The sequence below is a fragment of the Suncus etruscus genome, chromosome 12, assembly GCF_024139225.1.
Source record: "Suncus etruscus isolate mSunEtr1 chromosome 12, mSunEtr1.pri.cur, whole genome shotgun sequence".
NCBI classification, from domain to species: domain Eukaryota; kingdom Metazoa; phylum Chordata; class Mammalia; order Eulipotyphla; family Soricidae; genus Suncus; species Suncus etruscus.
In genome coordinates this window covers 68,711,780-68,782,933 of record NC_064859.1, presented here as the reverse complement: position 1 = coordinate 68,782,933, position 71,154 = coordinate 68,711,780, and the positions used below count along the sequence as shown (strand labels likewise).

Here is a 71,154-nt window from a genome sequence, read left to right as displayed (position 1 = left end):
AAGGTGTCTGCCTTGCAAGCGCTAGTCAAGGAAACAATCACGGTTCGATCCCCCGGCGTCCCATATGGTCCCCCAAGCCAGGGGCAATTTCTGAGTGCGTAGCCAGGAGTAACCCCTGAGCATCAAACGGATGTGGCCCAAAAAACCAAAGATATATATATATATATATATATATATATATATATATATATATATATATATATATATCTTTGGTTTTATATATATGGTTGACCGAGGATCAATCTCCAGCACCCATTATTGTTCCCAATGTATTGCCAAGAGACATTCCAGAGCACAGAGCCAGGAATAATCCCTGAACATCACTGGTTATAACCCAAAAACTAAAACTAAAAATTGCCAATCTGGACCTTTGAAAGGGAAAGGAAAAGGGAAAGAAAAGTAAGCTTTCCAAACCAATTGCTATAAAGTGAATGGTATTTCCAATCCAGATGTGATAAAAATGATTAATATCTCAAAAGCTGTTAGCATTGTGCTGACAGGTATGTCACAGTTCGTTAGGTAGAAAAACATCATTTGAGGCCAGAAAGATTGCATAAATGTTAAGGCACTTGCCTTGAATGTGGTGGAAACCACCATAATGTTTCATGCTGACACTGCATATGGTCCTACAAGCACCACCAGGTGTTATTCTTGAGCACAGAGCCAGGTATGGTCCTTGAGCATATAATCAGGTATGGCCTTTGACCATAAAACCAGATGTGGCCTGACCATTAAGTCAGGAGTGGTCTCGAGCACAAAGTAAGGTGTGGTCCCTGATCACCAACAAGCGTGGTCCCTAAAAAAGGAAAGAAATATAACATTTGGTATATTATTATTCATTCAACAACCATATGCAAGCTCCTATGATGATGATTAGGCACTGAGTGAGCCAAGCTCTGTAGTCACCCCATTCTTAACAGTTAACAGACATAGTCATAAAACAGGTGATACTAGTAATGGAGATGTTTTTATGGGGACTGAGGAAATCTATGTACAGTGAGCTCAAGGCTTTAGGAACTCTCTCTGGAGTAGACACAAAGCTGGTAAGCAATTGGAGGAATGAGTCCCTGAGGCAGTATGTACTTCTATAGTCCAGCCTAAAATCCACTAGCTGTATGTTACTATTTAATAAACTTAATACTAAAATGAAATAAATTTAAGAAACTAAGACGTAATATAAAAGGCATGGCTGAACAAGGAGCAGCATGTATTTCTCTTTCTAAAGCACAATCAGAAATTATCCACACTCAGGCTTTGCAGCCAAAATCATGCCACATGACTATAGTTTTCATGTCTACATTCAGCCAGCTCCATAGATTCAATCTATTTACAAAAGATATGTAAACCAATCCATGAAAAATTATGCCTGCTGAAAGCAGGCAATCTAGGGGGAAGAGACAGGTCAAGTCCCATCCTGCTGAGGCCAACCCAGCTGCAACCATTACCCACAATTGCCACTTTGCCAATGGCCCAGATTCACCACTCCTCTAAGTTTCACTGTAGAGAGACATCAATCTGACCAAAACTTCAGATATACCAGTATTTGAACTGATATCACCAGGACTTTTTCAGTATGAATGCAGGCACCCTCCCTTCACCTTCTCATACTTCCAGAAGGCATGGCAGTCAAAAACTTGCCCCACAGGGCTGGAGACATAACCTAGAGGTAGGGCATTTGCCTTACATCCAGAAGGATGGTGTTTGGAATCCCGGCATCCCATATGGTCCCCTGTGCCTGCCAGGGGTGATTTCTGAGCACAGAGCCAGGAGTAACCCTGAGCACTGCCAGGTGTGACCCAAAAAAAAAAAAAAAAAACTTGCCCCACAAAAACTGCAGTATCATCAATAGTGCTTGAAATTCCTAGACCTCTTGACCACATTTACAGTTGCATGACAGCCCCAATGTTTTAATAGTCACTCCAGTAGGAACACACCAATTTACACACAAATGTGTATTTGAATCTGCCTAATGTCCAGAAACAAAAAAAATAAAAGAATGATTAGCCAGCATCAAGAGCATAATAAACTATCTGAAAATGATGTAATGATCTCATTGTGAAATATAATAGCTTTCACAATTTTTCTTGTTGCTTTGTTTTCTTTTTTTTCTTTCTCTTTTTCTTTTTTTCTTTTTTAATAATTTCACTCCCACAAATGTATTACAGCCAACTATGTCAAGTATGTGATTCATAGTCTTTAAAGTAATTTATATAAAAACATATTAAATAAAAATGTCCAGTATAGTGAACCTTTTATAATAAGAGAAGATTGGATCTCACCCAAAAGTGCTCAGGCTTACTCCTCCTGACTTTGTGTTCAGGAATACTCCTGATTGAGTTTCAGTAGTCAGGATCACTCTTGAGGGTACTAAGGGGACCATATGCCATGCCAGGGAATGTACCAGGTTCAGCTTCATGCAAGGTGAGTGCCCTATGTTCTATACCTGCGATGGCAAACCTATGGCATGCGTGCCAGCAATGGCATGCAAAGGCCTTGCAGCTGGCACGTGGGAAAGCCTGTAATTAAGATATGCAGCATGTGCCGCATAGCTTTTAGATATTAAAATCTTTTATTAAGGTTGAATTGACGTGCTGGCAGTTTTAAGGAAATTATTTGGTTTTGTGTGGCAGTTTGGGCACTCAGGCTTAAAAAAGATTAGCCATCACTGTACTGTCTCTCAAGTCCCAGTAGTGATTCTTAAATAATGACTATTTCTATTGCCTATTCTATTATAATATTATATATATATATTTGTATTTCTGTGACACTTTTAATGTCACCATAATGATAGTGCTTACTGAAAAATTGAATAACGGTAACAAGAGCATTGTTTCAGACAGAACTGGTCAGCATATGCAGCAATAACAAATAACTCTTCAAACTAAAAATCACTTTTTTCTTACACTTTCTATGCGTTCATAAAAGGCCAGCAAGGAGACTGGTCAAATCATTCAGGCTAACAAGCTACTTGCACATTCATATAATTTTGCCATTTATAGTGCAAGATGGAAATTTTCTTGTACAAGTAATTAAATGTACAACCATAAAGTAGTCTATGGCTTTCACTTGAAATTCATTGGTCAGAACTATCACTAGTCATGGAAATACTATTAGAGCTTAGAAACTGAGAGTTAGTGCTATTCTCAAGCAACATCATTTTCTCTCCACCCTGAAAGCTGAAATGACAGATGAAGAATAGTGGTTACGGGGGGCCGGGCGGTGGCACTAAAGGTAAGGTGCCTGCCTTGCCTGCGCTAGCCTTGGACGGACCGCGGTTCGATCCCCCGGTGTCCCATATGGTCCCCCAAGCCAGGAGCAACTTCTGAGCACATAGCCAGGAGTAACCCCTGAGCGTTACCGGGTGTGGCCCAAAAACCAAAAAAAAAAAAAAAAATTAGTGGTTACATATGGAAGTCCTTCAACTAGAATTCTGGGATCCTGACTTTACCCCTTAGCAGTTGCACCTCTCAGAGCAAATTACTCATTTGTCCCTTTTCTCTCATCTGTAAAATGTAGATGATTAAAGTGGCTATCATCATAGTGGCTATTATAGATGATAGTTTTATTGTGGGGGGTCAATGAAACCATTTCATGAAAAGCTTAAGTTTGGGATTTTGCAGATACCTAAATAATTAGGTATTATTAGGAATATTACCTATTCTTATTGGACAATCTATAATTATACCATTGCTTTAACCTTTCAGTCTTATTCTCCAAGTATCTGTCTGAATTCCTCTCAATTCCCATATTTTTCTGATCTGAGGTATTTATGGGGTAGAGACAGAGACCCAGCACTTATTTGGGCCCACTAAGAAATCTCAGAGGAACATGACTTTAGCTGAGAAGATTTTTGATGACTGCTGTTTTCTAGTTATATATTCCCACCAGGCTTCCCCAGAGGATCAAGAATTGCCTATTCACAATTTCATCAGCTTGTAAGTCACAAGGAATCTGAAATCATTCTCTTCTGTAACCACAAAGCATCCCAGAATTTAGAAGTCTGAAGATGATGTCAGAATCACAAATGCTTATTACATATATGGAGAGAAATAGTTGTGACCATGTCTAATGTACAAGTTCCTAAAAGAAAAGTTCAATATTTTTATGCTATTTCTAGTTACCAAAACATTTCTTTACCATCTGTTTCCCAAAGTTCTCCTCCTTTTATAGAATATATGAGCCTAATAAAAGTCTTTCTCCAGTGAACTTCTATAATCTTTTCTAGAGCAGTGATTAGTAGAATTTTCCTATAAACTATCAGATGGCAAATATATCAGTTAAGATCTTGTGTCTCAACTCCAACTACTGAATTACACTGTTGTAGTATACACATATATATGTACCCCTGACAATAGAAAATTCATAAATGATAATAGATCTGTCTCAATAAAATTTTATGAATGAGTTTAAATTTAAATGCAATTTAAATATTTAAATTTTATTTTAAAATCATTTATAAATCACAGGAAACACAATTTCTAGTTTGGTTTACCAAAGAGACTTACATACATCTTTGAATATAAATTTTATGGCTGTGATAGAGTAAAGGTAATAGGGACTGGGGGGACGGAGGCCAACAGCTGTCATAGCCAAACAACTTGGAAGAAAGCAAACACTATTGATGCACATTCCCTAATATCAGTAAGCTCTTTAATAAGGTAAAATGCTGCCCTGCTGGTGATGCTTCCAAACACATTTTACAAAGGCAATATTATCAGGCAAGGGACATACATACATACACACAATTATAAGCATATATTTCTGATAAATAGATACAAAAATTGCATCAAAATCCAGACAAAGAACCAAAAGGTAGTACAGAGGGTAAGGAGCTTGTCTTAGACACACCCAACCTGGATTTGGTTTCTGGAATCCCATATAATCAGGACCAAGTAACTCCTGAGTGCAGAACAGAAGTGACTCCTCAGCATCGATTGGCATGACTAAAAAACTTAAAAAAAATAATTCTAACAAATCAAATCCAGCAATGCAGTAAAAGAATCATACCTTATGACTATTGGAATTTATTTTCTAGGTGCAAGGATAATTTGACATAATGCAAGTCAACTAAATTAATACACCACATCAACAAAAGGAGGTAAAGATCACACAATCATAACAATATATTCAGAAAAGGCATTTTACAAAATCCAAAACCATTTATCATAAAAATTAAATCAATAGTAATAGAATGAATATGCCTTAATAAAATAAAGTTCATATTGACAAACCCAAAGCTAACATCACACTGTTAAGAGCTAAAGATATCCCTATAAGACTGGAATGAAAACATGGATACACACTTTCATCATTACAACTCTACAGCATTTTGGAAATCCTGATGAGTGCAGTTAGTCATGAAAGCAATATGAAAGGAAATTTTTAATATATACTACCAAATCTTCACCCAAAACTACTAGAAATATAAAATACAGAACACAAATAGTATGCAAAACCTACTGCATTTCTTTTTTTTCTTACATAATTTTTCTTTATTTGTAGTGATGATGATAAAATATTTATGTAGTACAAACTGATAATATATATTAGCCCAATTATATTCATTCATTCTGCTTCTATCAACAAAATGATATTGATTCACATACTTTTCTCCTGATTTTTTAATATATTAAAGGAATAAAAATTAAATATTGTTTGCTCACTCGCACTATATTTTTATAAATTACATGGCATTTCTTTTTTTTCTTTTTTTTTTTCTTTTTTGGACCACACCCGGCATTGCTCAGGGGTTACTCCTGGCTGTCTTGCTCAGAAATAGCTCCTGGCAGGCACGGGGGACCATATGGGACACCGGGATTCGAACTAACCACCTTTGGTCCTGGATTGGCTGCTTGCAAGGCAAACACCACTGTGCTATCTCTCCGGGCCCACATGGCATTTCTTAAACAATAAATTGGGAGGAAAGTAAATGAAGAAAACAATCACATGTATGTTTTCATCACAAATGTATCTGAAAAAAAAAAAGTACCATTCTTAATATACTCTTAATGTACACTTAACAATATGCACAGGGCATAGCACAAGCATTTTGCCTAAATCAATAATTTAGAGTCCTTTTCTCAGCTGCTATTATAATACGGGCCTATGAATGAGAAGAATGGGGGGGGGGGAGGGTTTGCAGTGCTGGGGATAAAATCCAGGGCTTCACACATGCAAATGCTCATACAGAGCTGCATGCACAGTACCCATCAACTTCTATTTAACCAGGGGAAAGAAACAGGTAACACAATGTGGAGTGACTCTCCTAAGGTCTTACCAAATCCCTGATAGGCAGAACTTAAACAGAGAGGGTCCTTTTAAACTCTGCTATATTTTATATCTATAATATATTTCAGATGATCTACACTAATCAGTGCATGTCACAAAGACAGCAAATTCAGTGGAGAAAGAGAAGAAACATAAAATGTCCTCCTATTTTGCTTTTTTATTCTAAATAAAATAAAAGGTATTTTATGCTTCTTTCTAAGAGAATTTTTAACCTTTTAAAATTTTATATGTTCAACTTCACACACACACTAAAAAATGACACTCAATTTAGACAATAAAAAAAATGTAATTGTATTCTGAAAAGGAATATTTCCATTTGGAAAATAAACAAGTTACAAGCACTTCTTTAAACACATTAGTCAGTGTAGCAGTGCCCTCTATAGCTAATGCTGGAAGCAAGCAGACATTTGAGTTTCGAACAGCATCAAGCATCAATGCACAAGAGGAGTTCAGATATTATGTTAAATAAATTCAGAACTAGGCATTCCTTTATTGAATAGCATTCCTCAAAGACAGACAAAGCTTTTCTGGGCTACTGTTAACTTTTTCCACTGAATTCTGTCTTTTGAAAAAAAAATATTAATTGGCAAAAGTTTAGTTTGAGTCAGGAAATTCTGTTTCTTCCCTAACCTTCCAGAAGGAGTAGATGTTACTGGTCTTTCCCTGCACATCCCTGTACAGGAGTTACAAAAGAACCTGTACAGATCCAAGAAATAGTAATTTCATGCTTAATATGCTCTTTGCAAAGTCTTTTTTTTATTTATATATTTTTGTATTTTATTTTTTTCTTTATTTAAGTAGTTGGGTTGCAGTCATACCCCCCTTCACTAGTGCAGCCTTTCCATGACCAATGCCCCCCATCTTTCTCCTTCCCCATCCCCTACCTGTATTGAAGACAGGCGGTCTAGTTCTCTCACTCATTAACATTGTCATGATAGTGTAGTCATCTCTCTAACTAAACTAACCACTCTATGTGGTGAGCTTCACATCGAGAGCCAGTCCTTCTAGCCCTCATCTCTGTTGTCTCTGGGAATTATTATAATAATAACTTTTGTTTTTCTAAAAACCCATAGATGAGTGAGATAATCTATGTCTTTCTCCCTCTAACTTATTTCACTAGGCATAATAAATTCCATGTACATTCACATATAGGAAAATGTTATGACTTCATCTCTCCTAATGGCTGCATAATATTCCATTGTTTATAGGTACCACAATTTCTTTAGCCATTCATCTGTTGAAGGGCATCTTGGTTGTTTCCAGAGTGGCTATTGTAAATAGTGCTACAATGAACACAGATGTGAGGCAGGCATTTTTGTGTTGTGTTTTTGTGTTTCTATGCTATATCCCTAGGAGTGGTATAGCTGGATCATATGGGAGCTCAATGTCCAGTGTTTCAAGGAATTGCCATATTGTTTTTCATAAAGATGGATGAGATGGCATTTCACCAGCAGTGAATGAGAGTTCCTTTCTCTCCACATCCCCACCAGCACTTATTGTTCTTGTTCTTTGTGATGCGTTCTTGGCAAAGTATTAACTCCATTTGCAGTCTTAAAGAGTCTTAAGCAGAAATGGAAAAAAATCCTCAAATCAAGCAAACAGAGGACAATAGAACTCTGTGATAAATTCAAATAAAACAACTAGAGATTCCTTGGAATCCCAAAGACCCAGGAAAAAAACACCCATGAATAATCAATAGTCAAGGACATTGTTGATAAGAAGTTCCCAGAGCTAAAGAATGCATGCAACCAGATCCTAGATGCCTGAAGAGTACCAGCTAAAAAAGTCCCAAAGAAACACATCCCCAAGGTACATCCTTGTCACAATGATGAAAATTCAGAGAGATAGAATATTGAAAGCAGCAAGATCAAAACGGGAACTTACATAAAAGAAGCATCCTTAGGATTTATAGCAGATTTATCACAAGCAACCAATCTGATCTGAAGGTGGGATATAGTGACAAAACTCAATGAAATGAGTACTTTCCAAGAATATTTCACCCAGCCAGACTCACTCAGTTTTGAAGGAAGGATACACAGCTTCACAGATAAACACCAGCTCAAAAACTCAAAACCAACCTTAAATGAACTGAAGGATCTGCTTAAAGCAAGGCAGAACCAAGAAATACACCAAAATCCTACAAAAAGATGAAACAAAAAGATGACAATCATCTCTCTTACTATCCATAGACTAAACACACCAGTTAAGAGACACAAAGTTACAAAATGGATCAGAAAGTTGAACCCAACATTTTGCTACCTTCAAGAAACACATCTCAAAAATTAGAGCAAACACAGAAAGTGCAAGTTTGGAAGACATTGTTTCAGGCAAATGACTCCATTACATAGGCTAGGGTGGCCATACTAAGATTAGAGGACACAGAAGACTTTTGACTTAAAAATTATGACAAAAATAGTCATTTCTTAGTGATCAAGGGATACGTACACAAGGAAGAAATCACACTCCTAACCATACATGCATTCAGTGAGGTTCCAGCAAAATACTTAAAACAATTGCTGATATATTTGAAGAAAGGCATCAATAACAACGTAATAATAGTGAGATATTTCAACAGCACACTGTCACCCTTTGATAGGTCAGCCATGCTAAGACTTAACAAGGATATATTGACTCTGAAGGGAGAAACAGAAGAGAGTGACTTAGTATATGGCTCTTCATCTCCTGAAAACTGAATACACATTTTTCTCCAATGCTTATGGGATATTCTCAAAGAGACCACGTGCTAGACCATAATACATACCTCCATAAAATGAAAAGGACAGAAAATTGTATCAACTATCTTCTCAAACCACGATGGACTGAAAATAAAAGTGAATTACAAAAAGACACAAAGAAATAACTTTAACACCTGAAAATTAAACAGCTCACTACTGAATAAACAGTGGGTCATAAAGGATATCAGAGAGGAAATATAAAGATTCCTGGAAACAAATGAGAACGTAGACACAAATTATCAAAATTTGTGGAACACATTGGGGGCTGGAGAGCTAGAACAGTGGCAGGACATTTACCTTGCATGCAGCTGTTCCAGGACGGACCATGGTTCGAAACCCAGCATTCCCATAAGGTCCCCCATGCCTGCCAAGATTGATTTCTAAGCACAGAGCTAGGAGTAACTCCTGAGTACTGCCAGGTGTGACCCAAAACACAACAACAAAAACAACAACAAAACACAAAACACTGCTTCAAACAAAGAAAAAAGTTAAAGGGGCTGGAGTGGTAGGGTTTTTGCCTTGCATACAGACCCAGATTCTATTCCCAGCATCTTATATTTTGCCCTGAGCCTACCAGGAGCGATTTCTGAGTGAAGAATCGGAATAACCCCTGAACTCCACCGGCTGTGGCCCAAAAACAAAACAAAACAAAACAAAAATAAAAATAAGAAAACACTGCTTCAAGGAATAAAGGAGGACACAGGGAAATGAAGACATATACTCTGCTCATGGATTGGGAGAATTAACATAATTTAAAATGGAAATACTCCTCAAAGCATTGTACAGATTTAATGTAATCCCTCTAAGAATACCCAGGACATTTATAAAAGTAGTAGATCAAACACTACTGAAATACATTTGGAACAATAAACATCCATAAAAAGCTAAAGCAACCTTTAGGAAAAAAGAAAATGGGAGGCATCACTTTCTCTAACCTTAAATTGTACTTTATAAAGCAGTAGTCATTAAAACAGCATGGTATTGAATAAAGGCAGACCATCAGATCAATAGAATAGACGTGAATACTCTGATACTGACTCCCAGTATACAATCAATTAAACTTTGATATAGGGACAAAAAATACAAAAAGGAGCAGAAATCAATACCCATCCAATAAGAAATTAATGTCTAAGATATATAAGGTATTGATAAAACTAAGCAAAAATAAAACATCAGGGGCCGGAGAGATAGCATGGAGGTAAGGCGTTTGCCTTTCATGCAGGAGGTCATCGGTTCGAATCCCGGCGCCCCATATGGTCCCCTGTGCCTGCCAGGAGCAATTTCTGAGCCTGGAGCCAGGAATAACCCCTGAGCACTGCCAGGTGTGACCCAAAAACCAAAAAAAAAATAAAATAAAAAAAAATAAAACATCAAATCCTATCTAAATATTGGAAAAAGAAAAGATATTACCTCTAATAAGTAATATGGATGACACATGAAAAATGCACCACATCACTAATCATCAGGGAAATAAAAATCAAAACAAGAACGAGGTATCATCTCACACCACAGATAATGGCACACATCATAAAGAAAAAGAACAACTAGTGCTGGTACGGATGTGGGGAGTAAGGGGAGACTCTTATTTACAGTTGGTGAGAATGTAGACTGGTGCAACAATATGAATACTCCTCAAAAAAAAAAACACTAAAAATTAAGCTCCCATGTGATCCAGCAATACCACTTTTAGGGATATACACTAAGAACACAAAACACCATACAGATAAAGTCCTATGCATTCCAGAGCAGTTTACAATAGCCAGAATATGGAGATAACACAAATGCACAAGAACAGATAAGATGTCTACACAATGGAATAATGTGCAGATGTTGGGAAAAAAAAGATATAAAATTTTCTTATACATTGATGGATCTGAAGATTATGCTGAGTATAATGAGTCAGATGGAGAGACAGAATAATCTCATTCATTTGTGAGATACAAGAAAAATAAAAACAGTATGGTAATAATACCCAGAGACAATAGAGATGAGAGCCAGGAGGATCAGTCTATGATAGGAAACTTGTCATAATGAGCAGTGAGTGCAGTCAGAGTAGAGAAGGATCCACCATGACAATGATAGTTGGAACTGATCACTCTGGACAAAAACCGGGTGCTGAAAGGGGAGAGTGACATGCATGATACTTCCTCATTAACAAATAGTGCAAACCACAGTGTTAAAAAGGAAAAAAATAGAGAGGAAGAGGAAGAAATAAAGAAAGAGAGAGAGAAGAAAAATGCCTGACCAGAGACAAGCAAGGTTGAATGGGTGAGAGGAACTGGTGGAAGGAAAAGTACAGTAATGAATGGTGGTGTACATTCTATGACTGTAATTCAATTATGAACAATTTTGTAACCACAGTACTTAAATAAATAAATCATTAATAAAAATGCCTTACAGGGAAGGTGGGGGGAAGGCAAGAAGGAAACTGGGGACATTGATGGGGGAAATGTGTACTAATAAAAAGATAAGTTTTGGACATTTTGACTGAATCTCAATCATGAACAACTTTTTATCTCACAGTGATTTGATTTTTTTTAATGTATTTAAAGTAAGAAAAGGGAAATGCAATCACCATCTTTATACCTGGCCAACTCCACAGACTTACTTTGTTCTTTTTAGCTGCAGGCGTCTTGTGTCTCAGCAATTCTAGTGGGACGGAGTCCTTCACGAAGGAAAATGTGTACATGAACGGACAAATATGAAATATGAAATAATTGAGACCACACAAAATGCATTGTATGGGAACTCGCATCTGCATCATATGTGATACAGGCGATAGACAAACTTTAGTTTTTCAGCTGATTTTTTTAAGCATAACTCTGGTATGCAAGGTATTTCCGCAGAAACAAAGGGCAGAGAATCTTAGAAGGAAGACAATGATACCAAGCCCTAGAATATACATATCAAAAGAACTAGCCGATACAGGTGAAAAGAAATCCTTAGCTGAAAGGGAGGAAGTTCTAGTTTAGAAAGGAGGTGTTCTGGTTTTGCAAGAAACTTCTTATAACAAAGAGAAAACTGGTTTTGCTACAAATATGCAGCCTGCTGGACTTAGTGAAATGCAAGAAAGATAGGAACTATTGTTTGCCACCAAGAAGCTGAGACCAGAAAAACAGGTAGCTGGCAACTGTCTGGACTCAATCTTTGAGTTGCAAATATACTTAGCCAGCAGGGAACTTTGGCAGTCTTTGGTACTGAAATTTCTTTTGACTGCACAATGACTGAGGCCGAATTTCTGTAGTTCTGCAAAGCCAAATAAAAGAGATATATAATGTTGCATGCAGTGATACTTTTTTTTTTTTTTTTTGCTTTTTGGGCCACTGACATTCAGGGGTTACTCCTGGCTATGTACTCAGAAATCACTCCTGACTTGGGGGACCAGATGGGACACCAGGGGATGGAACCACAGTTCATCCTAGGTCAGACACATGCAAGGCAAATGCCTTACCTCTGCACCACAGCTCTGGCTTTGTCACTGTACTTCTGTTGTTTTCTCTTTTCTTTCTTTGTTTTTTCCTTTTTATTCTTTCTCATAATTTGTTCTCACTTATCTGGAAATGTATTACAACTATGTCAACTGTGTGATACATCTCTTTAAATATTTTTTTTAAAAAACTAATAAATTATAATTCAATTAAAAAAGAAGAAAAGGGGAGGGACAAAAAGAAAGAAGGTAGGAACTCGGCAGGAAGTAACAGAAGTGAAGAGTCAGATAAATAGAGTTGACAATAGAAGCAGCAGATAAAGCTAAGACAGCCCAGATATCTCTCCCCCACCGACCATTAAGGATGATGGCAGATTCCTGTCAGTGATAACTATTCATTTTCACAGAATATGTTCCAGAAGGTTGTGTTCTCTCAAAGTGTAATAGGTATTACAGTGACTTGCCAAAAGGTCATCAGCATAGGGCCCAGACCACCACAGGGAATAGTAAGGCCTAGTGACAGAACAAATGAAATTATTCCTGTGCCTTCTATGATTCAACAACTTAGTGGCCGCAGAAAGGAAGGAGCCTGGAAAACAACCAAGTTATTATCTCCCAAGACAGAAGTCAACTGAACACACAACCCACCCACTGCTCAGCACAAACCACAGCAACTTCATTCTTCACATGCAGAGATGCCATCCACTCTAAGCCTAATCTTGTTTGCCTCCTCTTCTCTGACACATCTGCCTCAGTGTCATTGGGGATTATTGGAAGATGACAACAAGTCTTCCCCTTTCATTAAAGGTGCCACAGATTAGTACCTTTCTTTTGAACTTACACATTGACTCCTTCCAAGTTCTGGAAGGCCAGTCCCTTGAAACTGATACATGGATTGGCCTTCTCCAGATAACCACATTCCTTGGAAGACACAACAAAAAGGCCCCTCTTTGTCCTGATTCCATATTGGCAGTCAGCATCCAGATCTGTCATGCACCTGGTAGGTCCTCTATGACAGGTGACCCCCAGTCCTCTCATCTTTTTCATATGGGAAATCAGCACAAGAGGAAGACAGTATGAGAGGACACAGCCAATGTTTGTTAATGCTTCCAATCATGGGAGTTACAACAATAATATTGACCTACTGACAGTTGCCATGTTCCGAACCAATTATCTGACTTTGGTACATTCCAAACATCCATTCCATGGCCCGTGATAGCTTTCTGCTTAGAAAAGAGGATGGGGAAGGTAAGGGTGTAAGTTCAGGTAAGAGGGCTACACTAGTGTACAGAGAACCCAAAAGATGCTCTACATTCCTGGAGGTGCTATTGGGGAATGAAGATTATTTTAGGAAAGAGACTAATTATACCAAATACCTAAACCAACATGTTCTGAAAGGCAAGAGAAGGGCATTGGATAGTACTTGCTTCTCAAACATGTCAAACACCCCATATACCATGATGGCATGAACCTGTCCTATGAAATAAAACTAGCCACGAGTATGAGATCGCTCCAAACCCTATGTTTCTAACCCCTTAGGCGACAAGTCTAAGGAAGCAGGGTAGTGACAGAGAAATAACACCAAGCCAGTGAGCTAAGTAAGCCTGCTTTTTCTCATGGCCTCTCTCTGCCAGGTGCTCTCTCTCCAATGCTGCCTATGCACCCCCTCCAAGCCAGGACTGCTCTCTCTTTATTCTCCAAATCCATCCATCCAGATGGGCTTTTACATACCAAAAAGAAGAGATTTAGGAAAAAAGAAAGTTGAGGGAAAATCTTTATTTAGAGCTGTTAGTAAGTTTAACCTTACACTGACCAACTAGACTACTGAGACCTTTCTGAATATGTGGTTGACAAAGCAACTGTATAGCAAGGCTCCAAGACTGATTACTCATCCACTACATTCTACTACCTATACCCTTGTTGTATATACAGATATCCAGGAAATAGATATGCTTAATTAGAAAGATAATAGTCTGAAGAGAGGGGCTTATAAAGTGATTTAGAGACTCTTAATGTCTAATTACTGGATTGCTGGCACCTTTATGAAATGCCCTCTTGGTAGGGATCCTGTATTCACTCTCTTATCTGCCCTCTCTTGGGGAAAACAATCCAATGACTTGCATTAGCTATTCAAAGCCCCTTTGATCTGTATAGTCCTAAGCAACTGTCTGTTAATGTTTTCCCTTCTTCCTATATTTACTGATTCTAAACAATAAATACTATATGGGAAGGATAGTCAGAGCTCTCAGTCCATGAGTCTGAGATCCCTAACCTCATGTTTTCTTTTTTATGTCTGTCTTGTTTTCTTAATCCTTGCTGCAATCCTGCATCTGGCCCATTTACCTGGGGCTTGTTCTCAGCACATCCCCACATCCAATAATGTATTAATTATGCAAATAACTTCTTCTTTCTCATATTAGGCAAAATTTAAATAAATCTTGTGTGGGTATAATTCAAATTTGGGGTGAGCTACATTAGCTCCTCCAGGGGAGGAGGCTGAGGTGCAGGCATTAATGGTGCAAAAAATTAGCCTGAATTGACATAGGACTGAGGACAGACCTTACTCCATATATATCTTCCCTGTCCAGTGGTTCTGAGCCCAAAGAACAGGAAACACACTGAATTTAATAAACTTACTGGAAGAAAAGAAAAATAGGTATGTGCTTATAATTCTAAAAGCAATTGATGTGAATGTAAGCCCTTGGTGCTGACAGAAATCCTTTCCAAAAATAAAACAAATACAAGGTTCAGTAGCAATATTTAAGTACCCAGAGGTATACCTGGGATGGTTGGCCTGAACCCAGGAAAACCACAGGACTAACCTTAGCAATAACCAGTTCTTTTCTTAGCAGAGGGGACTTTTCCCACAGAAGCTCAGGCTGTCCACAGTTCACAGCAGTCAAGTCCAGGCAATAAAAATCAATATTTTTCTTTTTTGGTTCCTGAGTCACACCCAGCAGCGCTCAGGGGTTACTCCTGGCTCTACACTCAGAAATTGCTCCTGGCAGGCTCGGGGGACCATATGGGATGCCGGATTCAAACCACCAACCTTCTGCATGCAAGGCAAATGCCTTATCTCCATGCTTATCTCTGGCCCCCAAAAATCAATATATTTTTGATTACTTTATTTTAACCCACCACCCTCTCCTACTCCAACTTAGCAACCACACTGATGTGACAACTAGACTTATGTCCAGGGATCCTGCCTGATTTCTCATGAGTGATGGGATGAGTGAGGAGATGGGAAACTTCAGAAGAAATAGACAGCCTCCTCCCCAACTTTTAACATCTGTTCTCAGGCCTTACTTACCCGAGTCTGTACATGTCATCACATCATTTACACATATGGCCAAAGAGATTGTTCAGTTACCCATAAACACACAGGAATAAAATTGGGTGAACATTACAAACGTTACTCAGGATGGAAAAGTCAACAAAGACTTCACTATCCTGAGGAGTTGCAGAATTTGGCATGCGTGAGGCTTTGAGGGAAACAGTCCTGTGCCCTGAAGCTGCTAATAAAAGTTCACTTGGGCCTGACCACATGTCTGCTCACATTTATAATGAAAAGATCTTGGAGTTTGTGTCTATGACATTTCTTTGTTCAGCCACAAACCTCCAGTGAATCGGATTGAGCTTTGCAAGACCTGGAGAAGTCTTCAGGAGCCTATTCTAGAGATAGTAGGATTTTGTTTTCCAAATAATTTAATTCTCAAGGCCAGAACAATAATACAACAGGTAGAGTTTGCCTTGCATGCAAATGACCTGGGTCTAAGCCCCAGTATCCCATATAGTCCCTCAAGGACTACCAGAGGTAAAATTACTAAGTGCAGTTATACCTGGGATAGTTGGCTTGAGCCCATGAAAAACCACAGGCTGGCTAGCAACAGCCAGCCCTTTTTCTCAGCAGAGGGAACTTTGCCCACAGCAGCTCAGCTCAGGCTGTCCAGGTTTAACAGCCTCTGAATATGGTCTCCCAAAAAATATCTAGTTTCTCTTCCTAGTGGGAAGTTCTCAGCTCTGTAACTCCAGTAATTGAAATTTTACCAACCCTCTACTGGGACTGCCCAAACTTGATTCCTTCCTGATTCCATTGATGGACTAGAACCATGAGGGGGGAAAAAGATGCCTCCCATAATTCCCCCCTCCCCTAACTGGAAGCTGCCTACAGCGTTCTTGTCATAAACCCTTACCACTGCATTTTTGTCCAGGAGGGTTTCTTTCTGATTAAGGGATCAAAAAAAGTGCTCACAAACCTAAAGGCCATTCCCAGTGATATTTGGCTAACCAGATTGAGCAGTTTGATTCTAGACAAAAGATTCAGAGCCTCTCAAGCCCTGTGATTCATTTAGACTTGGGGTGGAATGTGGCATCAATCACATCTGGTGGTGCTGCAGGATATTCCATACTCAGTGCTCAGGGGTTGATCCCAGCAGTGCTTGGGGAAATCAACAGTGTAGAGGATGGAATCCAGGCCTCCTACATACAAAGCTGCATACAAAACTACTCTCCTTCCAATTCAATTGTATTTTAAATATAATCTATGCAAGGGAATAAGTTTTCCTTAAAAGCACATGTTGTGACTGAGGCCAAGGATTGATGGCTAATAAATATACTTAAAGCTTTTAATTATTCATTTTAAATAAATATCAAGAAAATATACAATAAAGAAAAGTCTGGAGGGTGGAAGACAGAGATTTTCTCTTGACAGGAAGCAAGCCTCTGATGGAATTTATTTACTGTTAAAGATCTCTGGGCATCCCATGTGGTCACCTGAATAGTGCCAGGAGTAACCCCTGAGCATTTCCATGTGTGGCCCAAACCAAAAATAAAGGAGGAGGAGGAGGAGAAAGAGGAGAAGGAGGAAGAGAACAAGGAAGAGGAGGAGGAGAAGGAAGAAGAAGAAGAGGAGGAGGAGGAAGTGAAAGAGAAGGAGAAGGAGAAAGAAGAAGGAAGAAGAAAGAGGATTCAGAGCGATAGCACAGTGGTAGGGCATTTGCCTTGCATGTAGTTGACTGGAAAGGCCCAGGTTCGATCGCAGCATCCCAAATGAGAATTCTACCAACACTACAAAGCACTGAACTATATTCAAGTTTTATTTGAATTTATGGTTCTTATTTTAAATGTCGATTTTTTTTTCACCTGTGGACATAGCACTCTCAATGTTTTTTTGTAATTTCAAAGTCAAGACACCCATAAATGCAGTCACCATGTCCACATCAGGCCAGATCCATAGGCTCATACTTTTCTCAAGAGAGATATAAACCACACCATAAAAAAATCATGTATAGGGGCCGAAGAGATGGCATGAAAGTAAGGTGTTTGCCTTGCATGGAGAAGGTCAGTAGTTTGAATCCCGGCATCCCATATGGTCCCCCAAGCCTGCCAGGAGCTATTTCTGAGCATAGAGCCAGGAGTAACCCCTGAGCACTGCCAGGTGTGACGCAAAAACCAAAAACAAACAAAAAAAAATCATGTATACACCAACCACAGAGTTGAAAGCTGGCAATTGAGAGAGAGAGAGAGAGAGAGAGAGAGAGAGAGAGAGAGAGAGAGAGAGAGAGAGAACACCAAGCCTTCTCCTTGCTAAAGTCACACCTGTTTCATCACTTGTAATAACCACTTTGCCTATGGCCCTGCTTCACCACTCTTCTACAATTCTCTACAGACATCAATCTGACCAAATTTCAGGGATGCTGGTATTTGGAGCTACACCACCAGAGTTTATTTAGAGCAAGTGTGGGCACCCTTTTCCTGAATACTCCTTCTTTCTTGAGACCTGACAGCTGAGAACTTGCTGCAGTATCAGGAATAGTATTTTGAATTCCTGGATAACTTCATTTGTTTGATGCGGTCATCCCTATAGGAACACACCAATTTAGATGACAATGTGTAGCTGAGGTCACTTAATGTTCAGAAACAAATAACAGAATTGACAGCTAACAAGAGCTTACTAAACTTTCTGCCATTGTCTTAATGGCATCATTGGAGATAAAATTTCACAAATTTGCTTGCCACTGTACTTTTTTATTTTCTTTCTTCTCTTCCTTTTTCTTTTTTATTTTTTATATTCTTTTTTAAATAATGTTGCTCTCATTTATCTAAAAATAAATATATTATAGTCAACTATGTCAACTATGTGGTGCATTTTCTTTAAATAAAGTGAAAAAATTCACAACAAAACCAAGAAAAGCCCAGAGATTCTGAGTTCACCCTAGGGTTTTTTGTAGTAGAAATCCTGTCTATGTGACTCAGGTTACAGTTATCTCCAATACCATACTTCTCAATAGTTCACTGACTTCACCTCTCCAATAACAAACACCTATACCACCTACCGTCTGTTTCTCCCTTCCAAGGTTAACATTATTTTCCCATTTAAAAAAAAAAACTGCATGTTGTTTATAAAGAACTTTTAAACCTCACTCAGTAATTTGATGCTCAGTGAATTTCTTGTTTCCCATGTGCCAGTCAAGGTCCCATGGTGCTCAGGAACAAGCTAGAAAAGAATTTAGAGGGACTCTTGGTTGTTGATTTAGAGCTTCCCAAGGACAGGCCATTCCTGTGTGATGTCACAAAAGCAGTAGGAGTGGACTCCAGTAGGAATTCTGGCACTGGTTTCCTGTCTTCAAGAATAGGCAGACTTTAGGGGACTCAAAGGAGCCCCTGCTCCAGAAACATGCAGGCACATGTCACTTAGCCATGTGCTCATAGGTGTCTGTGACTTTTAGCAAGAACTCAAGAGGATTCAAAGAGATACTATGGATAGGGCTCTTCAGAATATGCTAGAGAACCCTAAGGTGAACCTGAGCACAGGGCCAGAAGTAAACCCTGAGCAACAACAGGAGTCCCCCACCAAAAAAAAAATTACTTTCTTATAGTTTAAAATATATATTGAATAAAAATAACTAAAATGGAGCTGCTCATAGCAGCTGGCAAGGGAAACTGAGGCTTCCTCTTTCACTGTGACTTGCAAGGAAGTCTAGTGCCCCTGCCATCTGTGCCCCTATTCTGGGGAAAGCTACTGACACAGGAGTTCAAAGACACAGCACAGAGGTAATTTCAGCTACCACCATACGGGCACTCGGGTTTGTGGCTACACAGTGGAGAAAACTGTTACTTCAATGGTAAGCAAGAACAGCTTCAAATTAATGTTCTTGTGGCTCTGTGTGTGCCAGAAACCTAGAAGGAGGAGCAGGTAGGGAAGAGGTCCAACATGGATCCTTCTTCATTTCCTTCCTCGGTCCTGACATGTACTTTGCCTTGTTCACTGCCATTCAGAAGGCCTGACTCCCTGCCACTTTCAGGAGCAGCAAGCTTTATCTGTGGATGGGATAGGAAGTTTCTCGGGGTCCCCAGGTCCACATGAGCACAGTTGTGCCCCTTTCCGAAGGAAACATCTCAATACAAATCAGCCCTTATTATTGTTTCAACGGAGAATAGATGGCACTTCCGTAGATTGCACCCTGTCCTCATTGTCCCAAGTAGGCTGCTGCTCCAGTGAATCTCTGCAGGCAATTCAAAGAGAGCAAAAGGGATGTTTTTATCCTTTAGTGTACTGTAGATGAATTGAGATCCTACTGAGAATATTCAAAGACGCCCTGTGAGAATATAAGGCCACCTTGGCCCTCCTACCCATTCCCAGAGCCCTAATCTAGCAGATGCTTGCTGGCTAACGACTGAGTCTGTGTGGATCTAGGAGAGAGCTTTTTGGATTTTTGGACCACACCCGGTGACGCTCAGGGTTACTCCTGGCTCTGAGCTCAGAAATCGCTCCTAGCTTGGGGAACCAAATGGGACTCTGGGGGATCAAACCTGGTCCATCCTGGGTCAGCCCCGTGCAAGGCAAATGCCTTACTGCTGCGCCACCACTCCTGCCTCAAGGCAATTCCTTTCTTCTTTTAGTTTAGGTTTTTTTTGGGGGTGGGGAGGGTGGCAGATTAGGCTGGGCTCAGAGCCTTCTTCTGAATCTACCTTTGGAAATCAGTCTTGGTGAGCCCAGAAACCATATGGGAGATATTGGAACCAAAACAAGGTTATATGCATGCAATCGCCCTGGCCTCAAGAAAGGAAAATCATTACCTATTCTCAGATTGACTTAACCAAGAGTAAGGGAAGTTGAACTTTTCAATCCCATCTCACTAGGTAAATCACAGGTGTTCCAAACCCAACCTTTCAGCCCCACCAAAGGTCCTACTACCATCTCCATAGTCAGAGATTTCTGGGGAAATTTCTGTGAAAGAGGATGATCAAGGTAATACACTGAAGAGGTTTGAAATGGCCAGTGTGTGATGTGTGTGTGATGGAACAAAGAACAGGAGTGTGTGGTTTGCCAGGGGGAGATGGGTAGGTTTGAACCCCAGAGCATCACATAGTTCCCCTGAGCACTACCAGGTGTGGTCAAAAATTAAAACTCAGAATAATAACCTGTATGTCCAGGTTTCCTGGGAAGGAATCTGCATTATGGGACTTAACTGCACTGGGCCATGCTACCATCACATGTGTGGACAGCTACCATCTCAGGCTGAAAAGGAAGTTGAGAGTCCTTGCTAGATAGGGACTTGGCATTGGGGAAAGGCTGATTTTCAGAAAAACTGCCTCTCAACCTGTTCTTCCACCAGTAGACCTTACTGACCCCCACAATGAGCAGCAAGAAGCAAACAAAGGCTCCATGCATGGGGAGGTGAGTGCCAGGAGGAAGAGACCACTGCTGCTTTTCTGGGTTCAGCTGTGAGAGGTTTCCAGAGTCCTGTGCCTTTGATTAGGTCCATACTGGGTTCCATTTCAATGGCCTTAGACGTTTCTACATTCATCATGTTACCCAATTCACATAGTGTTCCTTTGGGGTACACATGCCAAGTGTGAGGTCAGCATACCATCAATCGGGGGTTCTGTTCCATTCTGCTGGGTGTGAACCAAAGTCTCCCTCCAAATGATGTGGTCAGAGGTCACTTTGCAGATTAGTCAACAAAGTCTGAACCTTCCTGTTTACAACTCTCTTTATATATTTTTTCATTTATTTTTTTATTTTTATTTTGATCATAATGGCTTACATATCTTTCACAGTAGTATTTTAGGTACATATTAACACTGAATCAGGGGACTATCCATCACCAAATTTGTCCTCCCCCCATCCCAGTTCCCTTTCTGCAACCCATATACCCCACCATCACCCCCCAGGCTGCTAGAGTAGGTGGTCCCCTCTTTGTCTAGCTTACTATTAGTGATCACATATCTGTTCGGTCCTGGTGGAGCTAGATAAATAGGACAACTATATATATATATATATATATCTTCCTCTTCCCACCACTCTCTCTTTTTATCCCCGCTTTCTCCCCTACTGTATCCCTGCTTGCTGCCCACCCTCACATACCCTTCTCTTTTCACTTGTTGACCCAGACAAACTGCCCCAAGCTGTGAGCCATAGTTACTACCAAGCCAACCCAACACCTGGGTTGTTTGGAGGCTGGATGGTAATCCACTACATAGACACAGAAAGCTGACCCAGATCAGTGAGAACTGGCAAAAATCAGATGTACAGTTGTGCCCAGAGCAGCCAGAGTGAGAAGGGTGGGGCCTCACCTGACTGCTTCTTATGTGTCATCATCACCAGTGGGGTGTCCCTCAGGTCATGAATGTTGACCAGCTCCAAAAGCAGAGCCTGAGGGCAGTGTTAAGCATGCACCAGAAGCTGCTGATACTATTGGAGCCCAGAAACAAAGTCAAAACAGTCATCAGCACCAATCTCATGCCTGCCTCCTCCCAGATTCTGAGCAGCAGCCTTCAGCTCTGCAGGTCACTATCTGAGTGGAATACGCCTCAGAGGAGCCAAGTACTACATCTCCCTAGTCTCCCTAGAGCCATCCCACTTGGACTCTCTCCTTTCAGAAGGACACAAGTCAAATCACAACCTGACCTCCTGGAAAAAAATCCTTTCCCTTCTCAGAGTCTTGCCTTGGTGGGGCATCCATGTTGGAGACTAGATAAAGGAGGAGGACAGAGTGGGTAGTTCGTGACCTTTACACCCAATTGTCACGATGACAAACTCATTCCCATTGCCACCTTGGAGACACTCACACAGGCCATGGTTCATCCCCAGACTGCCCTTTGTTCTCCCTGAGTCTCTTTTTGTCTCTCTCTCTCTCTCTTCTGTCTCTCCTCTGTCTCTGTCGCCTGTCTCTCTCTCACCTCTCTCTCTCTCTCTCTCTCTCTCTCTCTCTCTCTCTCTCTCTCTCTCTCTCTCTCTCTCTCTCTCTCTCTCTCTCTCTCTCTCTCTCTCTCTCTCTCTCTCACACACACACACACACACACACACACACACACACACACACACACACACACGGTGCTGCTGCTGCAACCGCCTTGTGTGCGGTGCGGTTGTGCTGTCCCTGTGCGGCCGCTAGATGGCACTGTGTACACACAGTTCATAGGCACCAGCCGGCAGCCCCAGGCTGTCTCCGGGCTCATCCATCTCAGCCCACGCTGCATGAAGGGCTGAGAGAGAGGGGAAAAAAACATGTACACCAGGTTTTTGGTCATGCCTCAGTGCAGCACCTAATAAATCCAGCTCTCTCCTCCATCCAACCGTCTCCCTCCTACTTTGCAAACCAAATTCTGCAGTCAACGCAACGTTGCTTTCCTGCAGTTGTGGAAATGACAGCAGGGCCAATGGCTCTGACCTCAAGGCCAGGGCTGATCTCTTATCCCATATGCTTTAAGACAAACAGCGTTCTATTGAGGTTTGTAGCCAGATAGAAGCCAAGGAGACGCTACCTTTGCTATATTACAGCTAATACAGATTCCTCAGAAATTGCCAGGCAAAATGTGAGTGCATTGATCCATCCGCACAGGATGACTCCTCCATCCTCATCAGTCACAAATAATCAGGACCAGAAAAAAACCATTCACCCAGAGGAGCCAGAGAAGAAGCCATGAGCTCCAGCATTTCTGACCCAAGAACAAAGAGCAGGGTTCCATTCACTGCAAGAAGGTAGTGCATGGCCTTGCTGCTTGGGCTTCTTTAATCCCCTCCTCAAGCTCCCACACAATCTGGAAGAAACCAAGCTTCCATTTTCTTTCCCATTACAGACTCTCTCCAAGCATGAATTCTTTTTAACTCCTATTAGGAGGATTAGAAGAATTGAGAGTGAGAGTGCAAGAGGGTCCAAAAGCCTATTTAAATAAACTGCAGTGATAATTCTAGATGTAGAAAATGTCCCCGGATGTCAACAACTGTACATGCTTGAGATCAGAATGCTGTGTCTCCCTAGGCCCTAGGGGCATCCCAAGTGCTAAGTGTTCAGTGCTAGATACTCAGCTATGCAAGTGCTCTACCCACACTGTCTCATCTAATCCTCTGAGATGGGGACTGGTCATTCAGCTCACAGATAAGCTCATCATGGTGATTTGGCTGGGCAGGTGGTAGCTGCTAAAGCTGATTTGTAAGAAATCTAGGTGCTGATGTAAAAGCAGAATGAGTCATGCAGAATGGGGGCTCCCCAAGCCAACCCAGTTGCCATAGTCCTTGACAGAAGACACTACAGCTACCTCAACAAAGAGCTCTGCGGGCTAGAGGGTTTCCCAGGAACAGGTATGAAGATCCTCAGCCTCCACCTTGGAAGCCATCCTCAGTCCTTCCAGGATCCCCCAGCTTACTGCCCCTCCAGGACTGTTTTCATGGGGGTGAAATAGAGTGGCAGTGGAATCATCCACAAAATAGCAAGAACCTAGAGAGCTCCTGTGGGCAGAGGATACACAGGAGACAGATGATGGGTAGGCTCCATACCAGGGGTAACTACTTCGCTCCTCATAGAATGGCCAGCCACTAGCTAAGTGCTTTCCAAGAGGGCCAATCTCTGGAGTGGGGTGGGGGACAAACATTGGAACCATCCAAAAGGTGGGCAATAGTAGACTTGGGTAAAATAGAAGGGCAGCTTTCTGTTTATTTACTTATAGAAAATATATTTTCAAGAGAATGGAGAGAGAGTACAATCAGTAGGGTAATTGCCTTGTATGCAACTGACCAGGGTTCCATCCCCAACATCTCCTGGGTACTCCCAGAAGTAATTCCTAAGTGCAGAACCAGGAGTAACCCTTGAGTATTGCTTGGGAATGGCCTAAAAAAATTTTAATTCCAAAATGGTACTGAGTTTTTTCTGGAAAGGATAAGTTTGGGACCAAAGACCCTTCTCCTCTTATAAACATAGTAAGGGAACGACAAAGGAGCAAAATTACCAGAACTGGAGATTTTGATTTTAGATTTTGGTTCAGGGGTTGGGGGAGTAGAAGGGAAGTGGACTCTCTGGAGATGATTGATATTGAAATAAATCCAGGGATGAGAGAGAGACAGAGAGAGAGACAGAGAGAGAGAGAGACAGAGAGAGAGACAGAGGCAGAGAGAGACAGAGAGACAGAGAGAGATAGAGAGAGACAGAGACAGAGAGACAGAAAGAGAGAGACAGGGACAGAGACAGACAGAGAGAGAGAAAGAAGAAAGAAAGAAAGAAAGAAAGAAAGAAAGAAAGAAAGAAAGAAAGAAAGAAAGAAAGAAAGAAAGAAAGAAAGAAAGAAAGAAAGAAAGAAAGAAAGAAAGAAAGAAAGAAAGAAAGAAAGAAAGAAAGAAAGAAAGAAAGAAAGAAAGAAAGAAAGAAAGAAAGAAAGAAAGAAAGAAAGAAAGAAAGAAAGAAAGAAAGAGAGAGAAATCCTTCTGAATTCTTTCTTCTTTTCTGAAATCTGTGTTTGGAAGCGAAGCAAAAAACAAACAAAAACCACTTCTGTTTAGATAACAATAAAAATATGTTTTAATACAATTTACAGAGGTTACAGTAAGGTGGGGCTTGTTCATTTAAAATTTTCAAAGCGACTAGTCAGTTAAGATCTCACTACCATTTTTTTTTCTCATTAACTATAGAATATCTAAAGCACTTATTTTATACTTTGGACAAAGGCAAGAGCAATTCCATGTGATGCTTACATAATGCACATTTTTGGTTACAAGTCATAAAACAATTTCTCCCAAAACGACACCCCACCAAACATTTGCCTTGCTCCAGAGGTTCGGAGTGGGGGAAATGACTTTGAATGAAGAAACCTGTGTTCTCAGGTCAACACACTGGAACAAAGTCTCAAGTCCATGGAGGTCTCGATGGACGGTCACGACTGCAGGGATGGCAAAGACCAGGCCCGGCAGGCTCAACTCACTCACACATGCTCTTTGTCAAACTCACACATGAAGTGCATAGTGATGTGGCAGGCAACGTCGTTCCAGCCCCCCGAGGCCACCATCTCCACGCAGTCCTCCTCGTCATAGGCATTGTTGGGCTCCCCGGTACGCCACTTGTTGAAGGTCTGCATGGGGGAGCGGTCTGCGTAGACGAAGGTGCCCTCTCTCTCCAGGTCATTGATGCCAATGAAGACGCGTGCCAGGCCGGCCTGTGTGATGTAGGAGGCCATGAGGCCATTGGCAGCCTCATCCTTGGGCATGGCCAGGGTGCCCCCACGGCCCTGGCATGCTAGCTGTGCGTCCAGGTACCTCTTCTCCTCCTTCACCAGCAGGTAGATCTTAGTTTCCGTCTCTTGCACGCCGGCTACAGCTGCGGGGGAGGGCAGTGCTGAAAAGTGAGCACTCACGTTTCTGTAATCAAACTCGGGGCATCTGCACGCATGAAAAGAACGCACAGACGCGCGGAGGGTGAGCGGAGGGGATGGGGTGACACAGGGGATAGATAAGGGAAAGCATCGAAGACATACCATTTTTTATGAATTTTAATTCGGTGGTCAGTTGGGTGACCTGGTTGTCCATCTCCCCGATGGCCTTCCTGAGTTGGCTGCATTCGCACGGGATGCCTGCAGAAACAGAGTGGATTGCTTTGGGAAGCTCAGAAGAGTTCAGGTCCATCTCGCTGGTCATCCTAAACTAATTTATGATTCCCTCTTCTCTCACCCACTCTACGGTATTAATAACAAAATGCATTTATTATTAGTCTAAATAACCATTCTGAGGCAGACAGAAGTCATTGGCACCTTCCCTTCTACTCTAAAAATTAAATCTAAAAGTTAAAATCTTCTATTTTTAATAGTAAATTTTAAATAATATGTATTTAAATATATTTACTTTATGTAAGCACGATGATTACAAATATGTTTATAGTTGGGTTTCAGTCATAAAAAGAACACCTCCTCCCCTTCACCAGTGCAACATTCCCACCACCAATATTCTAAAAGCCCACATTATGTACTGAGCTCAAACAAACTCGGATGAAAATGCAAGTAGGAGGACCGGAGAGATAGCATAGAGGTAAGGTGTTTGCCTTTTATGCAGAAGAACGGCGGTTTGAATCCCGGCAACCCATATGGTCCCCTGTGCCTGCCAGGGTCGATTTCTGAGCATAGAGCCAGGAGTAACCCCTGAGCGCTGCCAGGTGTAACCCAAAAACAAAAAAACAAAAACAAAAAATGCAAGTAGGACTTTATTTCAGCCTGTCCACAGCCTCCCCTATAAATGACCTGCAACAAGCAGACCTCACAGGCCCAGGAGGGAGTGATGGACGATAAGAAGTTCATCCTGGAGGTAGAAAAAGCCATGCAAAAATATTTCCATAGCTCCAAGATAATATGGCTGTCATTAGAGCCAGTTGTGGTGCTGGGTGAGAGAGGAGGTGAACAGTCCTCCCTGGATGGAAAGAAATCAAAACAATGGGTGTGGAACCAAGGGAACTCCATGATCTTTGTGTATGGGTGAGCAAGAAGGATTGGAAGAGACAGTCAAGTACCTACTGGATAAAATGAAGCTAGAAACAGCAGTTATGAGCAAGGACACAATCTACTTGGGTGTGCTACAGAAGGGCTGTTAAAGGACCCATCATCTCAGCAGCAACAGAATCGGAACAGAAATGGGGGAAAGAAATGGAGACCCTGATAAAAGCAATTCTGAGAGACCCAGGTGAAGGGTATCAGAGGAGCAAGAAGCCAGACACATTTTGGGAAGATTTCAGAACACTGCTTTGTGATAGAAAATGTGGGAAATCTTTCTTGGATAATAGGATGAATGACTGCTGAGGTTTGAGGTATGGAAGCCTTGCAGAGCAATTCCTCTAGTGAGAAGAGGTCTTTTCTTCTCACTCTTGTCTTCCTGTCACAATTTGAGACCTGAGTGGACCTCACCAGTCCCATTTGCAGTGGTTTCCTTTGGCACTGTGCCCCCTGTCATGGCCCTAGTGTTGCCCAACCCTCTGGTCCCCCACCAGGAAATGTTGCTTTCCATCCTGTGCCAGAGTTCCAGTGACAGTGTTTGTCATGCAGCCGTCCCTCCTCCTTCAGACCTTTTGGACTTTTTATTCAGACACCAAATGTCTCTCTTTTCTTCCTAATTCCCAGGGTCAGGACTTTCTCTGAGGGAAACTGCTTCTGAAAGAAATGACTAAGATAAATGGGCGGGCCCGGAGAGATAGCACAGCGGCGTTTGCCTTGCAAGCAGCCGATCCAGGACCAAAGGTGGTTGGTTCAAATCCCGGTGTCCCATGTGGTCCCCCATGCCTGTCAAGAGCTATTTCTGAGCAGACAGCCAGGAGTAACCCCTGAGCACCGCTGGGTGTGACCCAAAAACCAAAAAAAAAAAAAAAAAAAAGATAAATGGGCACAAAGGGAAAAGTGGCATGTCTTTGAGAGATGAGTGACTGCAACCCTGGGATGCAGACAGCTCTACAGACACACTAGTGGCTGGGAACAAGATGGCTTTCAACAAGACTGCAGTGCTGATGTGTTCTAAGTGGAAAAGAAATGTGGGGTCTGGCTGTTATAGTCAATTTATGCAAATAACACCATGTCTTCTACCTCACCTAGTATCAATTACCCATCTTTTGAGTGATACCCAGTGGTTCTCAGGGGCTCCTCATGGTTCTTTGCTTGGGGTGGTCACTCTTGGATGTACCCAGGAACCATGTGGTGCTGGGGATTAAATATAGTTCAGTGAAATGCTTAACCCATAACTCTCTCTCTGTCTCCTCTCTCTCTCTCTCTCTCTCTCTCTCTCTCTCTCTCTCTTTTCTCTCTCTCCTCACCATCCTTAATGCTGATGTATCTTGGAACCAGAAAGATTTGCCTTGCTCTCTCCACTCTACTGTCTGATCCCCCTCAATGGGTCACTTAACCAGCCTTGATATATGTCTGAGTTGTTTCCATATTCTTACTCTTAGAGGCTTTGGGTGGGGAAGTATATGGCAAGTCAGTCCAGGTGGTATGTATTTCAGAGGTCACATGTGCTGGGTCATTGTCCCAGACAATAGCAGGAGGCAGCAAAACTGCCTGGCAATATGCTTGAAAAGAAGTTTGCACTGGGATAAAGTGGATATGGGAAGAGAGGGTGTGAGCAAGAGGATGAGGGCACCCTGTGAGTCGGATGCGAGGCTACACAACCCCTGTAAAAGGGCGTATTAGACAGGTGGATCTGTGGGGCTGGACTGAGGACCACCTTGGATGAGATTGTGACTTAAAGACTGGGGAGTGAAGGAAGCTGCAGCCACATGGTCAAAGAAGTGAAAGCCACAGGCAAGTACCACTATAAAAATAACGGTGAGAAACTTCTGCACCTCAAAGGAAATAGTGCCCAGAATACAAGAACCACCCACTGAGTAGGAGAAACTATTCACCCAATACTCATCAGATAAGGGGTTAATATCCAAAATATACAAGGCACTGACAGAACTTTACAAGAAAAAAGAACATTTAACCCTATCAAAAAAATGGGGGGAAGAAATGGACAGACACTTTGAAAAAAAAAGAAATACAAATGGCTAAAAGGCACATGAAAAAATGCTCCATATCACTAGTCGTCAGGGAGATGCAAATCAAAACAACTATGAGGTACCATCTCATGCCACAGAGATTGGCACACATAAGAAAGAATGAGAACAAGCAGTGCTGGCAGGGATGTGGAGAGAAAGGAACTCTTATTTACTGCTGGTGGGAATGCCGTCTGGTCCAACCTTTGTGGAAAGCGATACGGAGAGTTCTCCAAAAGCTGGAAGTTAAGCTCCCATATGATCCAGCTATATCACTCCTAGGGATATATCCTAGGAACACAAAAATACAATACAAAAAATCCCTTTCTCACACTTATATTCATTGCAGCATTGTTTACAATAGCCAGACTCTGGAAACAGCCTAGATGCCCCTCAATAGATGAATGGTTAAAGAAACTATGGTACATATACACAATGGAATATTATGCACCCATCAGAAGAGATGAAGTCATGACATTTTCCTATACATGGATGTATATGCAATCTATTGTGCTGAATGAAATAAGTCAGAAGGAGAGAAATAAACACAGAATGGTCTCACTCATCTATGGGTTTTGAGAAAAATGAAAAACATTTGTGTAATGATTCTCAGAGACAAAATAGAGGAGGACTGGAGGGTCCAGCTCCTGACATGAAGCTCACCACAGGGATTGTTTAGTGCAGTCACAGAAATAATTACACTGAGGACTATCATAATAAAATGTGACTGAATGAGGGAAGTAGAAAGCCTGTCTAGAGTAAGGCCAGTGTGGCGTGGGGAGGAAGGACATTTGGGATATTGGTCATGGGAATGTTGCACTGGGGAAGAATTTTATACATATAAATCAAAAAAAAAAAAAGAAAGAAAGAAAAGATAAGGCAAAAAAATTAAAGACCACAGCTGAGCATAAGTCATGCAGTGGGCTTCCCTCAGCACAGTAAGAGGTGATCAGCAGAGAGGTTAGCCTGTACCCTGGGATGAACCAGAATCTTAGGGAGTTAGATGAAGAAACCTGCTTCATGAAGAAAATCCCAGAGTGCTTGTATGCTTTTCTGAAAAATTTAGTGACGCGTAAAGAGGCATCCTGTAGAACCCAGAAATATGGTAGAAAACAAGACAGCATGGTCAGGACAAGTATATCAAATTATGTGCAAACTGACTGATGGCGACCAGACAGACTACAGGACTCAGAAGGACATGAAAATATTCAGGTAAGAGGCAACCAAACATTGACATGGCCTGTTAGAAACTCTGAGGGCAGAGATAGTCCACATCACTTGCATGTCACCATGATATTTCAAGCTAGTTGCAGATTTCTTTATTTTCTAATTCCCATTTCCTTTTGAAAGTCACTTTAATACATGTTTTTAAAACCCTGGAACTGCAGACACCAAGGGTAGAGAGGCCTCAACGGACAATTGTAGAAGAAAGTCTGTGCTTTGGCTTAGGATGTGGAATAAGAACTTATTTTTGAAGAATATGAAGAAGTGCTCCTGAAACATACACAGTTGTGTGAGTCAAGGCTACCTCGTTTCACAAAGAGAAGGAAAAGAAACCCTAGAACTTCTTAAGCCATACCTGGTTCTCCATTAGGGCCAGGGGGCCCTATGTCACCAGAATCTCCTTTTTCGCCTACAAAAAAAATTATGAAAAGTGAGTCATACAGCAACAGTTCAACAGGTCTCACGCATTCAAAAATGTCAATGGAGGGGGAGAAATAGTACAATAGGTAGAGATCTAACTTTGCATGCAATTGACCTGGGTTCAATTTCCAGCATCCCATATGGTTAGTCCCTTGAGTGATTCCTAAGAGCAAAGCTGCTCAATAATTCCTGAGCATCACAAAACAAAAATATATATCCAGGAATATGGCTCAAGTGATAGAGCACACTTATTTACATGTGCCAGATCCTGGACTAAGTTCCCTTAGCACCATAAGGCATGGTTAATTGCACCTTTTAAAACAAAGTCAAAGCTAATGGTATTATTTCTCTTATATGTAATGGAATTCCCCCAGACTCTATTTTTGCCATGAACCTAGGGGAGTTGTAATCTACAGAAGTTATTCAGATTCTATATGATATGAAGCACACACACACACACACACACACACACACACACACACACCACCCAAGGTTTTACATATTATCAAAAGAATTCTTGGGTCCACTCTAGAAAATCCCAGAGGTTTCATGGAACACTGCCATTTTCATCTCAAGAATCCTTAACATCATAATGAAGCAAGTGGCTAAATCTCATACTCGTTATCTACTTGTCCCTTATTGCAGCAGGAAAATTCAGATGGAACAAGTGATAGCAGGCTGCAGTGGATGTCAGAAGTCAATGCAAGAGTAAAGCATATTGGTAATCCTGTCATGGTAAACCTGTCACCTCTCTGACAGCTGGCTCAGGGTTCCAGTAGATCACGAGCACCATAAGATTGGGTATCAACCCTGAGCTACTCTGCCCCTCCCTTTCTTTTTACTTATAAAACCGGGGGTTTTATAACCCCCCTTGCCAAAATCATGGCAACAAAGCTCTCTAGCGACTCTAAAATTAGATAGTGAATATTTATATTAAATTCACATGAATATTCCTAAAACATTATTTTCCTTCTCCCTGAAGGAACCTGTGTCTCAGCTGGCATAAGCCCATGAGGCGCCGTGACTCCTCCATCTGGAGATTCATCTTGACATTGCTCAGGGAAGGAAAGAGCTTGGCGCTCTCCAACCAACTGATTCCTTTGTGCTCTTTTCTCAACACGGGGGGGGGGGGGGGGGGGGGCTGAAAGTGACTGAAAGTTCAGCTTGACAGAGAGCCAACAAGACAGCCTCAGAGATGAAGCAAATCAAGTGATCTTAGCCAAATTAGGGCCTTCTTGGCAAGTTGTCCCTTGGTGGTACGTTGAAATTTATCCTGCACACATGTGATATATTAAAAAGCACGTACATCCCTAGATGTGTATTGGTATCCACTGCATTCTACACAGTGGCTATGAAGGCAAACATGATCCAAAGGTCATCGACAAATCAATTAATAAATGAAACATGCTCTCTCCATAAAATGAATTATTACTCATACTCCAAAAGGAAGAAAATTTTATGCATGCTACAGCATAGATGAAACATGAAACTATTATGTTAAGTGAACTTCCAGAATTAAAAGGAAAAATTTTATATCATTTCTTCTATATAACATTTCTACAATAAACAAATTCATTGGGAAAGAATGTGCATTGGGATTATCAGGGACAGGGCAGAGGTAACTGGGAGCTAATATTTCATGAGAAAAGTTTTTCCTTAATGGGGCCGGGCGGTGGCGCTGGAGGTAAGGTGCCTGCCTTGCCTGCGCTAGCCTAGGACGGACCGCGGTTCGATCCCCCGGCGTCCCATATGGTCCCCCAAGAAGCCAGGAGCAACTTCTGAGCGCATAGCCAGGAGTAACCCCTGAGCGTCACAGGGTGTGGCCCAAAAACCAAAAAAAAAAAAAAAGATAATGTAAAAATGTTGGAAATAGCTGAGTTACAGGTATATTGCAAATGTACCTAATGCCACTGAATGCACTCTTTTAGTGGAAGCTTTGATGTGACTAATGTTTTTATATAAATAGTTTTAAGTTTTCTAAACACACTGATTGCTTTTTACACTGTGCATGCATGTCTGTGTGGCTTTTAGTGACTCAGTTGTCCATGGCAGGTACCTCTCATAGATTTGCAGGAAGACAAATGATTCTGAACTAGTTATCCCTAATTCCAAGAGCCAAAGTCCCCTTCCAGTGCAGAATGGCTGCAACTGGTGTTAGGTGTGAAGGGCAAGCAAGAAGAAGGTCCACGACCACAAAACAGAACAAACCAGCCAAAGTCATTCACAATTCAAGCCTCTGAGGCAGATTAACAAGACCAAAGAGCTAACCACTGAGAAGACCACTGTCACTCCTCTCTTGGTCCTTCAAGTACCACTGTTTTTCCAGTCTCTAACTCTCCTTAGCTTCCAACTCCCTTTTCTCGTGACCATGATGGAACTGTAGGGTGACCTTCCTGACTTCACTGGCAGCTCAAAGTCTGGAAGCACCATGCTTTCTTCATCCTGCTACATTCTCTCTAAAGCCCAGCATATGTGTAGATAGGCCAAGGCTTAGAAAAGCTTTGCTGACCTGGAAAAGGGGAAGAGCTTGTCCCCAAAAAACCCTAGGTGCCATATTCTGCTCTGCCCACAACTGTACAGGTCAAGTTAGGTCATGGGAAGGATAAGTTTAGCAAGGGCGGGCAAATTGTCACTCATATTTCTGCCTTCACACCGGCTCTTGCTCCCTTGTGCCTCCTTTTTACTGAGAACCATGAGAGTTTTACACGTCTGACACCAGGACTGGAGGTTGCAGTGTTTCCAGAATTTCTTCTTACCCAGAGATTGCAAGTAGTTTCATTATAGTTAGGAAAGCACAGATCCTGCAAAAATGAGGAATATGCATCCTTCTCTTCAACCTCCAAGGGCAAACAACAGCAAACTGATGGGCTCCTCAATACAGTCACTGAGTCAGAATCTCTCATGTGTCCAGCACACAAAAGTCAGCAAGATAACTCTAGCACCATTTAATTTTCAGTTAATCCAAGAGGCTAAAATTCTGGTAGTAAATGTGAAGCAGGAAGAGTATTGCAAATACCTTTAGAACCAATCGGACCAATTTTTCCATGGCGACCTATGTTGCCTTTCTGTCCTTTGTCACCCACGTCTCCTGTAGAAAATAATAAGATCATGGTTGATGCACAGAAATATATAAGTAATGCCTCCTGTGTAATACACATGTATGCACAAGACTAATACTCATCTTGGAGGACAGTAAAAATAAATGTCTATTGAAATAGCTGTTGAAAGCTGGCAATCTCAGGAGGAAAGATGGGCCAAGTCCCCGTCCTTATGAAGCCATGCCACACCAGCTGCACCTATCACCCACTATTGCCACTTTGCTAATGGTCTTGCTTTACTTTTTATCTATGGCTCTCTGCAGAGACACAAATAGACCAAAATTCCAGGAATGCCAGTATTTCAGCTGGCATCTTCAGAACTTTTTTTAGAGTAAGTGTGGGCATCCTTCCCCAGCCTACTTGTACTTCCAGAAGGCCTGGCAGCCAAAAACATGTTCCACAAAACTACAGTATTAGCAATAGTACTTGGAATTCCTGTACCACATAGATGCATTTGTGGCTATGAGACAACTCCAAGTTTTTAAATATTGTCATTTTTTAAATATCACATTAAGAATACACCAATTTAGACACCAATGTGTAACTGAAGTCACCTAATGTTCAGAAGCCAACGAAGCAACAAAATAATCAACTAGCAACAAGAACTTACTAAATCTTCTGAGAATAACTTAATGACTTCATTTTGAGGTACAATTTTCACAAATTTTCTTGTTGTATTCTTTTTATTTCTTTTTTTGTTGTTGTTTTTTCTTTTTTTAATAATTTTGATCCCACTTACCTGGAAACAAATTTATTATGATCAACTATGTCAACTCTGTGAGGCATGGTCTTTAAATAATTTTAAAAAATGACAGCTGTTTAATCAAGATGAAATATAACATTAATATTAGAGAGCTTTTTAATAGTCACTTGCAGACATACTTTCCACAGCAGACATGCCTCCCCTGAAAGTTACACTTACAGCAAAACAAAGCTGAATAGTATATTCTCATGTCCTCACACAAATACCTTCTACTCTATGATTATGTGAGAAAAGGAGAATTGATCTTTCCTTCATCCCAGCCTTATCAGGTATTACTCCTTTCTGGCCCCAACCAAAGTACGTAATCACTGCTCTGTAGACCAAGATAAACAGACTGCTACGTGGCTGAGCCCAAACCCAGCTGTATGCCCATTGACACTGGGTCTCCTCTCTTATGCATTTGAAGGTATAGATATGACAGAGAGGGATACCCATTCAGAGAGATAGTGAAACTTCTAAAACTAAAACTGGAGGGAAGGAAAAAGAGGTAGCGAGAAAGACAGTTCCAGGATGCTTCCTCATAGTTGTTTTGTATGACAGTTCTCCATCAGAGACCCAGTAACACTTGGCCATCAGTACAGATTACCAGTCCTGTTCTGCTCTCTTGTCCCTGCACAATCCCTCATTACACCCCCAAATCCCACAGAACTCTTTACTCTCAGCAGTGGAATCCCATTGGCAGTTATCTAATCAGTGCAAGAATTTTCTCAACCCAGTTTTTCTCTCACAAAGTGTTTTAGCTTGCGCCTTACTCCTATTTTTCCACTGACAATCATCAGAGACCCTCAAACCAAGCCAGCAAACAGCAAATGAACATAGAGAGAATGGTACTTGACTTGCACATGGACAACCCAGATTTGACCCTTAGCACTACATATGCCTCCCAATCCCCACCAGGAGTGTTCCCTGAGCAAAAGACAAGGATTAAGCCTGAGCATTGCCAGACGTGGCTCTAAAAACAGTAATAATTAAGAAAACAGGATAACATCAAACTAAAAAGCACAACAGAAGAAACTATACTAAAATAAAGCAAGAAAAAATATTTACCCTTTGTGTATCAGAAAAAGAGCTTATATATAGATGAAGAGGGATGTTCTTTATATGGTTGAAACCCAACTACAATCATGTCTGTAATCAAGGTGCTTAAATAAAGATATTATAAAAAAAAAAAGAAAAGGAACTTACATAAGATATCTATAGATAGACATAAGAATGCACAGAATTCAGCAATAAGAAAACAACAGTTTCAAATGAACAGAAATTTCTCCAAAAAAATTTATACACAGATGATTGTCAAGATATGAGAAGAAATGCTCATTTAGTGCTAGATAATACCCAAGGTATAATCTAGCATGCAGCAGACCCAGTTCAATCCCTGGCATCCCCTAGCAGGGGTCTCAAACTCAATTTGCCTCGGGGCCGCAGGAGGCAAAGTCGGGGTGATCCTTGAGTGCAAAGTCAGTAGTAAGCCTTGAACATTTGGGAGTGTGACTCAAACAACTAAAACAAAACAAAACAAAACAAAAAAGATTCCTCTGGGGCAGGGCCACAAAATGTTGTTTGGAGGGCCACAAATAGCCCACAGGCCACGAGTTTGAGACCCCTGCCCTATAGTCCCCAAGTACTGCTAGGATTACTGACTTCAGAATCCCTGAAGGATATTGCCTAAAAACAAAGTAAAAAATGCTCATTAACACTGGTCATCAGAGAAATGCAGTACCTAAGCTATCCATTCACTCCTGCAAGAATGGCCTTTATCTAGGTGTTCGTTCTGTGTGACCCTGACCAGTCTTTTGTAAAGCAGCCACTGAGGAAATTTTGTACTCTCACCCTGGTTGATGAAAAACCCAAGGAAGGTGTCAAGACCAAAAACAATGATCATATTAATTTGAAGGTGGCAGGTCAGAATGGTTCTGTGGTGCCGTTTAAGAATAAGAGGGGGGCCCGGAGAGATAGCACAGCGGTGTTTGCCTTGCAAGCAGCCAATCCAGGACCTAAGGTTGTTGGTTCGAATCCCGGTGTCCCATATGGTCCCCCGTGCCTGCCAGGAGCTATTTCTGAGCAGACAGCCAGGAGTAACCCCTGAGCACCGCCGGGTGTGGCCCAAAAACAAACAAAAAAAAAAAGAATAAGAGGGGCCGGGAAGGTGGCGCTAGATGTAAGGTGTCTGCCTTGCAAGCGCTAGCATAGGACGGACTGTGGTTCGATCTCCTGGTGTCCCATATGGTACCCCCCAAGCCAGGGGCGATTTCTGAGTGCATAGCCAGGAGTAACCCCTGAGTGTCAAACGGGTGTGGCCCAAAAACCAAAAAAAAATAAATAAATAAGAAGCACACACCACTTAGTAAACTAAAGAAAGCCTATTGTGAATGACAGGATTTGTCAATGAGACAGATCAGATTCCAATCTGACAGGCAGCCAATCAATAAAACAGACATACCTGCACAGTTGGAAATGGAGGACGAAGATACGATTGATGTGGTTCAGCAGCAGACAAGTCTGAGATGCAAGCAATGACTAAATGGGGCCAGAGCAGTGGCTCAAGCAGTAAGGCATCCGTCTTGCCCACGCTAACTTAGGAAGGGACAGCAGTTCCATCCCCGGCGTCCTATATGGTCCCCCAAGCCAGGAGCAATTTTTGAGAACATAGCCAAGAGTAACCCCTGAGCATCACCGGGTGTGGCCCAAAAACAAACAACAAAAAGAAAAGAATATTTAAATAAAAAACCCACATCCCAGAAATGTGAACTTTAGGCATTAGGTTGCATGCAGGAGGGTGAGACAGCAAAAATGAATGACAGAATGACATTTCTAAGGAGAAGCAAGTAGAAATGTCAATGCCATAGGACACCAGTGGAAGAAGTTCAGAATGCCATGGACACAGGATTCAGGATGGAGACTATGAGAGCATCAACGTGATAGGGACTATGTGACCCAGAGAAAAGAATCCCAGCAGGCCTCAGTGGCCCCTGAGAGTCACAGTCATGAAAGGAAACACTAATAGAGGCCTGAGGTACTTGGGGAGAAGTAAAGTAAAAAGCCAGAGCAGCTTGCACAGAGAGGAGGAGATTAAGTTACCCAACATCCATTTGCGGAGAAACTGCAAAACATGGGCAGAGCCACTCTCTGGATAGCAGGTTACAGGAACCCCAATGATAAGGGACTCACTGAGGTGAGATGGGCAGAGTAAAGCACAGAAATGGAAAGAGGCAAGAAAGAAGAGACCCTGAGTGAGACCCTGCCTGTAAACCTGTTGTGAAAGTGGCACAAAAGGGTCCAGAGTGTGTGGTGGTAGCTGTAAATGAGCTGCTCTTGTCTCCATCACCAGCTTTGACCAGTCTGAGGTTCTCCCTTCTCCCACAGTGAGAAGGAAGCCAAGTGCAAACTCAGAAACGCGACCTCACCAGAACCCTAACTGCAGGCACTCTCATCTGGCTTTCTGTCTCCGTATATGAGAAATCAATGTCTGCTGCTTAAAGTCCCCAGTTTGTGGGTTTTGCCATGATTGCTCAGGGTGAATGAAGCACGCTCCCTTTTCCCTACTCCATATGCAGCCCCCCTATCTGAAGCTCAGAAATGATTTGAGTTTCTGCACCTTTGCAAAGTGGATTTATGAAAAAAATATCATTGCTCCCAGAAATGCAGACACTGCTAGTAGAGTTTTCAGACCTGCATAACAAAAGACAACCTCCTTTCGTTCTTTTCTGGAAAGCTTAGCTTTCCAGTTCCCTCATTCTAAAGCAGCTCCTTGCTGGGGCTTGTTGTGGGCTTGTGGTGCTGGAAAAGTTTGTTGAGTTTCTGAAGAATTGTTCAGATAAACTCAGGAATTATATGCTTCTCTTATGCTTATACTCCCCCCACAAAATCTAAGGCACTTTAACTTGTTTCCATTATTTCTTTGGTGCTCAGTGGTAGTCACTGGTAGCAGGTGATATCTCCTTGCTGTTTGATTTACCTTCCTCTAAAGATCAGTGACACAGAGCAACTTTTCATATACTGCTTGGTTGTCTCTCTTCCTTGAGGCAGTTTCTGCTCATCTCTTCTCATTTTTTGATGTAACAGGTTTCTTTCTTTTTCTTACATTTTGAAACTACAGACAGTTGTGCTTCTGTGTTTTTTGCATCACTGTTTACAATAGTAAGATTTTGGAAACAACTCCAGTGTCCAAGATTAGATACTGTATAAAGAAACTATGTTATATGAATACTACTTGGCTATAAGAAAGGACAAAATCATGCAATCTGCTGCTGTGTGGATGGAACTGAAGGGTAACATGCTTAGTAAAATCATCCAGGTGAGGGATAGATATAGAATAATTGCTCTCAAATGTGGGAAAGGAAGAAGCATAATAAGGGAATAAATGACCCAAAACAACAGATTCTGTAACAGGCCTACAAAACTAAACTTGCCATGATGGAGAAACAAAGAGGAGACCATGAAACTATGATGGAGGGAGATAGAAAGTTGGAGAAGGGGTAGTTTTGAAACATATGCATTAAACCCTACCAGTGGCAGTACTGTAAATCACAATGACTAAAATAATTAAATATTGGGGGATTTCTTTGGGGGGCCACACCCAGTGATGCTCAGGGGTTATTCCTGGATATGCACTCAGAAATTGCCCGTGGTTTGGGGGACCATATGGGATGCTGGGGATCAAACCGTAATCCATCCGGGGTCATCCACATGCAAGGCAAATGCCCTACTGCTGTGCCATTGCTCTAGCTCCTAAAAATTAAATTTTTAAAAATAGAATTGTGCTTAGGCAGGAAGAGACATCAAAAGCATCCACATCTACATCTTCATCTGGACACACAAATCCAGATATACCTATGGATGCACCTCTGCTTCAGGGGCTGGTGGATGGTCCCATTACAAGGACCATCTGGGTTCTCATTGGAAAGGGGTAGAGTTACCAGAGCCTGAGAAACAGAAACCAAAAATCCTGTCCAAGGAATGTGCCTGCCCAGAAGAGTGGCACATAACAGGAGACCGCCTTAACAAGTGTGGCCCCAACACTGAGTCTTACCAACTGTTTATGAAGATGATTTCATCCAGAAAAGGGTAGGAAAGAGGTAGAGAGACTGCCACGAGCCTTTAGGTTAATTTCTCCCTGAAATCTTGGCAGAGACATACTGAAAACAAGACCCACTTCCCCTCTGCAGTCCCCAGCAGACAAGAAGAAGGAGTGAGGAGCAGACAGGAAGGGGTGATGAGGCTTGAGATCGTCCCTGGAGGGGAAACACCTGCGATGGAAACCTACTTGGGGAAGTGCTTTGCCACCTAACAGATGATTAATGAGCGAATCGTTTCATCAGCTGAAGCACACAGTAAGAGTCTAGCACACATCCTGCTGTTGTAAATAAGTTATAACCTGGGGGTGATGAAGAGACTTGGCTCTTGGCCCACCTCTAAATGGCCCAGCCAAACATTCACACTTAATTCAAGGTTATTGCTGACACTTGGCGCCACTCCCTGGCAGAGTACTGAGCCCAGCTTCTGTCCACACAGAGTGGGGCCTGATCCCTGCCATAGTGGGTCCTGGGAGCCCTGGCACAGATGGGGAAATTGAATGCCCGGCAAGAAGGGCAACCACTCATAGAGTAGGATTAGTGAGGCCAGAGGGGACAATGAGCCTTGTTCTGGCTAGGAGCAAGTACAGATGACTTAGGAGGGACCAGTTTGCAACTGGGGCAGCAGAGATCTTTGGGGATCTGGTATAAAGCAGAAAGCAGAGCCATGCCAGTGGTCTCAGCATATCTAGGGTGGGTGTTTCTAGCAAGTTCTGAGAGCTGTAGACACTGCTGACCAAAAAAATCTTACACACAATTAGCATCAGGACAGAGGCTCCTCCACCTCCATGTAGTCCAGGCATGGGAAAAAGCATCCTGGAGCAACCTCTGGCTCTGCCTCTACAGTGCCTGGGTCTCTGTGTCTGGGTCTCTTGTGCACAGAAGGAGGATCTCACCATAAAGGCTATGTGAGATCATGGTGTTCAGTGCCTCAGCTGAGTCATAATAATGAAGGCCCCTCACCCCGTACCTCACCTGTGGGGCACATATCTAGGCTTTATAGCATCACAGAAGTGCCCACAGAGCCAATAGCAACAAGAGGCTGTGCTGCTAAGAACCTGGCACTGCAGGTGAGATATAGATTTCCAGGAAGACAAGACTGTGTCTACAGGCCGAGAGCTCCAGCTGGCAGGGAAGCTATCTAGCTGCAGGTAACATTACATGTCCTATCCCCTCCCAGTCTTCTACCCTAACCCACAGCCTCCACAACCAGACCCCGCTCCACAGACCCTGAAATGTGAGAAAGCTAGGTAATATGTCTTATGCTAACAGTATTCAGAGGGCCTCTGTGGAGAATGGCTGGGCATTGGGGATAGCTGGTTTGGACTGAACAGAAAATATCAACCAGAGGAGCCAGGGCTCCTCCACACACACTTCTCACCTGGAACAGCCTGCTGTGACTGAGCAAAGTGAGAGCTACCTGCTGTGGGCCATGCTGGTGCTGGACAATGAACTCATGATCCAAACAATGCACATGTTTGTACATATGCACACACCCATGACTCCATGTAGCACCCAAGCAAAGCTTACAGGCCCACCTATACATTTATGAACATACACAAATGTGTGAGCATGCATATGAACCTGTACGTGTATCTTACATGCATGTACGTGTTTTCAGAAATGTGTGGGTTTCTACATGTATGTACACAGGTATGTGCCTCTATGCTTATAAACATATATACAAACAGAAGATATGGCGTTCACATTACTATATACATCATTATGTATGTATGTATATGCATGCACCTATGTATGCATGGCACATGTGTGTGTATATGTGTGTACACAGATGTACATCACATGTGCCATACATCATTAGGGTTTTGCACACTTTTAACAGTATGTATGCATTTGTGTGTGCCCATAGACCATGTGTACCTGCAGGATTACATGCACACAAACACATAGTCTCTTTATACACACATGTGCATATCCATGCATTGCTAAGAACAGAACTTGGGAGTATAAAGTTGGTGAGTACAAATTGAATTTGAACTCCAACTGCCTTCACATAGATCTGAACAAAGACCTACATCCTAGGTGGGCTATTGTTTTCAGTGGGGAGAGCCTATCATTGGGGGTTTGTAGAGAAAGTGAAGGTGAAAAGCCTGAAGATCCCCTGAGGTGATCAACTATTTTAGATTAACCCAAGATTGTTTAAGTCGCTGAGGTTTTTTTTTTTTTTTTAACTTGCAGACAGTTCTTGGATATTAAGCATTGGGCAGAAAGGTAGGGTGGACACAAACACACACACACACACACACACACACACACACACACAACCCTGAAGCTCTGGAAGCGAGTGAATAAGAAGCTTTCTGAGGAAGCAAACAATCTGCCTGTGATTATGTGAGATCATTGGAAATGACCAGTCACAATTTTAAATTTTAAGAGCTACCCCTCTAAATTTTAAGAGCTCTACAGCAATACCCCAAAAGAAAATGGTATTGTAAGCTTTTTCTCAATCCTATCCCAGAGTGACAAGCAAGTGGACATTCATCTGCCCTCTACACATGCACTACAGATGGAACAGCTCGTGGCAGGCAGATAACTCTTATTAATTTTAATGAAGATCTCACACAGCCCTTTGAAGAGGAGAGGGGGCAAAAAGAGCACTTGGAATTCAGCTTCCTCAGCGATTTTTAATGGCGAATAATGTACATGTCCCAGAGCCGAAAGCCACCAACGACCCAAGCTTGCCCTCCACCCCGTTATGCCAGAGGGGTCTGTGCTCTTATCTGAGCTGCAGGTCCAAGATGAGAGGCCTAGAGAGTGAGCTTGACACACTTTTAGCAGATTATGTCAGCACAGCCAACTCTGCTATTTCCACACAGCTGTGTAGACTAGAAATGATTCTTACTTCAATAAAAGACCAAAGGCAGCAGGAGGTTCCTGCTGGACCCATTGACTAATCCTTGTTATTTTAGAAAAGGCAATCAGTCAGCATGAGCACTTTTTCCTGCAGCTGTCTGAGTTCCCTGCCCTGCAGGGTTGTTGCCCACCAACAGACCAGAGACGCCCCTTTCCCCAGACATGGAAAATCGGCCAATGAGGGGGCTCCACATTAGGTACAGCTTGCATTTCATCGAAGCTGAGGTGGAAAGAGATCCCAAAGGGAGTGTCCTGACCTGCAGCCAGACCCCAGGCAGCATCGCAAGATCAGCACCTCCCTGGTGCGCCACAGCACGGGCTGCCCTCCCAAACAAGTGCTGCTGCCTTTCACCAGAGCCCCAGCTGGTTCCTGTGCAACCACAGTGGCTAGCACTGCAGTATGAAGCCTTCTGGTCAGTAAATAATAGGGGATAAAGCCAGCTTGGCATGGCTGGAAGCCTCAGCTCTCCACCTGTCTCTAGACCCTGGGGAAGAAATATCTGCATGTATACTGGGTTCTTGGACAGCCAGCAGGGCGGATCAACTACAGAATTCCATCATCTTTGAAGATGTTTAATTTCAAGCTCCTTTTTAACTAATTAATTGAGATTGTGGTCTTCCAAGTGACCTGTCTTATAAGAAGGATTCAGAGAGGAAGCTCCAAAGACTGAGTTTTGCATAAGAAGGCCTTGGTTTGAGTCCCAACACCATTGGTTTCCCAAGCACTTCCAGGAATGAGTTTAGACAGGTTTGGCTCCAAAACAGAAACAACTCCTAGAATCAATCCCATGATGACCATGCCATGGGTGTGTAGGGAGCTCAGATGTCAAAAGACATGAGCATAGGGGGCCACAGTCTGGCCTTGCTCCCTCACACCTTTCATGACATGCCATAAAGAGCCTGTCATGGGGTCAGAGAGATAGTATGGAGGTAAAGCATTTGCCTTTCATGCAGAAGGTCATTGGTTCAAATCCAGGCATCCCATATGGTCCCCTGAGCCTGTCAGGAGCGATTTCTGAGCATAGAGCCAGTAGTAACCCCTGAGCACTGCAGGGTGTGACCCAAAAACCAAAACCAAAACAAAACAAAAGAGGATGTCACTATGAGAATCTCAAAGAAACATAAGCTGTCAATAGCTGATAGATTTTCCTAAATCAGATTTTCCTAAATCTAAATTCTGAGGTTTTCTCTGCACCTTTCAAAAACCTCAAAGGTGAAGTGGCCTAGAAAAAGAAACATACTCTATGTCATATGTGGTTTCCACTATAACATAAAGGGTAAAAAATGCATTTGAGATTTGCAAATGCAGTAACTCACTGGTATCTTCTGGCATCTTGAGAGTTCAAAGCTACCTTTATAGGTTATTCACCAAATAATAATATGTTATTTACCACATGTATCACACAATTTAACTTAATTTACACCATCTGCTGTGTGTGTAAAATACAGCCATGGGTTATGTAAAATCCACATACATAAGAGTGGTCCTTATAAGCAGCCTAGATGTGAGATAATTTGTAACTTTGTGGAGGGTGGTTTGGGACCAGCATAAATCAGGACTTACTTCTGGTTCTCAGGGAATCCCTGTGCTCAGGGATTATTCCTGGTATTGCTCAGGGGACCATATTTTTAAAAATGTCAGGGATTGAACCCAAGTTGTGTTTGGGAGACCATATGGGATACAGAGGATTGAACCCAATTTAGCTGGATACAAGGCAAATATCCTACCAGTTGTACTATTGTACCGATCTTTACGCCTTCTATATGAGTATAAATGTATTCTTCCAGAGCCAGTTTATAAAATCGCCTAAGGAAATACCTTTCAGATAACATCCCCTTGAGTAAGCAATATTTGAATGCATATAATATATATATTGTATACATGGATATTATATTTTCTGCTGTCTAAAATGTAAAATATTCTGCCCTAGTGAAATAGGTGTTGTATTTTTTTTTTTTTAGGTGTTGTATTTTTATCAATGGAGAAAAGGTTTGGGGAGAAAGAGAAAAGAGAGATGATGTGTGAATTCAAGGTGAAATACAGGTATATGGGTTACAGCCTCATAGGAGGTTCCAATACTGGGGCCAGAGAAATAAAACAGTGGATAGGGCACTTGTCTTGCATCCAGCTGAATTAAATTCAATTCTCATCAGCCCATATAGTCCCTATAACCCACCAGGAATAAACCGAGTACAAAGCTGGGAGTAACCCCTGAGCATGGCCAGATGTGACCCAAAAAATAAAAATCAAAAAAGGGAGGAATCATTCCTGGGAGGGCTAATGATCAAAAGGGAGGGGTATTGGGGAGCATTAGCCCAAAGACCTGAGCATAGTAACAGAGGATGGAGTCACTGGGACTGCAGTATGTGCAGTCCAAGGTTCCTTGCAGAACAAGGCCTTGCAGCACCACATAGAGAGGTTGCAGGCAGGAGCATTTATGTGCTCCTTACTCTGGAGATGCTCAGAGGAGAATTCTCAGAGGAGAATTAGCCCAGAGGAGGATTTCGAAGGAGTCCAACCTGGAAAATACCGTATTTTGAAACAAACAAAAAAAAAGTCAACCGAAAATCGGGGTTCGTCCTATACGCCGAGTATATCCCGAAAAATGTTTCAATATGCCGCTAAATGAAAATTGTCTGAATATTGCCACAAAAGGTATTTTCCAACTCGATCCTGCACCAATCATTGCAAGGCTGCTCAGACGGCCTCTCTAACTCAGCCAATCCAAGCAGGCTTTCTATGCATGCAAATTAGACAATGTTCTGGACCCGAATCTACACTGTCAAAAGCCTGCTCAGATTGGCCAGAGTCAGAGAGAAAGTCTATTACAGTATAACCTTTGAACCTTTGCTTGTTGTGATTGGCTCACTGTGGTACATACAGTTGCAGCACAGGAACGTTCTGTCTTATACAGTGAATATAGGCCTAAACCTATGCTTTAACTGCAAAATAAGGGGGTAGTCTTATACGGTGCCGGAAAATACGGTAAGGAGATGGTGCCTACTCCTAGGAAAGGTTGCTCTAGTTTTCATGGGAAGTAGTGACGTCCAAACTAGACTGGTGGGGTCAGATGCCCAGCAGAGGTGAGGACCTAGATCCACATTGTCAAATACTACAGGTTGCTTGCCTGCCCCTCAGAATACTTTGTGTATGATGTGAAAAGAGGAATGGAGGTCTGAAGAAAACTTTTCCAAGCACTTGTCTGTCAAGAGAAAGAAGTGGATCTTTGTCCACTTATGAAAAAAACTTTGAAGTCATCCAAAAGGGGAGCCCTCCTGCAGGTGAAGAGAAAATATGTGCCAGAATGATAGAGGAAGCTTGAAAGAGCTCAAACTCATGAGAGTTGAAATGAAATGAAACTAGCATCCTCTGAGTGTCCTTAAAAATCACTACTATGAGCTTGATGCCAATGTGGTACCCAAACAGGAACTTTATCTAGAATAAACCAGAAGAAACTCAAGCCTGGTGACTAAGGGTCACAATATAAAGCAATATCAATTGTGCTAATCTAATCACAGGGGGACAACAATTCATCCCAGTGCTGTGAGGTAGGAGAGTGGTTGATTAACTGGGCTTTTTGCCAAATACCCACTCTCATTCCCAGAATTTCTGACACCCTTGTATATAAACCTCAATTCACCCCATTGAAAAAGTTAATGGGAACTGGGTCATGTTGCATTTACCTTGGAACCAAAACTTTGACAGAATGTTAAAACAGAACATGTCCCTATTCCATATCCCTAATCCCCACTTTCTGAAACTTTTAGTGTTGTCTGTATGTCTTGCCTAGAGCAGAGAATCTTCTGGAAACAATAGACATTAGCAGTTAAACACCAGGGAGCAGTGTAACTGTGACATTGCTGCACTTAGCTAAACACAAGAGTCTGAGCTAGATGCTTCGATGGAAATGGGGTAGGGGATACAGGGAAGAGTTTGGAGAACAGAAAGGAGACCATTCATTCTACGCTGGAAAATTCCTGGAAGGTCAACGATCAAGGTAGCCAAGTGAATTTCTTCAAGGCCATCTGAGGCCCAGATTCTTTCAGCACAGCCATCACTGTGAAGCTGACCCACAGGCAGATTTCTGGGTCATTAGAGGTAGAAACAGAACTGAGGTAGCATGAGGCAAACCAAACTGGGGTTCCTCTAGACCTCATATAATTGTTTTATTTTATTAATATGGTGTATTACGGGGCCGGGAAGGTGGCGCTAGAGGTAAGGTGTCTGCCTTACAAGCGCTAGCGTAGGACGGACCGCGGTTCGATCCCCCGGCGTCCCATATGGTCTCCCCAAGCCAGGGGCGATTTCTGAGCGCATAGCCAGGAGTAACCCCTGAGCGTCAAACGGGTGTGGCCCAAAAACCAAAAAAAAAAAAAATATATATATGGTGTATTACATTGGTTGATTTGCATATGTTAAACCACACTCCTTGGCACTGAAACTGAAGGCATCTTCAAGGAGGAAATACCACTGTCCAGGCAGGTGGAAGCAAAGATAAACAAATGGGACTACATTACACTGAGAAGCTTCTGCACTTCAAAGGAAACAGTGCCTAGGATACAAAAGCTACCCACAGAATGGGAAAAACTATTCACCCAAAACCCATCTGATAAGGAGTTAATATCTAAGATATACAAGGTACTGAAAGAACTTAACAAGAAAAACATCTATTCCCACCCAAAAATGGGGAGAAAAAATAAAGACATTTCCTCAAGAAAAAATACAGATGGCCAAAAGGACCATGAAAAAATGTTCCACGTCACTAACAATCAGGGAGAAGCAAAACAGCATTGAGATATCATCTCACATTATAAAAACTGGTACACATCACAATGGATAAGAACAACCAGTGCTAGTTTAGATATGGGGAGAAAGGAACTCTTATTCACTGCTGGTGGGAGCAACTTCTGAGTGATCCAAGGTATGGTCCAAAAACTAAAAAAAAAATTAAAAAAACGATAAAAATAGAGAATTTAAGTAGCCACGTCTTCAAAGATACTGATAATCAAGGCATATGAACTGATGTATATACAAACCAAAATCACAAGGAGGTATCAGCTCATACCTGAGAGAATGGCTATTATCAAAAAGATAAGAAATCAGTGTGGGAGCCGATGCAGTGGCGCTAGAGGTAAGGTGTCTGCCTTGCCAGCGTAGCCTAGGACGGACCGCGGTTTGATCCCCCAGTGTCCCATATGGTCCCCCAAGCCAGGAGCGACATCTGATTGCATAGCCAGGAGTAACCCCTGAGTGTCACCAGGTGTGGCCCCCCAAAAAAAAAAAAAAAAAAAACAAAATGAAAGAAATCAGTGTGGAAGAGAGTATGGGTCATGAAAATTTATGATCTAGAATAATATTTAATATTTATGATCTAGAAAATACATTCATTTCCTTATTGTGAAATAAAAATTACCCAAAGGAGGGTAATGAGTGTCTGGGTGGGGAACAGGGAGGCTCCAGTCCTAATCCCTTCTACCAAGTTTGAGCAAATGGCGCCTCCTCTCCTCTCCAGCCTTCCCTCAGTCTCCTGTGTTCCAGTACCATCACTGTTCATCTACCCTTTGGGTACAGCCAGGTTGGTGCTGGGAAGGGAATAGGGAACCTGACTCCTTAATCCCTTCCACCAAATGCAACTGGGCTGTTTTTGGGGGTTGTTCCCAGCATCCATCCATCCTTCCTTCCCATCAGTCCTCATTTTCCTAAACCACATGTATGCTAGTGTGTCAGAGAGAAGTCATTTCAACTTATATCACAGACTTCCTGACAAATTGAATCTAGCACTTCTTTCAACACCCTGAGAAAACCAGCACTCCAAACCACTAAATGAAAAGTTCAATGGGGAAGCTAAAATAGACATCTACTGGGGCCGGAGCGATACCACAGTGGTGTTTGCCTTGCAAGCAGCCGACCCAAGACCTAAGGTGGTTGGTTTGAATCCCGGCATCCCATATGGTCCCCTGTGCCTGCCAGGAGCTATTTCTGAGCAGATAGCCAGGAGTAACCCCTGAGCATTGCCGGGTGTGGTCCAAAAACAAAAACAAAAAAAGACATCACTGATATGGAGAGAAATCCTCGCAAATCTCCAAGTCCACCCAACTACCTGAACCTTATAGATGAGGACCTAAAATCAATACTTAATGGTTTAGCAATGGAAATCAAGGAGTCACTAACCTGCAAAATTAATAAATCTATAGATGAATAATTCAACCAACTCAAAGAAGAACTCTTTTAGAAGATAAGAGAATACATACAAATGGAACTGAAAGAACTAAAAAGGATGTTAGTGAGCTATAATAGAATTACACAGGTCGAGAATCACATAGACTTACTTGAAGACAAATTACAAGCCAACTGGGGTAAAGAAGTCAAAAAAGACAGAAAAAAATAAAAAGGAGGCTGGAGAGATAGCATGGAGGTAAGGCATTTGCCTTGCATGCAGAAGGTCAGTGGTTCAAATCCAGGTATCCCATATAGTCCCCTAAGCTTGCCAGGAGTGATTTCTGAGCATAAAGCCAGGAGTAACCTGGCTTAGTAACCTAAGCACTGCCAGGTGTGACAAAAAAAAAAAAAAAAGTCAAGAAGTCAAAAAAGAAAGGAGAGACAAAATCCTGGAAGAAAATGTAAGGTACTTAATGAACAAAGATAGGAGATATAATCTCCGAATTATAGGAATTCCAGAAGGGGAAGAAAACGGGGGGAAAAAGAACAATTAGTGAGGAAGATGATAGCAGAGAACTTCCCCACCCTTGGAAAAGAGGTTTCTCTACAAATCCAAGAGGCAAAAAGAATGTCAAACAAAATAGACCATAGCAGAACAATGCCAAGACACATTTGGTAATCCAAATGGCAAAAACATTACTTTGTAGGGTATGTTTTAGCTATATATGAAAAGAATATGAAATTAAATATGAAAAAACAGAGAGTCAGGGTTGACTGAAAATATTCCAAGGAGATATACATATCCCCTTTAAGTCTTTTGAAATAGTCTGGGGAAGGGGGTAAAATCCAGAGCACAGCTTCAATCTGTCTTTTGGTCTTGTGGAGTCAAAAAAAAAATGGCTCCCAGCAGTCACATGTCAGAAAATGTACCCGAGCCGGGGACTTCTCAGATATGATTTTTAAACACAAGAAAGATAATTATTCAGGGCCGGAGAGATAGCACAGCGGTAAGGCGTTTTTGCCTTACATGTGGAAGGTCGCTGGTTCAAATCCCGGCATCCCATATGGTCCCCCGAGCCTGCCGGGGGTGATTTCTGAGCATAGAGCCAGGAATAACCCCTGAGCATTGCCAGGTGTGACCCAAAAACCAAAACAAAACAAAAAAAAAAAATAAATAAAGAAAAGAAAGATAATTATTCAACTTATTCACAATAAAGAGTAGTAAAGTAAAATTGTTTTTTCACTACCTTTAAGTTTCTAAGATGCAGTGGTATCTTTGTGCAGAGCTGTAGAAAGTAGATTGATTCAATCCTTGTGGAGGGAAATACCTACCAAATGCACTTGCATTTTGATGCTGCAATTTCATTGCTAAGAATTCACCTTCAAGCTATGCTCATACACATTTTTTAATGACATGTAGGATATTCACTGCAGCAAGCTCCTAGGAAAATGTAAATCTCCCAATAGGAGCAGTTAAAGTATGATGAATTCACACCAAGAAATTCCAAGTCATTACATTACAAATGAGTAAAACTGGGGCGCTAGAGGTAAGGTGTCTGCCTTGCAAGCGCTAGCCAAAGAAGGACCAAGGTTCGATCCCCCACCGTCCCATATGGTCCCCCCAAGCCAGGGGCAATTTCTAAGCACTTAGCCAGGAGTAACCCCTGAGCATCAAACTGTGTGCCCCACCCTAAAAAAAGCATTTTGGGGCCGGCGAGGTGGCACTAGAGGTAAGGTGTCTGCCTTGCAAGCGCTAGCCAAGGAAGGACTGAGGTTTGATCCCCAGCATCCCATATGGTCCCCCCAAGCCAGGGGCAATTTCTGAGTGCTTAGCCAGGAGTAACCCCTGAGCATCAAATGGGTGTGGCCCGAAAAACCAAAAAAAAATGAGTAAAATTTCTTGGGACTGGAAAATAGTATAACCAGTAAAGCCTGTCTTACAGGCAGCCAATCTGGTTTCAAACCCTAGCACCTATATAGTCCCCTGAGACCACCAGGAGTGATCCCTTAGCTCAAAGCCAGGAGTAAGTAATGAGTCCTGCTTGGGTGTGGCCAAAAACAAAATAATTTTTAAAATGAAAATGAAAATAACCTCTAATTCTGCCAAAGATATGTGGTTACATGAAAAGAAGAAAATATAGAGCAATATCTTGATGTTCAGAGGTCTTTCTCTCCCAGTGATGTCTGAGAGATTTTGCAGTGCTAGCGATTGAACCCTAGACTCCTACATACAAAATGGGCTACAGCTCTTTGCACCATGGCCTGGCCCCTCAAAAATGTTTTTTAAGTTCTGGGAAAATAGCACAGTAGATAAGTTCTTGCTTTGCATACAGCTGACCTGGGTATAGTTCCCAACAACTGATATGGTCCCCACAGCACTGCTAGAAATGATCCCTGAGTCAAGAGCCAAGAGCAAGCCCTGAGTACAGTCTGTGGCCTAATGACAAGAAAATAAGAAATTTTTAAAATGCATGAATTTGAAATTTATATTCAACTACCTTTGTGCTGTTAACATATTTAACTAGCCTAATTAATTTTTATTAATATCAACTAGCCTAATAACCTAATTTTTCAATGTTTAATCGCATACCATTTCTCATAGAATTGTATATATGTATTGATGAAGTATTTCTAGAGAAAGTTTTTAATGATATGGTTTTAAAGAATTAAGGCTTGGGGCTGGAGTGGTGGCACAGTGGTGGGGTGTCTGCCTTGCAAGTGTCTGACCTAGGATGGATCGCAGTTCAATCCCTCAGTGTCCCATATGGTCCCCCAAGCCAGGAGAGATTTCTGAACACATAACCAGGAGTAACCACTGAGCATTACCGGGTGTGGCCAAATAAAAAAGAAAAAAATAAAATTAAGACAATAAAAGGGTGTATATCCTAATGATACTACAAAATTTCTTGGACTTCCACATCTACTGTACAATTACTGCACACTTATGTGTGTCCTGTAAACCTCCCTGAGGGAAAAAAAAACTGAGCCACTATCCAAAGGGGAAGTAAAGGTGAGTAGAGACCCTAAGGGAGGAAGCTACTGAATGAGCCCTGCACACCCCACCCAAGTCTGTATACTCTTTTACACACCTCTCTGACTAATATGTACATTTCCATCACTGCACAACACAGTTGTCTGTGCATACTCATGCCCTCGTGGTTGCATTTATATGAATATAACACCCACAAATGATCCCATATTGCAGGTGAGACTGGCACTATATACACTCCTATGAAGCAGTCTGTTCCTTGGAGCCTACAGACAGGAAACTAGGCACATTGCTTTAAAGAGCCCCCTCCTGTTTTCCATCTGCCTTCCTGAGCCATCTCCATCCCCAACTCCTTCCCCCCACATCCCACACCACTCCTCCACCTGCTGTGCCCTCCTGCCACTCTCAGAGAGTCCTGAAATGGTGGATACCTTTTTCTCCTGTGGGGCCAACTCTTCCAGGACGTCCAGGTGCACCTTTGTCTCCCTTCTCACCAGCATCCCCTGCAGAAGAAGTCACATGCACTTAGAACTCACTCTAAAAGGACTCTGGTTGAGATGTGGAGAAGGAATCAAGAGAAAGCCCCCCATTTATGTGCCAGTCAGGGTCCCTGGCCTTTCTCCTTCCCATTTCCCTCTCCCCACTAACTTTGCTCATCTCTTCCCCCATCCTCTCCCACTCACAGGGATTCACTCTTCCTCACCTCAGCCAAGTCTAAAGTGCTCTGGGGCCTCCTCCTCAAGTCTGTTTTCAGGAGCCTGATCCTTGCCCTGCTGTCTTCTCAAGAATGTCCTTCTCCCTCAATATCTCTCAAGGTACTTCCACTTGCCCTCTGCACTGTGCTCTAATTGTGCTCCACACCTCAACCCACAGGTAAAAGCGCTATGACAAGAACCTCTCTGAGTCTCTAGGGACTCTGCCCTATGCCTGCTGATCTTCTGAGGAAAAACAAATTTGGATGATCATATCCAGTTCACCCTCATACCTTCAGTGTGAACCCCAGGGATACCCTTCTGCTCGAAGACTTCTGAACTAGGTGAGCACAGCTAACTGATTTGAGCTGTGAGACCTACTCTTCGAGGCCTACCAGTCACCAGTTCTTACCAGAAGCCCACAAGTGTCTCAGCACACACCTACTATTCTTTGTTTTTATTTCTTTGAGGAAGAAGGGGAATGCTTTCAACTGTTGCTCAGGTGATTCCTGGGTCATTTCTGGAAATATTCAGCCAATCAGCTTGTGGTTCAATGTCAGAGCCAGGGGATGCAGTGCTTATTAGATCCTACAGTACTAAAGATTTTTCAGGGGCCAAAGAGATAGCATGGAAGTAGGGCATTTGCCTTACATACAGAAGGATGGTGGTTTGAATCCAGGCATCCCATACGGTCCCCTGAGCCTGCCAGGAGTGATATCTGAGTGTAGAGCCAGGAGTAAGCCCTGAGCACTGCCAGGTGTGACCCAAAAACAAAACAAAAAAAAAATTTTTTTCAAGCCACGAAGTGACCCTTAGGGTCTACCAGGAATACATCCAGCATTGTTTGGGAGCCTCCAGAGATGTGCCTGGTGATGCTCAGGAGGCCAATTGGTATCCTGGTATGGAATCCAAGTTGGGCATACTCTACTTGGCATGTACTCTAACTCCTATACTTTCATCTCTCCACCCCTCTTTGTTTTTCTTTTTCTTATACTGTTCATAACTAAAAGGAAGAGATGAACTATTTGTCAGTTTCCCTGAGTTCCCCACACGTAGCATGTCCCAAAACGACCTGATGTTTGTCCCCAAAAATGAATCTCCCAGGTTGCTATTTTTGGTTCTTAATGCTGACATCTTGAAGATTTGAGTTGCAGCTATGTCACATGAGGATTTGTTCCTTCTACTTCCCGGATTCTCCTGTTTCCCTCGTGGGTGGATGTGAGCATCTGCCCATCCTCTCCCCACCCACTCCTTTCCTATCTGTCCTCCTACTTCCAGTTAGATTAGTTCCTAAGGCTCTCTGCTCTCTGCAGCTTTGGGGAAAAGTGGTCTGAAGAGCCTGCTGCTCACTGCTCCATGCAGGAGAGAGATGTAAACACTTGGATCTGAGAGAGAGGCTTGTAGTGGAGCAAAGAGGAAAAATATCTTAACAGGTACCTCAAGCTTCCTCCCTCGGACTTCTCATCTTGTCCCAATCACAAACATCTTCTAAATACACAGAATGGATTGTTTGAGTGTCCTCACAAAACATGTGAAATCACCAGTGAACTAAGTTTAGTTATAAACCTCAGCTCCTTGGAGGATGACCTATTACTGGACCTTCACTTGGAATCAAGGTGCCTCTTTCATCAACCCACTTGAGCAGGTTCCTCCTCACCTGACTGTCCAGGGAGCCTCAACAGGGTCTCCCCTATTCTGATCCCATGTGTGCCCTCCTCCTCATAAAGAATAAACAAGATTAAAGGTGGTGTCATGGACCCTCCCAGACAAGAACAAAAGTTGATGCCAATAAGCACTCCCTGGTTCTCCCCAATTACCTTCACCTAAAAATCTGGTGAGAGGTTCAACAGAAGTTACATTCCCTCCCCTATGCCCTAGCCCTTGCACCCAGCACTGGAATTCCTCGGGCTCAACAGCAGGCCTAAAGGAATGCATATTCCGTTTCATTTAATTAAACAAAGATAAAAGCAAAGCAAGTGCCAATACAATCCCTGGCACCACTCCACAGGAAGAATGGCCATTTCCAGGATAGATACATATTTGCACATATCTATGACCTTTAATGTGAGGTAATTGTCAGTGTTTCTTTATTTTTTAATGGAAACAAATTAAAAAATAGTAATAAATGGGGCCAGAGCAATAGAATAGCGGTAAGGCAATTGCTGTGCACGAGGCCAACACAGGACGGTAGTTCGAATCCTAGCATCCTATATGGTCCCCCAAGCCTGCCAGAAGTAACTTCTGAGTGCAGAGCCAGAAGTAACCCCTGAGCGCTGCCAGGTGTGACCCAAAAACAAAACAAAACAAAATAATAATAATAATAATAATAATAAAGCAACAACTTGAGAAACATTGATAGTCTGCCAAGAAATACCAGCTAATGGGATACACTGGCCACCAAGTGTTCTTGGACATAAAAGATCAATGGCATTGTGAGGACAAGGAACAACGAAACATCAGTCTTTTGATGAGCAATCAACAACACTGCTGACAAGCAGTCAGAAGTATCCTGCCGACTCAGACAGTGAACCATCACCACACATATCTCTCACTGAAACTAAAGAGACTAAAAAACAGAGCAATGAAAAAATATCCACCTGAAAGTCTGTCTTTGAAATACAGTGTTGTTGTTTATTTTGTTTTGGGACCACATCAGGCCATGCTTAGGGCTTACTTCTGGATCTGTGCTCAAGTTCATTCCTGGTAGAGTGCAGGAGAACTATACATGTTGCTGGGGATCAAACCAGGGTCAGCCGCATACAAGGCAAATGCCTTAATTCCTGTACTATCTCTTCAGCTGCTAAGTTTTAGCAATTAAATAAATGGCTCTGTCTACAGGATGAGTTACAGAATAGACAGTGATTATAAAGTTCATTCATAAAGCTAAAAATTAGGAGGAAGAACATTTTCACAATGCCATCAGAGAGAGAAGGAATGGAAAGTATTGTTTGGTTTGGAAGTTAACAAGTTGAAAGGTGAATTAAAGAATTTGGCAAAATTCCTACATCCATCCCATATCCTTTCCAGAAAGAAAAAACAAACTCTTTTTTTTGGGGGGGCAAGGTAGTTGGGGCCACACTGGGTGGCGTTTAGGGGTTACTCCTGGCTATGCACTTCTGGTTTGGGGGACTATCTAGGATGCCAGGATTCTAACTACCATCCGTCCTGGATCGGCTGCATGCAAGTCAAAAAAGACCTACCTCTGTTCTATCACTCTGGCCCCATAAAGAACAAACTTTTGATGCCTACAGTTCTTTTCTCTTCCAGTGCTCAGGAGAACTATGAAGGAGCACGGTAAAAATGCCCACCAAACACCATGCATGAGAAATGAGGGATAAGTAGCTTAGACACAGCAGAGAGACCACAAAACATCAAAAATTAAAAGGAATTCTATTAGAAAGCAATATGGAGATTCCTCCAAAAAATGGAAATTGAGTTCCCATTCAACCCAGCTATTCCACTCCTAGCGATATACCCTAGGAACACAAGAATACAATACAAAAACCCCTTCCTCACACCTATATTTATTGCAGCACTATTCACAATAGCCAGGCTCTGGAAACAACCAAGATGCCTTCAACAGATGAATGGCTAAAGAAATTGTGGTACATATACACAATGAAATATTATGCAGCCGTCAGGAGAGATGAAGTCATGAAATTTTCCAATACATGGATGTACATGGAATCTATCATGCTGAGTGAAATAAGTCAGAGGGAGAGAGAGAGAGAGACACGCAGAATAGTCTCACTCATCTAAGGGTTTTAAGAAAAATAAAAGTCATTTTTGCAACAATCCTTAGAGACAATGAGAGGAGGGCTGGAATTTCCAGCTCACTTCATGAAGCTCCCCACAAAGAGTGGTGAGTGCAGTTATAGAAATAACTACACAGAGAACTACCATAATCATGTGAATAAATGAGGGAACTGGAAAGCCTGTCTGGAGTACAGGTGGGGGTGGGGTGGGATGGAGGGAGATTTGGGACATTGGTGGTGGGAATGTTGCACTGGTGAAGGGGGGTGTTCTTTACATGACTGAAACCTAATCACAATCATATTTGTAATCAAGATGCTTAAATAAAGAAATTATAAAGAAAAAAGAAAAAAAGGAATTCTATAAGCTACCCAGGAGGAATAAGAATGTTTCAAATCTCTGGCATGGAAATAAGATTGGCATAAGATATTCCCAAACATTTCTGCTTCATTCTAGATAGACATTGTGCTGAGGAGGATAACTACCATGACTTCCATGCATGCATTGGTGAAATCTCAGATATGTGGGCTTCCATACTAGTATCTTGAAATCATATTGTTGGCCCATTCATTGCAGACATGAAGTTGCAACTTTCTACAAAATTATTGTAGATGAACCAAGAAAGAAGACATGTGGAGATTTCTACAGAAATTATGATTTGAAAAATATTTTAAGAGATGAGAAAGGTTGGTATCATTTTCTGAGTGCAGAGTTATTTAGAAACTAAAAGAATTGTTCGGGCTGACTTCCAGAGAAGTATGTCACTGGCCTCTGTTTCTCTGGACTTTGACACATGAAGATTTGTGCTAAATATAGTTTCTCTTGATAAAAAAAAAGTTTTAAATACCATGAGGGAGGGAAATGAATTATCATTTGCAAACATGTAAAACAAAAACAACTTCAAGTGAGATAGCAAAGATAAAGAAAAGAGACTGAGGACCATAGTGTTTGCCTTGAATGTAGTCGATCAATCCCTCACATCCCATAGGGTCCCCTCACCAGTAAGGAGTAATTTCTAATTGCAGAGGCAGGAGCAATCTCGAACAGCAAAAGACATAATTCCCCCTGCCCCAAAATTAAAAAAAAAAAGTTAGACTGAGAATCAAAATTTTCATCTCTGATACATTGGCTTTAAGTTGAAACCTAGTGAATGAGCAAAATGTAGTCAGAGTAGGAGAAGAGTGCTCTGAGGACAGAGTGGACAGCACTTGCACAGGGGAGGAAAGAGTAAGCATATTTCAGTTGAAGAAAGGGATCAGTGCCCATAAACATGAAAAAAAAATATATATATACAGGTAAGGAAAGGGATCTGCACAGGTGAAGAAAGGGACAGAACCTATAAAAGTGAGGAAAGAGAAAACATCTAGACAGTACTTGCACATGAGAGGCAGAGGAGACAGGATGTAGTTGGTCCAAAAAAGCTTCAAGGAGCTGAAGAAAACAACACTCAACGTGGTGCTTGGGGCTCATGAAAGACACCAACATGTAAGATATGGAGAAATAATATGAGCCAGCCCTTGGATACAATAGTAGCACACCATAGCAATGAAGCAGGCCAGACGTTATCAGCTATCTGTGGCTACCTGTGAGCAACTGTAGCTATCTGCTCCCACTGGACCAAAACTCATTGAAGACAGAATTCATATTTGACCAGGCTTGGCCTCCCCACACATCGAAAAAGATCTTGACATAGGACTTCTGTGAACACTGATAGAAAATGAGCATCCAGAATATCTTCTAGCATTTCTTTTATGAGGGAATTACCTACATTAACTATTCATTTACTTCCAAAATCTAACTATCTGAACTGACCCCTCAACTAAAACTAGTAGGAATGACATGAAATCAAACTTTACAAATAGATGAAGATGCAGGCCAGGCAAACAAGGTCAAGTGTACATCTAAACAGGTGAGTGCTCAGTTCTGGTTTTTCTTTTTTTAATTTTTTTGTTTTGTTTTGTTAGGAGTGGGGACTCACCCATCAGTGTTCAAGTGTTATCCTGGCTCTTTACCCAGGAATCTCTCTCCTAGAAGGCTGAGGATGGTGATAACGAACCATATAGGGTGCCAGGGAAAAAACCCAGGTTGGCTTACAGCAGGTAAGAAACTTACCTGCTGTACTATCATACTGGACCTTATTCAGTTCCAGTCTTTTGTTATGTTTTGGTTTGGTTTTTGGTGTTTTTTGTTTTGTCTTGTGGGTCACACCGTCGGCGCTCAAGGGTCACTCCTGGCTCTGCACTCAAAAATCGCTCCTGGCAGGCTTGGGCTACCATATGGGATGCCAGGATTTGAACCACCATCCATCTTGGATCAGCTGTGTGCAAGGCAAATGCCCTATCACTGTGCTATCTCTCTGGCCCCCACTTCCAGTCTTAACTATAATTCTAGGGCACCAAAACATTCATTTGAATCCAATCAAAACCACCCAACTATAAGTTACCTGGTAATGCTTACCATCATTCATTTCTTTTTTCTTAATAAATGAATTTACCTATTTATTGGTTTTTGGGCCACACCCAGCAGCACTCAGGGGTCACTCCTAGCTCTGTGCTCCTATAAAGTTTGATATCATGTCATCCTACCAGCTTTAGTTGGGGAGTCAATTCAGATTGTTAGATTTTGGAAGTAAATGCCTTGCAAGCAGCCAATCTAGGTTCTAATCCTGTCAAACCATATGGTCCCCAGCACCCATCAGGAGTGATATCTGAACTCAGTGCCAAGAGTATAGCTGGGTGTGGCCCAAACCAAAAAAACAGATAATAAATGTGAGTTTAAGCCAGCATTTAATGGAAAGTACCCTGAATCCTTGTTGGAGTTTCTGGAGAAGAGAAGAGCATAGTCAGAAGGTCAGAAAAGCTCCTCTTATCGTACTAGTTGCAAGCACCCTCCCAGATCCCCTTTCTACATCTTTATTTGTTTGTTTGTTTTGGTTTTTGGGTCACACCGGCATCGCTCAGAGGTTACTCCTGGCTCTACGCTCAGAAATCGCTCCTGGCAGGCTCAGGGGACCACATGGGATGCCGGGATTAAAACCACTGTCCTTCTGCATACGAGGCAAATGACCTACCTCCATGCTATCTCTCCAGCCCCTTTTCTGCATCTTTAAAAGCATTGGGTCCAGTAGATGCCAGGCTGGTGGCTGCAGTGGAAAGCCCTGTGTCTCCCTTACCATCTCCACTCTAGTGCTTCAGTGGGCACAGCAAGATAGCAAGGAGCCTGGGCGATGGCATTGCTCCCTGCATGTCCCTCGTAGGCCTTCTCCTCAGAGACAAACATTCATCTTGAACAAAGAGGCTTGCAAGCACTGTGGTAGGGTTTGAAATGTTGCTTATCCATCATCCTCAGGGGGCCATGAAGACCTATGCCGCTGGTGCTAATAACTGAGTGCTGTATTCCTATAAACCTCTCCACTCAAAAAATTATGTGCATTCAATAATGTACACCTGGGGAGAACAATCGCCTTTCTCCCACATCCTTTTCTTATCAGGTATTGATTTGAGTCTCGTTTACCACATCAAGTTCTAAATGACATGGTATTTCTCTACCAGGAGTGGCGAACACGCCAACGATCTAGCTCATTTTCCACCATCATTAACAAACCACTCGCTCCTCTCTCAAAGAAATAAAGAAAATGTGGCTGGTATTTACTACTTGCTGGCCTCCCTGCAAATCATATAAAAATCCAAGCAGAACGCTTTCACATAAATTGCATCTGGGGTGATTGTCGATCCAGCTAGCAAGGCACGTGCCAGCTGTTTTCTGCAGAATGAGATTTTGTGATGTATTTGCAGCCAGTGGAGGAAGTTATAGATGTTTCTGGCTGTAGAGATACTTGTTTCTATGGCTGAACAAAGAAATCCATGCCAGCTGCTAGCCTGCTCAAGTACTCAAATGCAAATGCCAGCACAGACATGGGATGGGAGAGGAGACAGGCAAGGGTTCAAGAAGAGAAATTTCTAAATGTACATGTCGCTCAGGTCTCATCCATGTATGGAGGGACAATAATAACTAATTTTCCAGTTTGATATCTGTAAGATTAGAGTGGGGAGGTAACACAGGGATAATTGGCACAAGGCATGTACCAATCTATAAAGGTAGTTACAAGACTAATAATGACACGTTATCCTTGAACTAGGGAAGAGTCACAACTATTTGTGGGAGAAAGAAATAATCTTTTCTTAGTGAGTGAAAAATTAGTTGTAGCAGAGGATGCTTTTATGTATTTTAGCAAGCTACTGCTCAGAAAATTTTGAAAACAGAAGGAGTAAACTCAAAGAACTGGAACACATGCTTTGCATTCAGGGGCCCTAACTTTGATCCCTAACATGCACAGCTCCCAGAGAATTTTCAGGTATAACTGATTATTCCAGGAATAATTCTCTGCTTGGTCCCCAAGCACATCATGGTAGCCCTGATGATCCTTGACACCACAGGACTCTCCACTTAACCATCTAGTCCAGAAGGTTAAGTTTTATCAGGGTGGGGGCCACTGCAATAGCACAGTGGGGAGGGCAATGACCTTGTATGTGGCTGACCTGGTTTTGGTCCTCAGCATCCCATATAATCCCTTGAACCTTTTAGGAGTAATTTCTGAGCACAGAGCCAGGAGTAACCCCTGACTGCCCCTGGGTGTGGCTCCCAACTCAACAAATAAAAGGGTGGCTCCTGAACCCCAAGTACAGATTGGGAGGTTTGCCAAAAACTAAAATAAATAACTTTACCCTTTCTCTTTCTTTTTTCTTTTGTTTTCTCTCATTCTTCTCTTGGTTTTTTAATCAACCACAATGATACTTAAAAACACTCCTGGCAGTGGTCAGGAAATCATGTCATGTAGGACATAGTTCAATGGACTGCAGTACATGCTTCGAATGATTTGATCGCTGGCATTACATAGTAACTGAGTAACTTCAAGTAAGTTATTGGATATTTATTTTACAACTAATTTATTTTACAGCTAATGCCCAAACAGGAATACAAAACTCAGGGACATGAGAAGATCCCCATTGACCCTTTGGTGGATAATCACCATAATGGCTTCCTTCAGATGGAATGAGTGTGCAATGCCTGTCACTGGAATATTGGCACACATGTAAATTAAAATCAGTTGTGGGGCCAGAGTGGTCGTGAGGAGCTGTAAGGCATCTGCCTTGCTGGCACTAGCGTAGGATGGACAGCGGTTTAATCCCCCAGTGTCCCATCTGGCCCCCCAAGCCCCCAAGCGCTAGAGGTAAGGTATCTGCCTTGCAAGCGCTAGCCAAGGAAAGGACCACGGTTCAATCCCCCGGCGTCCCATATGGTTCCCCCCAAGCCAGGGGCAATTTCTGAGCGCATAGCCAGGAGTAACCCCTGAGCATCACTGAGTGTGGCCCAATTAAACTAAATAAATAAATAAATAAATCAGTTGTAAAATAAAACCCCAAAAGTTGTGAGACTACCCCATGCACCTTATCTCTAACCCAGGCAACAGGTCTGAAGAAGCTTCGTAGCAATGAAAGATTAATAAACCAAGACAGGGGCCAGAGCAGTGGTGCAGCAGTTAGGCATTTGCCTTGCACGCAACTGACCTATGATGGACCCAGGTTTGATCCCCTTGTGTCCCATATAGTCCCCCAAGCCAGGAGCAATTTTTGAGTGCATAGCAGGAGTAACCCCTGAGCATCACAGGGTATGACCCAAAAACCAAAAATAAAATAAAATAAACCAAGCCAGTCAGAAGAGAGTCAAGGAGTCAATTTATTTCACTTGCCCCGTGGTATCTCTCTCAGCACCAATCCAGAACTCTCTTTATTTATTTATTTTTTTTTTTTTTTGGTTTTTCGGGCCACACCCATTTGATGCTCAGGGGTTACTCCTGGCTACGCGCTCAGAAATTGCCCCTGGCTTGGGGGGAACCATATGGGACGCCGGGGGATTGAACCGTGGTCCTTTCCTTGGCTAGCGCTTGCAAGGCAGATACCTTACCTCTAGCGCCACCTCGCCGGCCCCAAGAACTCTCTTTATTAATCCATTCCCCGTTCATCAGAAGGCAGAAGGTTGAGAGACAAAATTACTTATCCAGGTGGGCTTTTACATATCAAAGGCCAGAGAGATAGCATATAGGTAAGGTATTTGCCTTGCATGCAGAAGGATGATGTTTCAAATTCCCCAAGCCTGCCAGGAGCGATTTCTGAGCGTACAACCAGGAGTAACCCCTAAGTGCTGCCAGATGTGACCCAAAAAAAAAAAAAAAAGAGGGGAGAGAGAGAGAGAGAGAGATTTAAGGGAAAGAGGAAGATGGAGGTGGAGGAATGCCTTTGTTTTGGATTAATAGCTGGGTGTCATCTTACAATGGTATATACCAGGTTTGTATGTCAGAATGCAATAACCAGTTCTTATCACAAACACAGAAGGGAGATTGCCAGCTAGTGGCACACTAACTTAACTGAGGTCATCAATCCTATGTGTGCTGATCCAATCACCATTTTATATACCTTAAATACATGCAGCATCTATTTCTCAATCATACCTCAGAAAGCTAGAACTAAAAGATTAAGAAATTCTGGGAACTGGAGAGATAGTACAGCAGGTAGGGCACTTGCTTTGCATGTGGTCAATTGAGTTCTATCCTTAGCCTATCCCTAACCTCAAGCACCACTAGGAGTAATCCCTGAACACAGAGCCACTGTGCACTGTCAGGTGTGTGTGGCCCCAAAATAAATAAATAAATAAATAAATAAATAAATAAATAAATAAATAAATAAAGCCAGACTTCAAATTTAGAGGTTCAAAGAAAGCACACACTGGTAAAGGCTCTTGTCTGGCAGTTCAATCCTCAGCACTGTAGATGATCCCGCAAAAAAAACCAGGAGTGACACTCAAGCATATTGTCAAGAGAAAGCCTTAACCATAGCTAGGTGTGGCCCAAAAAGAAAAAAAAATCAATTCAGAAATTTCTCTACCAGATGTATCCTTTTGGTCTTAATAGACTGGATCTGTCTCATTACAAAATAATTTAAATCTATATCATGCTCAAAGTCCCACACATGCACACTACCTCAGTGCCACTCAGCAGAGTCCTTCACTGCCCAGGGAGAACATGCCCTAGGGTTCATGTCCCATTTATGATATAATCTGAGGAAGCTTCATCCTTGAAGCTCAAGGACACCAAGAACACCATTAGGTTTTGTTTGGGGGGCACATCTGGCAGCACTGAGGTGTTACTTCAAAATTACTCAAAAATTACTCCTGGCAGCCTTAGGGGACTATATGGGATGCCAGAGATCGAACCCAGGTCAGCCATGTGCAAGGCAAATGCTTTACCTGCTATGCTATCACTCCAGGCCCTAGGCCTACACTCATAGATAGTGTCTTTGCCCAGTGGTTTTAGTAGTGCTCCACTGACTCAGATATGGGGTATGATAAAAGGAGACTCAGGGTCCTTTGGTGTGCCCTACAGAGGAGAGGAGAGGCATCCCTGCATGCAAGTTGGGCCAGCTCAAACTCATTGGATTGTGCAAAAACCATAATCAGAAACCAAAAAGCTCTGGATCAGAAGTGCTCTTGATGGACTGAAAAGAGCTCCGGGGTGTGGCCTCTGTGCATTACCACTAGTTACAGCCTGAGAAGTCCCAGTACCACTGGGCCTGATATGCGTTTCATCACCAGAGCTGAGCAACAAATCATTGGATCAGCAGAGTCAGGCCAAGGATCCCTGGGAGTGGCCCACAGGATCCTGAGCACTGCTTGAGGACACCCTTTCACCTGCCCCTTCCCAAAGAACTTAATAACAAGATATATCTGCACAGAGATACTGACAATTTCTCATCACCTGGTGAATGCTGCTAAGCTATAGAAAGTTGAGACTGGTAACCCAATGGACAGTTCAGAATTCCACAAATCCATATTCAATTATAACCGCCTATTTTCTGTAATCAGTTTTCTTTTTCTTTTTCTCTTTCTTTTTAATTTTGGGGACATTCCCAGCAGTGTTCCTGGGTTTTATTTTAAGTCGTGTCTATTTTTATTTTAAGTAGAACTAAGAAAGGACAATTTACAATTTTGATCTTGCTTTAGTATATACCGATTTTCTATTGTAATCATACACATACCCTCATTTGTGTTTGCTGCTTTGTTCCACTACCTGAAATGCTCAGGAGAAACTCCTGATTGTGCATAGGTACCACTCCTGGTAGTGTAGGGGGGCCAAGGCAGTGGTCAGAAAACCATATGCTCATGGGATCAAACCTGGTCCCTTGCATACAAAAGATACACTCAATACAATGAAATATCTCTCTCCAGTCCTATTGATGTATATCTGTGTGTCCTTTAAAATCTCCTTTTGTGGGGCCGGAGAGATAGCATGGAGGTAAGGTGTTTGCCTTTCATGCAGAAGGTCATCGGTTCGAATCCCGGCGTCCCATATGGTCCCCTGTGCCTGCCAGGAGCAATTTCTGAGCATGGAGCCAGGAGTAACCCCTGAGCACTGCCGGGTGTGACCCAAAAACCACAAAAAAAAAAAAAAAAAAAAAAAAAAATCTCCTTTTGTGTTTGTCCCAGAAAAGAGGAGATTTGGAACCTAAGTCAGGAATTGTGAGATGCCCCATGTGACACTGAGAGCAAACACAAATGACTTTAAGGATCTGAGACTTTAAGAATCTGACCACAGGTCCGGTGAGGTGGTGCTAGAGGTAAGGTGCCTGCCTTGCAAGCACTAGCCAAGGAAGGACCACGGTTCGATCTCCCAGCATCCCATATGGTCCCCCCCTGGTCAAACGAGTGTGGCCTGAAAAACCAAAAAAAAAAAAAAAAAAAAAGAATCTGACCACTAATGTCTTTAACCTGCAAACCTGCACTACTCAGGAAGTAGTTCTCACTTTTAATTCTCACCATACCCTAAGGGAGCTTTCTGTTCTGGATATGACGCACAGAGGAAATGCAACTGGTGAGATCCAGGAAGAGACTTATCACAACACACAGCTTATTCTCAGCACACTTATAATGAATGTCCTGCCTGTCCTAGAAGAGTCATTTCATGCAAATGTGATCAAAAGTGTCTGTGAGACCCAGAACAGGGGGCTGCTTGCCAACCACTCCACATTTCTTGGAAGCCACTAAGAAGAATTTCATTAACAGGATAGATAAAACCCATGCATGAAGGTCTAGTGTACATCCCATCTCCCCATGTGGGGTCACAGACTCGGCAGGGTCTCCCTTTCCCAAAAGCCAGACTGGAAGAAGATCAGGAGCTGGATGTTCACCCATCTGGATGAGGAATGACTTCCAAACAGAAAGCCCACATTCACTCCACTTCTTCCAACTTATAATGGACAGTTCTAGGAAGCTAGCTCAAAGGCCTTGCATGCATGAGGCCCCATGTTCAAGCCCCAGCACCATATGCTTCCTAAATCACTGTGGCTCTGGTGGCCCCTAGCATGGCAGGAACTGAGAGGCAGCATCATATCACTGGGCCTGATGTTAGCTGAATATTCCTAGGAGAGGTCTTCAAACTATCTGAGCACTTGAGAGGTTCCCACCCCACAAAAAAAAAAAAAAATCTGCTATTCCAAAGTGCATCCATCTCAATAACCAAGGAGGAAGGAGCCAAAATTGCTCCCGAATGACCCACACAGGTTAGACAGTTTCTTTCAACATAATCAGACTTAGTTCAAAGTGTCAGTCAGCATGGTGGGGGCCTGAGAGAGAACTTTCAAGGTCGAATATGTGCTTGGCTCACAGGACGTCCGAGCAGCAGCTCCCACACTATATATTTCCCCAAATACCACTGGGAATGACCCTGAACAAACACAGACTAGGGAGTAGCCCCTAAGCACTCCAGGTATGACCCAAAAACAAGCAAAAGAGGGGCCAGAGAGATAGCATGGAGGTAAGGCGTTTGCCTCTCATGCAGAAGATCAGTGGTTCAAATCCCGGCGTCCCATATGGTCCCCTGAGCCGGCCAGGAGCGATTTCTGAGCATAGATCCAGGAGTAACCCCTGAGCACTGCCGGGTGTGACCCAAAAACAAAACAAAACAAGCAAAAGAAAGAGCATCTGCATGTTAAGGATAATGGAACTGCACAGCGCTCGCCTGGTGTAGCTGAAGGGCTCTAGGGCTGCTTTGGTTTTTCACATAGCAATTGAATCAGCCAGATACCCCTTACCACACAGACTCCCCTAGGAAATCCTCTGCTATAAGTCCTGATCCCTGTCCCTCATCAGAGCCTCAGACAGAATCTCCCATCATCACCCTAGACTTGTTCTCCCAAGGGGAACTGGATTAAGCTTTCCTTCCTTCCTTCCTTCCTTCCTTCCTTCCTTCCTTCCTTCCTTCCTTCCTTCCTTCCTTCTTTTTCCTTCCTTCCTTCCTTCCTTCCTTTTCTTTCTTTCTTTCTATCTTTCTTTGTTTTCTGGGCCACACCTGGCAGTCTTCAGGACTTAGGCCTGGTTTTGTGCTCAAGAATTACTCCTGGCAGGTTCAGGGGACCTATAGAATCCCTAGGATCAGACATGTGTCAGGCATAAAAGTAAACACCCTACCAATGTACTCTCATGTTAGGGTATTGCTTAGCATATCTTCAACTCAGGTTCAATTCCTGGTACCATGTGATCTTCCTAACATTATTGCATGCAGCCCTGGAGGTCTCTCAAAACTTCAGGGCCTAAACAGCATCGCACCCCCTGATCCCTGCATTGTAAATCCTGAAGCTGCCTCAGCTGAGAATCACCAGGAATCCTCTCCAAACTTCTTTCTTTTGTTTTTTGTTTATTGTTTTTGGGACTACACCTGACAATGCTCAGCTCTTGCTCCTGGTTCTGCACTCAGGAATTAGTGATGGTGCTCAGGAGATCATATGGGATACCAGGGATGAAACCTGAGTGTTGTGTACGTAAACATTTTAATGGGATTATTATGTTACTGACCCTACCCTGATCGGTGATTGTGCCCTACCCTAGAGTGTGACCTGGCATTCTGCTCTCACCCTAGGTGGTACCTGATCCCACCATTGGGTGGTACCTGATTCTGGGGCATAAAAACAGGGTCTGTGGAAGGTGGAAGGCTTTTTTCCTGGGCCTATTCTTAGGCCTTTGGGCTTCGGCCTCTTCACGGAATAAAGAGCTGTTTTCTTTGGAAGCCTGACTGCTTGTTGACTTTCTTCCCGCTGCATTCACCACAGAACCGCCGACTGAACAGGGTAACAGACGTGTGGTCTGAGCTGGAGGAGAAAGGCCTCATCCTCCATCCCTCCATCAGTCAACCTCTTCAGGGGATGACTTGCAACACCTGAGTTGACTTACTGTGCAAGGCAAGCTCCCTATCAGCTGTCCACTCCACCCTCCAAACTTCTTTCTGACTTTTAAACATCTTCATTTGAACTAAGCCCCTCAAGTTATGGATCTGGTACTGGTTAGGAATGACAAAGTTTTAAAACTTTCCCATGCTTCATAGAAACTGCTGACTTCCTTGTGGAGGAAGAGTTTGATTTTGGTTTGGTTTTGTTTGTTTTTTAAGCCACACTTAGTGGTGCTCAGGGGCTATTTCTGATCTAGGCTATTTCTGATGGCAACATGTGTTGCCAGGGATCGATCCCTTGTCTCTTGTGTACAAAGCATAAACTCCAACCCTTTGAAATATCTGTCAGACCCCAAAGCTGATGACTTTCTTAAAAAGAAGATATTCAGGTCTGAGAAATAGCATGGAGGTAGTGCATTTGCCTTGCATGCAGAAGGGCGTAGTTCAAATCCCGGCATCCCATATGGTCCCCTGAGCCTGCCAGGAGCGATTTCTGAGCATAGAGCCAGGAGTAACCCCTGAGCACTGCCGGGTGTGACCCAAAAACCAAAAAAACAAAGAAGATATTCTTTTTTTTTTTTTTTTTTGGTTTTTTGGGCCACACCCAGCGGTGCTCAGGGGTTACTCCTGGCTGTCTGCTCAGAAATAGCTCCTGGCAGGCATGGGGAACCATATGGGACACCGGGATTCGAACCAACCACCTTTGGTCCTGGATCGGCTGCTTACAAGGCAAACGCCGCTGTGCTATCTCTCCGGGCCCAAAGAAGATATTCTTCTGTTCCTTTCTCCTACTAAATTTTACATTGTAGAATTTATCTTTTTTTTTTTTTTTTTTTTTTTTTTGTCACACCTGGCAGTGCTCAGGGGTTACTCCTGGCTTTATGCTCAGAAATCGCTCCTGGCAGGCTCGGGAGACCATATGGGATGCCAGGATTCGAACTAATGACCTTGTGCATGAAAGGCAAACTCCTTACCTCCATGCTAATTCTCTGGCCCCGAATTTATCTATTTTATGTCAATATAAGATGTATTTGCACAGAATTAATATTCATAATATTTATTTTTTATTTACATGACTATAAAAGAATGATATAAAACTTTTGTTTTGTTTTTGTTTGGGACCTCAACCAGTGATGCTTAGGGGTTACTCCTGGTGCCACACTCTAGAATTACTCCTAGATGTGCTCCAGGGACTCTATGGGATGCCTGAAATAGAACCCAGGTTAACAGCATGCAAGGCCAAGGCCCCTGATATAAAGTTTTTGAAAAAAAAACTATATTTGATGTGATATATGTGATGTGATATAAACTATATTTGATGTAAAATTTTGCAGAAATTAGGAGTTTAGCTCTATTAATCTATAACGTAGATGTCACCAGCTCTTCAATAAATTACTTTAAAAGATCACTCTGGGCCAAAGTGATAGCACAGTGGTAATAGGGCATTTGCCTTGCATGCTGCCGATTTGGGACAAATCTGGGTTCAATCCCCAGCATCCTCTATGGTCTCCTGAGCCTGCCAAGAGTGATTTCTTGCGTGTGTGTGTGTGTGTGTGTGTGTGTGTGTGTGTGTGTGTGTGTGTGTATGTTTTCTTTGGGGGGGAGGGGTCCACACCCGGCAGTGCTCAGGGGTTACTCCTGGCTCCATGCTCAGAAATTGCTCCTGGCAGGCACGGGGGACGCTATGGGACGCCGGGATTCGAACCGATGACCTTCTGCATGAAAGGCAAATGCCTTACCTCCATACTATCTCTCCGGCCCCGCCAAGAGTGATTTCTAAGTGCAGAGCCAGGAGTAACGCTTGAGTTACATACCACAGAAACATAAATAAATGAATAAATAAATAAATAAAATATCTCTTTTATATGTAAAATAAGAGAATAACACATGGTCAAAGTCATCAGAACTGGATATTTTCCCCCCAGGATCCCATATGGTCCCCCAAATCCCCCAGGAGCAATTTCTGAGCTAAGAGACAGGAGTAACCCCTGAGCATCTCCACGTATAACCCAAAAAACAAAAAATTAAAAAAAGAACTGAGGGCCTGGAGAGATAGCACAGCAGTGTTTGCCTTGCAAGCAACCGATCCAGGACCAAAGGTGGTTGGTTCGAATCCCGGTGTCCCATATGGTCCCCCGTGCCTGCCAGGAGCTATTGCTGAGCAGACAGCCAGGAGTAACCCCTGAGCAACGCCGGGTGTTGCCCAAAAACCGAAAAAATAAATAAATAAATAAATAAATAAATAAATAAATAAATAATAAAAAAAGAACTAAATATTTTATCTATAGATTTAAATTTAAATTGGGAAAGGGTGGGGCTGGAGAGATAGCATGGAGGTAAGGCATTTGCCTTTCATGCAAGAGGTCATCGGTTCGAATCCCAGCGTCCCATATGGTCCCCCGTGCCTGCCAGGAGCAATTTCTGAGCATGGAGCCAGGAGTAACCCCTGAGCACTGCCGGGTGTGACCCAAAAACCACAAAAAAAAAATAAATAAATAAAAAAAATAAATTGGGAAAGGGTATTAGGAGGATCCCTCAGACACTGGTCCTAAAAATAGCTCTCTGGTGATAAATGTGATGTTGGAACGATGTATGTGTGAAAAGTAGAATTAATAGTACTAGAGAGATAGCATGGAGGTAAGGCGTTTGCCTTTCATGCAGGAGGTCATCGGTTTGAATCCCTGCGTCCTATATGGTCCCCCGTGCCTGCCAGGAGCAATTTCTGAGCTTGGAGCCAGGAAAAACCCCTGAGCACTGCCGGGTGTGATCCAAAAACCACAAAAAAAAAAAAAAAGTACTATAAATCTCAGCAACTCAAGAAAAATGGTTTAAAAAATTATGTAAAGCACATCTTGGTTTTACCTATGAGAAAGACCTAGTAAGGGAGAAGATCTATCTGCCTAAGACTGTCAGTAGTCAGTATCACCCATGCATAGGTCCTAAGTGGGCACCAGGAAATGACTTAGGTTGACCCTATGTCAGTCACACTCAGGTTCCTGTCACTTTTGGGAGGCCTGGTGGGTGCTTACCTTTGAGGCCTGGGACAAGAATCTGTACGGAGCAGGCATCCTCTGGTGTTTGCTGAGGATATCCAGATGGAAGCAGAGACAGCAAGGCCAGACCAATTAGAGCCAGATCCCGCTTCATAATGAGTGTGCAAAGGACATTGACTCCTGAATAAGAAAAGAAATAAACAATGACGGGAACTCCAGAGTCCAATGACAGAGTGACAGTGTGCAGGCCAGGCAGGCCACCTCCCTGGGCAGGCACAAGCACTCTGTAGCTGCCAAGGACTCTGTCTGTCTCTGTCTCTCTTCTCTCCACATATGCACTCCTCTCACTTCTCTCTCCCTCTCTCTTTCTCTCTCTCCCACTTTCTTTCTCCCCTCTGTCTCTCCTTTTTCTTCTATCTCTCTCTCTTTCTCTCTCCTTCTTCCTCTCACCCCCTTCCCACCCTCTACCACAAATAAAAAAGTTCCCAGGTGGGACTGGAGCAGTGGCGCAAGCCATAAGGCGTCTGCCTTGCATGCACTAGCCTAGGATGGACTGCGGTTCTACCCCCAGCATCCCATATGGTCCTCCAAGTCAGGAGCTATTTTTGAGCGCATGGCC

At 42.5% G+C, this 71,154-nt stretch overlaps 1 protein-coding gene across 2 annotated transcripts; it reads right to left on the bottom strand.

The window, feature by feature from the left end:
* Positions 1-25,448: 25,448 nt before the first annotated feature.
* Positions 25,449-70,809, bottom strand: COLEC11 (collectin subfamily member 11). 2 transcript variants are annotated; one of them, XM_049784873.1, is made up of 6 exons: positions 70,572-70,809; positions 52,257-52,328; positions 33,886-33,957; positions 30,805-30,858; positions 26,197-26,292; positions 25,449-26,057 (listed from the first exon to the last, which is right to left on the bottom strand). In XM_049784873.1, the coding sequence occupies exons 1-6, from the start codon at positions 70,687-70,689 to the stop codon at positions 25,648-25,650; spliced, it is 822 nt and encodes a 273-aa protein (XP_049640830.1). In that variant the 5' UTR covers positions 70,690-70,809; the 3' UTR covers positions 25,449-25,647. The 2 variants fall into 2 exon arrangements, with proteins under 2 accessions (XP_049640830.1, XP_049640831.1); XM_049784874.1 differs by having other exon boundaries at positions 25,449-26,039.
* Between the last annotated feature and the right edge of the window lie 345 nt (positions 70,810-71,154).

Excerpts from the sequence above, each read along its gene's own strand:
- COLEC11 (XM_049784873.1), bottom strand. The coding sequence starts at position 70,689 with ATGAAGCGGGATCTGGCTCTAATTGGTCTGGCCTTGCTGTCTCTGCTT. Across the intron at positions 30,859-33,885 it reads TGGTCCGATTGGTTCTAAAG|GCGAAAAAGGAGATTCTGGT; the intron begins GTATTTGCAATA and ends TTTTTTTTGTAG. Across the intron at positions 26,293-30,804 it reads TGGCCCTAATGGAGAACCAG|GCATCCCGTGCGAATGCAGC; the intron begins GTATGGCTTAAG and ends CTGTTTCTGCAG.